Raw genomic sequence first — 72,089 nt, 5'->3', positions numbered from 1 at the left:
TTTTTTTCTTGTGCTTAGACCACTGTCACTGAACCAGTTTCCAAAATTGCGTCCTAAAGAACAAGAGTTTTAAGAATTTCTGAAGATAAATAAAGTTGTAAAATAAATTATATTACACCCTCCATCGTTCTCAATATATTATCATGTTAAATGTTCTCCAAATATTGCAGTAAAAACAAATATTTAAATTTCTCATATTCACCTGTGCACAAATTCTTCCTCACATTTATCACCAAGTAACCCATAGACCAAGCTTTTAGAAACGGTGGCCTAAACATTTCAATTGTTTTATATTTTCTAGTTGCTAATTTAAAATTCTGCATAGTTTTATAATGATAAATTTATTATGCATAATTATAAAATGGGCTGGTCTACAGGTATTAAATGTCTTGCATTCATCTACTTATTCTTAAAGTTTTTTTTGAGTAACTATTGTATACAAAGTGTTCTTTGCTATCCAGAGAAGATAGTTCTAAAAAATCTGACAATATAGAACAGAAAATTATGCAGAAAAAAATTGTCATGGAGTGCAATAATTGAAAAAATAACTATTGCTTCAATGGATTACTTTTTCTTAAATATATATATGTGTATGTGTGTGTGTGTATATGTTTGTATATATATATATTATATTATGGTAAAACCTTTTTATTTATACTTATTAGAATAAATTTGAATTGTTTTATTGCACATTATTGCAATTGTGAATTTAATATCATTCAGTATAATGGTATAATGTTCTTATAGGATTTTTAAAAAGGTTTACGCCTATATTTAATGGCACCAGATATGTTCTCCTAATTACTGTTTGTTAATTTGCTTCCTTCTGTCAACTTGCTCTGCTTTTTGGTTATACTGGATTATCTTTGTGTAAACCCTGACCAGTGCTTTCAATTTGTTGCCCAGAGCAAATTTAATGACTGGAAGAGGAAATCAATCGCCTAAGTTTTGCTACTGAGCTGACCTTTATTCCTATTATAAAGAAGAGGACCTGTTTTGATCAGCATTATCAGCATTTCCTTCCTCTCAGCTTTGACAATGTGTTGTTCGCTGCAGCTTTCTAACTCATTACTTTTGTCACCACTGTGTGCTTGTGCAGATTCATGCAATGTAAGTTATTTTTGAAAGAAATTTTCATAAGTGGCCTTATCCACTTTATTAAAATATAATTAATTAATAACCTATGTGATATTTTAGCACCTACTATATATATCTTTAGACTTAAAGTGGTAACAATGTAGATGGAAAAATCTATATGTTCACCAACAGAAAGACAATGTAAAATAGCCAATAAATTAGAACAGAATCAATAAGATGAAGAGTAGAATGTATGTATACAAGATACATTTTGTGGATTATTAGGAAAAAGAGAGAGAATAATGTCTGATAAAATGATTTTAAAAAAAGACCAAATCTCCAAATTGCCCTCAACACAAATGATAGGTCTTATACATAGTCAAATTTATTGATGATTCAAATTCAGAAGCAATGGCAAGGCTTAGGCCAAGCGTTCTCTAGAGATACTGACACCGTCAATATAATTCCCCAAGGGTAATTTCTCTCCCACATTTGGAAATGGTCTGGTACAGATTTCAGATGGGATAAAAAATGCATGTGGGTCACTGTGGGGAAAACCGTCTTATTCAGTTATGGAACATCTTTTTTTTCTATCCCATTAATCACATAAATTATGTGATATTTTCCTGTGGGTCTTGCCTCATAAGTCTATAAACTGTAGGCTTCTTTTTTTTTTTTTTTTTTTTAATATATCTTTATTGATTTCAGAGAGAGGAAAGGAGAGGAAGAGAGAGATAGAAACATCAATGATGAGAGAGTCATTGATCGAGCCCGCAACCCGGGCATGTGCCCTGACCGGGAATCGAACCCCGATCGCCTGGATCCTAGGTTCACACTCAGCCGCTGAGCCACGCCCGGCCGGGCTGTAGGCTTCTTTACATCATACAGAGACCAGGATACCTGAATACAATTATTTTAAAGGTAAGAACTCTCCATTATCTTTCTGCAGTAAATGCTATGAGTGTATTTACCAGAGATTTTTTGACTAAGAGTTTGACCAAGTAATCTCTTTCTTTCCCAAGTATCTCTGAAAACAGAAGAAAGGCTACAGCCCCATGGTTAATATGATATTTCCAACTGATGTTATTGGTAACTTATTCATGGAGGAAAATTGTGAAACCTGATATATTATTTATGTATGGCCAGTATGAGAAAGTTCAAGGTGTAGTTCTTACCTCAAAACAATCTCATCCCAATCACTTTTGCTGTCAATTAAAAACCTCACAGGGTGAAAGATTTATTCCCCCCCTTTCTAAATCATACAATATCATTTTATTTGCTAATAAATGAAATAATATAAAAACATACAAAATAAGCATCCTCAGGTTAAAACAGGCAACACTGGTTTTAAAGTTTAGAGAAATCACTTATCTTAAAGCATGTATTTACAAATGAAATCATATAAGAATATACTTAAGTGTTTTCTCTTGCATGTTTCCCAGATATTTCTCCAGAAATTTAAAAAGATTTTGAAATAAATCTGAGGCAATTTTTGATCAGTTATAAATACACTACACAAGCAGCCTATAGATGTAGAGCTACCAAGACTTAAAGGATATTAAATAATTTGTCAGCTATTTATAATTGACTTAATATTACTATTTTGGGAAGCATCTTTGTCAATCAAATTCTTTGAGCTGGCTGCCCTAATATTCATCCGTTTCTGATTGCTGACATCTAAAATATATATAAATCATGAGTTAAAGGCCAAGCCATTTTGAAAGTTTTAGTTCTACTACCACTAAGTCACAGATTATCTACTAGTAATAAAAACTCATCTAACTTTGTTCATTTTTATTTCATGTGTCTATATTTGAATCATAGAGTAATTATTGACCAGTTTGTACTTGTCTCTTGATTTTTGTATTTTTATTTGTTTTTCTTTTAATCAGAAGTTTAAATTCATTGACAATTGCATGCTGTTATGTCAACTTAGAAATTTCAACCATCATTAAATGATATGGGTAAGTATACTTTAAAAATCATTTACAAAAATATGTATAAAGACTGTGTTTTGGGATGAGTTTTTAAACATTAATTAGATTGCAGCACATTTAAACCCATCAAAACCTACATATATAAATATTTATATGGAACAAATATATATACATGTATACTTATAAAACTTGTCTTTAAAACAGCTTGTCTAATGATAATTGTATTATATTTTCTGAGTATAATTCTTGAACAATCACATATATATTTAAATAGAGTCATATAATTTTAAATTCTTTCTATTTTAACCAGATTAAGAATTTTGGGAATTGCCCAGCAGGGCGTGGCTCAGCAGTTGAGCATCAATCTAGGATCTAGGATATCGCAGTTCAATTCCTGGTCAGGGCACATGCTCCCCCCTGAGAACTTGATCCCCAGTACAGGAGCAGCCAATCAATGATGACTCATCATTGATGTTTAAACTCTCTCTTCTCCCTTCCTCTCTCTAAAATCAATAAATATATATTTTAAAAAAATAATTTTAAGAATTTAAGAAAATTATATAGACAGCAAACAAACAATATGTAGGATAATTCCCATATAAAACCTGCCTCATTGTTTGCCAGTGGGCCACCAATTACCAGTTCCCAATTCTTGTTTTTGTAACACTCTCTCTTCACTGTTTATTCAACTAATAGAGACTATATCAGATTGATTAACAGTTGGGTCAAATAATATAATATTTGTTGAAAAATTTTCCATATATATATGTTTAAATAATATTAGAATGCAAATTTTTAAGTTTCCTCTTGAATTTTCCTAATCTAAGCATAATACCATATTTGAAGAAATCATGAGCTCTTAAATAATAAAATGCATAATAAAGTGCATACCATTGTTATAGTTTAGGCTAAATGAGCAATATATGTATATATGAATAGAAATATATATACATATTTATATGAAGAGAAAGAATTAGAGCAAGAGTAACAAAGTTAGTATTTATAATATTTATGAGGCAGAGGACAACGAAAACTTAACTCTTAATAGTACCTGAATTCTATGTTATACCTGAGTGGAGTTAATTTAATGAAAGTGACATTGAATATATGAATTTATTAGTACAGTCTCAGATTAAGATTTATGATTATTCTAATTTTTAAATTTTAATTTATTATATGGAGATGAACAAATTACACAATTTAAAGTTTTGTGATTACAATTTTCCATTTCTTCTGAGAGCTGGGGAATGAGGTTGTCTTATCTACTTCTGAGCCACCTTGCAAGCCATCACAGTTAAGTATAGTGAGGTATGGGGTATTAAGGAAAAAATGGTGTGCCAGATATTCTTCCTTTTATTCCCCATAACTTATAATGTGGCTGCAATAAATTAATCATTTCCAAAGTGATACATTTTATTTCCTGCATATTTCATGTTTTCATAACAAAGTCATGAGGTGGCATTATCTCCATTATACAGATTAAGAAAGTAAGGCTTTGGAGGAATTAAATTACCTGCCCCAGTTCATACAGCTTTAAGTGGCTAGAGCAGAATTCCAAACTGTATCTAGACCTGTCTAGGTTTCCAACTACCACACTCTATAGAGGGAGAGGAAGGAAGAGGGAGTGAGAAACTTTGATCGGCTACCTCTTGCATGCTCCCTACTGGGGACTGAGCCCACAACCCAGCATGTCCTCTGACAGGGAACCGAACCTCGGACCTGTAGGTGCATGGAAGGGCAGTCAACCAACCGAGCCACACCGGCCAGGGCCCTATCTTGTTTCTTACGCTGGTGGGAAAGTCAAACGAGTTAGAAATCTGAGCACCAACCCTAGAGATGTAGTAGGTTTCCCTTTTCTTTGTCACCCATCTGAATCATTATTTGCTTACTTAATGGACATCTTCTAAAAATAGTCTTTTAAACCATTTTTAAAATGAAGGAAAACCAATAACTGGAAATAAAAAAACTCAAACATTTCACTTATGCCACTAAAAACTCTGCTTTCCACTGTTGGCAAATTGCATCACTCTTGTGTCCTCAATTTAAATTTGAAGTTCTCCAATGTGCCTTTTAGATAGAAAGGAAGTAAGAGAAATTCTCCTTTCACTATCTGCAGTAACTCAGTCTTAAATAAAGTCTCCTAGGGAGTAAAGTCTATGGAGATCAGTTTCAAGGTTTTTCTTGAAACTGTTCAGAACAATAAGTTTATGCCAATTTGTCCTATTCACTTAGGAATGTGTGTCTAGAAGAACAAGGTTCATGCTTTTGAATATTTTGTGTGAATTAATAACAATGGCACTTTATTGTATGCCAGAAAAAATTTCAAACTTAATATACATGTTTATGATAATGATAAAGTTGTGCTAAGTTCATTTTGACACTTTTAGTTCTGGTAGTTACATTGAGAAGCCACCAACAGATAAATTTATATTAAGAATATAATACCTATCAATAATTATAAATTATCAATCTTAAAATTTTGGACCCTTCCTTCTTGTAACTTAATAGAATCAAATGAAATGGCTGCATAGATTTGTGACTCAGTGTACTTAAGGCTAACTTGCATTTAATATCTTGTTTAGCTTCTGAATTGAATGCTCATGTCTCCTAGCTGTGGCTGCCAAAAGACTTGCTAATTACTGTCAATTTTCAAGGTACATCGGGAAGGTGGCATCAAACTAGGAAGAAAATTATCAACACCATTAACAGATGTTCTATGAAAATAAGAGCAACACAAAAGTTGTTATTAATACAATTATCCTGAAACATAATCTCAAAATATGTTCTAGTCTCCAAAAAGTGTTGGACTACATCAATTAATTTCATCAAAATTAAACTAATGTATAATCACATGATATCCTGTACCTCTATTATTTAATCTGTAATATAATAATAATATATTTGATGCCATTTCCTAAATTATCTCATGTTTCTTGATAACTACTACCTAAAGAAGATCAACAACCAGAAGACAGCCTTCTCACTGTACTTTTCCATAGTGTCTTTATAGGCTATGAAAATTACAGTGAGGAAATTCAAAATGGGCAAAAGGAAAGAAAACTCTTCGGTACTGAATCTACAAGAAGGTGATATTTTTCCAAGAGATGTGCAGGTAATTTATAGCTAAATATTTTTCTTAGATTTCTATATCACTTTTTATATTTGGAGTTAATTTGATTAAGTACACACCAAGAAGGAATCAAGGAATCAAAAAAAAAAAAGAGGGTTTGCTTTGGGAACACAGGATCAGAAATGCTTTCTTTCGTTCTTTCTTTTTTTTTTTTTTTTTTTTAATTAATTGAGCCACTAATGATACACATAATTGACTTAAAATTAGAGATAGGCTCTGAAGGCACTGAGAATTTCAAATAGAAAAAACATAGACCAGGGATGGACTTGTACATTTTTACCTTTAATATATGCAGAAAATCCTCATTTAAAAAATTTTGGTAAAAATTCTACTTTTCTGTGCACCAAGAAGGGCACACAAAGCATTGAATCATGGGATTTATTTCAATGCCAGCATAGTGTTAAATACATAATCATTGTCTTGTTAACTTAAAGCAGAGACATTTTGATAATAAAATAGTCATAAAATTGAAAGCAATTCTAATCCTGCTTTTTTCTGCTCGAGTGTCTCAGGTACACACACCTATTTATCATAGGTACATAGTTTTTACTTCAGATATATTCTATTTTATTGTATAAAAATATATTATTCTCTATGTGACTTCTTTCCAGTTTCTATACAACTTCATTGAACACCTGATATAAAATTATATAGAACACCTGATATAAAATTATATAGAGAAAATGTAGAATACAACAAGAAATTTCTAAATAATACCAAGTGTATAAAGTTTAGGGGGGGAAAGCTGATGCTTTTTTTCTTTTGTTCTTACCTTTGAATGTGATTTTTAAAAATGAGCATTAAAGTCAGTTAAATAAATGTGCTACCATGTGCTGATATGTATTGAAGCCTTAATGTCAGTTAAATATAATTTTGATATTTAATTTTTGTAGTCTAGGGAGATTGGGAATACAGCTAAAAATGCATGCTATTTACTTAAAATATAAGATAAGGTTTTGTAAAGCCATCTCAGTACTTCTAGGAAAGTCAAGATTGTATCTTAAAATAAACCACCGTCAGTATACTCCTGGGTCTGAGCATACCAGAGACTTATTTACAATGTGTGAAAACAATTAAAGAGACCTCAGAAGGTTAAGCACAGAGAAAACCTTTGGGAAGCTTGGACTAGGCCAGTTAAGGCTGCGTTATCCAAAGAAGGGATGCCTCTCCCACTACAAGCTTCCTGGGGAATAATAAATCTAATCAGCTATTTTACAAACAAAAGAGAGTGCTAATACTGTTAATTTTTACCTGCTGTGTTAATATGATGATGGATGGAGCTATTTGGCACTGCAACAGGCAAAGCTGCTTAACCTCCATTTGAAGGACCTGGCAAATTTGCTTGGTCTGGACGTTGCTGGTTTAAGATTCTTACTGTTATTCTTTACCTTGGGACCTCAGAAAACTAGAGGATGAAATTTTTACCCCGAACATAACTATTAATTTTTATCCCTAGCATAATTATTATTTAGTTTCTGATGCTGTGTTTCCTTATACCTTATAATATAGCTACTAGTTTCTTCATCTTAAAGATGAGCATCTGAGAACCAGAGAGTTTAACTATTTTGTTTAGAGACACCTAAAAAAATTGCAGAGCCAGAATTAGAAAACAGATAAGCAACATTAAAAAAACTTTATTTTACTATACTATAACATTATTGTTAGGCCATTTTTAAAATAATACTGTTAAGAATTAACTTTAGTGTGGCAGGCAGAATTCTAATCAATGAAGACAACTCAATGAAGTCAGTCTTATTTTCATGAAATTCACTTTTTTCCCCTCTTATATTGATTGATGTCCACAGTGTTGGTTACTTCACGAACACATTTCTGTCAGGTTCTCCAATAGGTTATGTCTCAGGCTGACCAGCTTGTCTACCAGGTTTCTATAGGTAAATGGCAATTGAAAAAAAAAAAAAAAAAGTTTCACAGACAGTGATAGTCATGCCCAGCTAATCACATTTCCTCACATATAAGGAAGAGTGTGTGAATTCTTGGTGGAGAATTTTCTAATTGCATGCTTTTCCACTTCCTTCCCCCAAGATTCTGATGCAACCCTTGGGTCATATGTTTTTGTCTTCCTGCACTTAAGAATAATTGCCATAATAAACCACTGTTACTAATGGGAGAGTGTCGTATCCCTGAGACACATTAGGGAAGAGAAAAGTAGGAGCATTGCCTGATGAAGTAGGTTACTTCAGAGCATTGAGTACTGAGTCTCTACAGGTCTAGTTAGATTTGCTTCCTCTGCAGGGTTCAAGTTATAAAGCCTCAGGGAAGCAGCACATTTCCAACAAGACACCAAGTATGGAAAATTAAATTCATAGAATGTTAAACCAAGAAAAAGATATCTACTCTATATAGCTATGATCTGATCTTATTTTTTTATCAAAAGCTCTCTGTGATTAGAAAGATCTAAAATTTTGGTAATACATTTAGTGAGAGACTTATAGGAAAACAAGAGCTCTCATACACCAAAATGTTAACTATATATACATTTTGAACCAGCAATTTCATTTCCAGATGCTTATCCTACAGATATACACAAGTGATATCATATATGTACAAGTTCACTCATGGTAACAGCATTTATTGAAGGCAATTGAAAAAAATCTAGAGGTTAACCAAAGAATTTACATACACATATGCATAACCCATGGATCACAGACAATAGTGTGGTGAAGGCCTGGGGCGGGAGTGGGTGCAGGGTGGAAGGGGTCAATGGGGAAAAAAGGAGACATTTGTAATATATTCAACAATACAGGTAAATTAAAAAAAATAAAAATACATAGAATGACAAAATAATTAAATAAAAAATGCCTTATTATTTTAAGTTAGCCAATCAGGAACAGTGAAATCAATAATTTAAATACTTTGTCTTCCTTGTGTGAGTGTCATAAACTCTAAGATGCATCTAGAATTGTTGTAGAAATCACTGTGATTGTAAACTGCCCAATTCATTATCACTTCTAAAGACTTATATTGCAACTGACACCGAGTGCTATTTTGGAATGAAACTGAGTGGTCATTATAATGATTGCACTGACATTATATCAAATTTATATCATAGATTCATCCCAAGATAAAATTTAAAAGCCTAGTGTTGAAAATTCAATGATGTTTTGGTTTCTTAAATAATTCTAGATTATATTCAGTTTCACTAAAATAGCTTATTTTAAAATTTACAGTTTTATTAGCCATGGAAGTAATTTATTTGTTTTTTAAAATCTAGCTCACTAGTGTATATAAACTATAGAGGCATAAACTCTATACAGTTAAGGGTATGGACTATTTTATTTAGAATTACAATAGAAATAAAGGCTATATATGCTTTATGGCTTCTTAAAGTGATAGCACAAGAACTTGGTTTCATGGAACAATAATACAATGAATTTCAGGTTCTAAATTTGTCGGTATAAAAAGTACCACTTCTGATAAGATCACCTGACTTGAGTGTCTCTGAAAACTAGTCCCACAGATTTTCAGTGCTCTTCAGAACATGGGAACTGATTGTGATTAATCAGGGAAAGGCCCTTCTCTAATAAGGCTTCGTCCAGTCCAATTGTTGAACATGACAGTCTTGAGAATTACATCGCCAAATGGTCTACTAGAGATAGAAGGTTAAAAGATTGGCTGAATTAAATAGCTCACCTCAGGTAACCTTAAAAATGGACACTTTGACTAAAGGTGAACAAAAATTCATGCATTACTGATTTTTAGTAGTATATATGTATTTTGAAAGAAAAACATTATAGGATGTTTCTTTTATTCTGAATACTTTCTGGTATTATTATCCTGTCTAAATGATGCAATCACTCAGGTTGCAGCCTGCTGTGTGCATCCATCCTTTCACTCCTGATTACAGATAACATTTGTAGCATGAGCATGAGGGAGGAAAATCAGAGCCTGAACACAGAGAATCACAAGAGAATAGGAATCATGAGAGAATAGAAGCTTATTTTTATGATTTTGCCACCTCTCAGTCAAGTGCCTGCTACAGACATTGATTACTATGGCAATGCAGTTTCTAAGACAAGTGAATCATTTCACAGAGTGGGTTAGACTCCAACATAATTAGTAGCCAGAAGATTTTGTACATACATTTTTTTTTTTTTTAACTCAACAGCCAAAGGTCTTTAAATTGGTGCATAGATTTATGTGCAACACAATCTTCACACAATCAAAAGACAGTTCTGATTGCATAGATATGTCAATGTCTCACCAAAAGAGATATTCCTCCATTAACAAAAATAATCTATATATATATATATTTTTTCTTAAAATATATCTTTATTGATTTCAGAGAGAAGAAGGGGGAGAGAGAGAGAGAGAGAGAGAAACATCAATGATGAGAGTAATCAATGATTAGCTGCCTCCTGCACACTCCCACTGGGGATCGAGCCACAACCCGGGCATGTGCAATAATATATTTTATTACATATTATACATATATATGTATATATGTATATAGTTTTAAGTTATGTTTAGTTTCACTAAATTTACTTGAAAAATCTTTTCATCAATCATATAAAGAAAAATTTTTATAGAAATGTCAGTTTAGTGGCATAGATAAACCTTATCTTTAGCATAATTTTGTTCCACAGAAAAAGCAATCAAAAATTAAGAAATATTTTGATCTATCATATAACTGAAACATACGTATAATTTAGAAAATAGTGATAAGCAACAAAAAAAAATTAATCACCGTAACTTCAGTACACACATACCACTATTAGGAATGCTGGTGTGTATTCTCCATTTGTATCTTTCTGTGTTGTTACATCATGATATACTTACTCTATGTCACCTGGTTGAATATTTTACTTTTGTCCAACTTTGCTAATAAACAATACTAAGGTAAAATATAATTTTTAGCTAAACTTTACATAATCCTATGATTATTTTTTGAGGAGATATTCCTACAAATATAATAGTATAATTTAAGGATTTCATATGTATTACCTTGCCTATCTTCAAAACCACTACCAATTTATAATTCCACCATGATTGTCAGCTAGTATTTGTTTCCATAAACCCAGAAAACACAGGTTATTGTCTTGCTGAAATTTTTTTCAAAATCAAATATTTAAAAATTACATTACATGGTTGTATAAATGTGCATTTCCTTTATTATGGAAAAATGACAGTTTAAAATATATCACCTATTCATTTTTGGATACTTGTTCATTTTGAATGCTTTACACATTTTATTATTTCCTATTATCATTTTATTTATAAGAACACACACATTAAAGTCATTATTTTTAAATTTTCCATTGAATAGCTTTTATCATGTATTTATTTGTCTTAAAACTTCTGTTTAAGATACTTTTAATATGTGTTAACTAGCTGTCTTAACACCATTTATTGCTTTATAAACACTATATCTGCTTATTTGAACTGCCATTTTCATCTTATGCTGATTACTAAATGTCATTGGGGTTGTGAGTTCAGTTTCACTTTTATTTTATTGATCTCACTGTTCTTGTGCCAGTTTTATAATTGTTTTTATTATGGAGTTATAAGCCCATATTGTTAAAATTGTTATTGCCTTAATTATTATGAATTTGTAATGTTATAATATATGGTAACTCAAATATCTCTTCATAGTTTAAAAGATTATTTTCAAAATTGATTTGTTATTTCTAAATTTTTTGTGCGTTACAGTAAACGATTTTAAAATTTGATTCTCAAAAAGAGTTATTAAGATTGTAAATAGAATTGCATTCTATTATTATATTATCTCATGTTTCTCATTCATCCTTTCTTCAAAAAATATTGAGTGAAGGATTCCATAAACTTGCACAAGGAACTGACTACAAAATTTATTCCCTCTGGTTGGGGGGAAATATTAAACTTCATTGATTATGCCTCATGAGAGTTTTGAGTGTATCATTTCTAAATATGAAACAAAATATTAAAAAAATAAATTTTCTGTGATTTTTCTGGGGTAGCTGGTAAAATCAAATGAAAAACTTCTGTAGGGACACATCCTCAAAATGTGTGAAATGAATTTATACAAACATACTCCTGTAAAGATGGTTTATAATCTGCAATTGCAGATCACACAAAGACAAAGTGACCAAGAGCACCTCCTTTCTCCTCTTTCATAAAGTCTGATAACATTAATCTTAGATTTTGGGGTATAGTCCCACAGATCCCCAAATTTCAGTTCATATTTATTCAGTCAATTTTCTCTATAGTGTTTAAATTGTGTAATATTTATTTTTCTATCTACCAGTTCAGAGGATCCTTTCCTCTCCCTACTTCACTATGTTGTTGAGCCCATTACTTGAGTTTTTTATTTCAGTTATTTTGTCAATTCTAAAATTTCCAGTTGGTTTTTCTTCATACCTCTTATTTCTTTTCTGAGACTTCCATTTCTTTACTGAGGCTTTTTATTTTTTCACTTAAGTTTGCTTAAAATTGCTCATTCAAGCTTTTTTTAAATGGCTGTTTAAAATTTTTGTCAAATAATCCTAACTTCTGTAGCATCTCAATGTTGATATCTATTGATTTTCCTTTTTTATTCAGTTTGAGATCTTTCTGGTTCTTGCTAAGACAAGAGGTCTTCAGATGAAATCTGGACATTTAGGGTATTGTATCATTAAACTCTGGGTCTTATTTAAACCTTTCATTCCAGCTGGCTTCCTTTGATACCACTCAGGCAGGAGAAAGAGGAGAGATGTTGTCTTATTACTCCCAGATGGGATTTGGAAGTTCAAATATCTCAGTTGGTCTTCGTTGTCACCCAAGGAGCTTCTCATAACTGCTGGGAGTTGAAAGGAGTAGGTCACCAGTGACACTTCCATGGCTAGCTGGGAAGAATAGAAGTTCCTCATTACTCTCCTCACATGGCCTCCACTAACACTATGTGGGGGGCACCACGGGCAAGTGGGAAAAGTCCTGACTCTCCACTAGGTCTTCTCTCACACCACTACAGCGGGCATGAGGGTGGCAATGCTTTTCTGCCCTAGGGGTAAAAATCCAGCCTCCACGCATAGTCTCCACTCATACCATGGGAGGGTGGGGAACTGAAGTGGATGTGGGACTTACCCCTTTGATGAGAATGAAAGTCCCAGCTCCCTACTTTGCTTTCTCCTACATGACCCCAATGGGGTACTTGGTGTGCCTTGTTATAACCTGAAAGGGTAGAAGTCTATGCTCCCCACCTGACCTTTGTTGGCATGACCAGGTTCTTTTTCTATGGTGTTTAGATAAAGAAGGAATTGTATAAAAATTCTCTCAGAGTGAAGGTGATGGTGGGTGGGTGGGAAGAGATGAACCAAAGAACTTATGTGCATGTATACATAACCCCTGGGCACAGACAATAGAGAGGTGAAAGCCTGGGGTGGGGAGGTAGAAGGGGTCAATGGGGAAAAAAGAGGACATCTGTAATACCTTCAATAATAAAGATAAATTTGAAAAATTATTATAGGCTGTTGTTTCCTGGTTCTTTGGCTAAGAGATAGCAGAATTTTGTTGCCTGCATCTGTTGGCATTTCTGGATTGCTGGCTTCTTTATTTCCAAGTCTAATATAGTTGAGGCAAAAATAAAAGACAGGGAAGTCACGTCCATGTTGTTACTTGGACTCAAGTTTTCTAGCCAGCCTTTCTTCTCTACACCTTTCAGGGAACACATTTTGTTTCAAAATGTCAGGGTTTTTTATTGTACTTAGCAAGAAAAGCATGGAAACATCCATCTATGACATCTTCTCAGATGTGAAAGCTTACAATTCACTTTTAAGTTAAAGGGAGGTTCTAACTTAAATTTGCAGAAGCTCCAGTTTACAAAAACTTTAAGTTCTGTGACATGTTAAAAATAACTGGATCTAGAGCATTTCGGCCTCTGGAACTTCAAGTTCTCCATTACCCAGTGAGAAGCAGGGAGAAATATAAATTAAATTTGTTTCAATGTGTTGCATTAATTATTCCATTTATTGCTTATTAGCTTGCTTTGTGGTTTTGCATGTCTCTGAACTGTAGAGGATTTTAGAAAGAAGAAATAAGCTAATTAAACTTGGACTTCTAAAAACTAAAAAAAATAAAAATGTTGAAAATCTAGTAAAAAAAGTGAGGTGAAATTTTGACTAAGCTATAAAAAATGCACCTAAAAATGTCAATATAAATATATATAATATTTACCTTTATGACTCAACTCATGAAAAAGAAAAGTTGCATGTGTTGGCAGTAAGTCTCAGATCCCTAAGAAATTAAGCAACTACAAATAGAACTTTAATTTTAGGAGTTTTTTCCTAACTATTTTTCCCAAATTACCAAATCAAATCTCCCTCTCTCTATCTCTCTCTCTGTGTCTCTCTCTCTCTGTCTCTCTCTCTCTCTCCCCTTCCCTCTCTTTCCCACCCCACCCCCCTTTCTTCTTTTATTGTTTTCCTTCTTTTGGTAGACTTTCTGTCCTTTATCACTACATGTCAGTTAATACTATATTCTAGATATTTGTATGCCATACCAAAAAACATCAATGGCTAGTAGTTTGTGTCCAGAAAGCAAATTTTCAGAGGAGAAAATTCAATAGAAAATGTATGAATTAAATATAACATTCAAGGAAAAAAGAGATCTTCTAAACAACATGGATTCTGAAATACCTGCTATCAACTCTCTTTGCTTTATAAACCTGTTAACTTTCTATAAAGAAAACAATATATTACAGCTATTTTTCACTAAATTTTGTCACCTAATCTCCACCCTGTTTTGGCCTTGGTAGAGTGAAAAACTGATGCAAAAATGCTTTCTCTAGCTAAATTTTCTACCTAAAGACTATGAGGAATCAACACATTGTATACTTTATTTTTTATCCAACAAATTTGACATGTAACATTGTGTAAATTTAAGGTTACAGCATGTTACTTTCACACAATTCTACATTCTAATATGATTAATGATGTAGCTGAATTTATCACATTACATAATTATAGTGTGAATTATTGTCTATATTATTTATACCATGTCTTATATCTTTATGGCTTATTTACTACTTGTTACAAGTTTGTGCCCTTAAATACCATCATTCTTATTCAATTCCCTGTCCTCTGTGATCACCATTTTAATCTCTGTTTTTTACAGGTTTAACTTTTTCAGATTCCACATATAAGTGATATCACAGTGTCCTCATCTTTCTCTGTCAGACTTATCTTGTTAAGGTCCATACAGGTTGTTGCAAATAGAAGGATATTCTCCTTTCTTATGGCTGAATAATATTGCTTTGTGTATATGTACCATCTCTTTTTTGTCCATTCATTTGTTGATGAGCATTTGGGTTGTTTCCATCTCTTGGCTATTGTGAATGATGCTGAGATAAACTTGGGAGTACAAATATCTCATCAAAATCCTGTTATTTCCTTCTGTGCACACCCAGAAATGGAATTACTGCATCATATAACAGATCTATTTTTAGTTATTTTGAGGACCCTCCATATTGCTTACCGTAGTGGTTGGATTAATTTGCATTTCCACCAAAAACATATAAGACATCCTTTTTACTGCATCCTCAATAGCACCTATGGTCTATTCTTCCTGATGATAGCCAGCTATTCTAAAAGGTGTGAGGTGATATCTGATTGTAGTTTAGATCTGCATTTCCCTGCGGTTAAGCGCCTTTTCATGTGTCTGTTGGCCAGTTTGATGTCTTCTTTGGAAAAAAATTTAAAAGTCTATTTAGTTGTTTTCTCTATTTTCTAAATCAGATTTTTTGCTGTTGTTATTAAGTATACTGAGTTCTTTATATATTTTGCATAGCACATTGTACACTTTAAATTTATGCAATGTTACATGTCAATTATATCTCTAAAAATAAGGGATAATAAAAATATTATGTAGTTTTCTACATTTTATTATTTCTTAAATGTTTGATATTTAAAAAATATTAACTAGCCATGGTTCCTCAAATTGTGGCATCGGTGCTTGTTTATTTCATACCCTAGTTGAACTGATTCTGTCTGTTGAATAGGGATAGTCTTCAAAAATATTGCAACATATTGAAGTTTTCATAACATATAAATTCATTTTTAAGTGTAGATTATAATACTTGCACATAAATATCTGAAATCTTGTCAGTGTGTAGTGTTCTACCAGTTTATTTCAAACAGCACTGGGGATATTAAGCAACAAAAGCCCCTCTGACAGCAAAGGTGCTATTAAGCGCTGTTGCATCAACAGTGGGTGGATGTAAACTCCCTAAATAATCTTAGATTGGATATTGTACAGCAGCTTCAAAAGTGCAATTATAGCGCATTATGTCAGTAATGTGTACATTTAGGACTCTTAATAGCACATATTGGCATAACGACTGTGAGATAGTGGAACTAGTTACCGAAGGGTAGACTCTCATTTCCTGGGTATATTTTAGAAGCGGAAATAACTATCCATTTGAAATTATTTAGGTTCATTCTTACTGGAGTCAGGGAATTGGAAAATGTTGCCTCTAGTGGGCTCTTCTGGCCCTGTGTCATTAGGATAAAAATTACTAAACTGTTATTCAAGTTTTTCTCAACCTTGCTTCAGAGATGCAGAACTCAATTTAGGATACATATGTGTCACATTTGTCTCAATAACTCCTACTCTGAAATGTGCAAATCTATGCAGAGGTCTCCTTGACTTGCAACTGTCATCCCTTAATTTGCAAGCCTACTGTTCCTAACAAGATAAAAATATATATTTATTGTAAGAAAATATGGATATTAAGCATCTCTTGCTTACTATTAGTAATCCATTCCTAATCTCATCCTGAAAAGTTAAACATTCTACATTAAAAGGCTTACCTAGAGACTATTTTCCAGGTTTCTTTAATGGCAGACATTATAATACATAAGTACACATCAAGCCAAACACCAAACCATTTCTTAAAGTGTAACTAAAATGCAGTAGAATTCTTATATGTAAGTAACAAACCATCATGCTATAATGTTAAGTGCTTAAAGCATTATTTTATGATCCTCAGACCACCTATATTTTAACAAGCAGTTTCTCTCTATGCAGTAGCATGTATAATTTGCATGCTATTACCTCAACATTGCATTTATGATAAAAGCATAGAAAAAACATCATATAGCAATAAATTAATTTAAAAATACAAATAGAACATTAAAGCAATTTTCAAAAATAAAATCTTTCTTACTTCCCAAATCAAGTGGAAAATAGTGATTGAAGAAAAATGAGAAGGGGGGAGGCAAGAGATTACAACAGTCTTTGTTTCTTGTTGCAAAACTGATCTGGCAGAGGATTTAGAGGGCCAATTTCAAGCAAACCATGAGATTCCAAAGAACTGGAAAACATTCCCTGTTATTTTACTGCCCTCTAGGTACTCTTGAGCAGAAAGTAAGTAATAAATATTTATGGTAGGTGATTCATGCTTTAGGGTAAAAAAATTGCAAAAAAGATATTTGCTTAATTTCACTTGTTTTTAATAATAATAAATTATGGTAGAGAAAACCAGCCAGTCTTCGGTTTCACTGGAAGGATGACATTCATAATTGCATCTCCTTGTTCCTGTTTTGGGCATTCATCCTACTTTTCTAAGCATCTAATCATAAACTGATGTTCTATGAATATTTTGGTAACAACTTTTTGCACACGTTTGCATTGTTTGGACTCAAATAAAATTCATCCCTACATTAACACTGCAAAACCTAACCAAACAAAAGTAATTATACATCCTGTGCTATCTAAGTTTTTAAAAGTAAGAGGAGAACTATTAATAAAATGTTAAAGTGGAGACAGTTTGGGGGGGTGGTATATCTATGCAGAGCAGAGCTTTAAGTTCACCTACTACAATTACTTCTGTAAGATTCTAAAGGTGTTCCCAGTGTCAATGTTCTTGGATAAAATATGTTTTCATTTTCCCCTGAGCCTTCCTCACTGACTAGTACTATGTTCCCCTGATAACTCACGGTGTGTTATTTCAGTTTATACGACCGATGGCTCTATCTTGCCCTGACTTCTCCACACTTCTCTTCCTAGATAGTGTATATTCTTCCCAATCCTGGACAGACTACTCTTTTCTTGAGCACCAACATTTTGGTGGCAAATTATTTGAATTCATAGTCAATGCAAAAATCATGACCCCAATTAATTTTTTTCCTATTTAACTTCTGGTTTGATTTATTTATTAGTTATGATATATGTGACTCTTTGAATAATATTTCTGAAATCTTTTTAAATTCTATTAGTATTTGCTATAGGAATAAAAACTGAGGTAAGGATAAAGGTAAAGATAAGGAGAATTTAGCTGGACTACTACAAGACAAATATTTTTTTTTAAGTGAATTTTTTCTTTATATAAACAAACAATCAACTAAAAACCCTGCCAACCAGCGTACTATTATGATATTTAAGAGTTTCAAACTGAGTCCTTAAGAATATGTTTCCATTTCCACCAGCATAAGTTTATTTCCATACTCATACTTACAAAATATTTATTGTATGGTGCATATTTATTTATAGACATATGAGCCTGAGTCATGTATATTTCAAAATATATCTACTATATACACTAATATATTTTTTAAATTGCATTACTTAATCAATTTTATTTCTAAAATGTTAAGCTATACCTAATTTTCCTGAGTAAGGTAATTTAGAAGAGACTCATGCCTTCTTATATAACAGAAGACAAGTTCCTGAATATTAAAGTTTTACTAATCAAGATAAATATTTTGTAAAATTAAAACTGATAACTTTAGGAATTGAAATTGTCAATATACCTCCTTTGTAATTTTTTATCTTCAATTAAGCTAACGTGCATAGAACAGATTAGTAGCAGGTCAACTAAGACTGTATGTGCAGACTTTTAATTATTTCTGTCTTGAAAGTGAGGCAGTTATAGCCCTAGTTGGAAATAATGCCAGGAAGATCAGTTACCAAAAAAGCCCCCCCCAAAAAATGAAAAAAAACCTTTCACTAAATAACTCATCCTTCACCCATAGTCAATGACCAAGTAGAGTCAATAGCATACCCAGTGTGGGTCTTCAAATGGATAAAAAAGTAGTCCTTCTTCATAAGGAACAGCACATGACGAAGCTGGTGTACACTTAGTCTGATGCTAAAACAAGGCTTGATGAACTAAAGTACCATTCATCCTTTTAGCCAATATCTATTAACTATCCTACTTAGTTCACTGTGATTGATTTTAGAAATATCAAAATAAAGTAGGCACTGTGGCTCAGAATCTGTTACAAAAACAAATAGTAAAATAATTATTTTGCAACATAATAGTTGTTATAGCAAAGATGATGTGCAAGGTACAGAGAGTGAGCTTATCAAAAGAAATCCTGAGGAAGTCTGGACAGGTTTCATATGGGAGGGGGCATCAGTATTAAGTATTACAAAATAAATACTATTACGTCCAGTGGTACGTGGTGGTAGGAAAGGCATTCCAAACAACAGGAGCAGTTTGTGTAAAGATGTAAAAGAATATGAAAGTACAGCATTTTCAGAGATCTAAAGTAGTTTGATTTGCTTGAACCATAAGGTAGAAAGGAAAATTGGCAGGATATGAGGCTAGACAGGTAGCAGGGCTGGATCACATCAGACATAGCATTGTTAAAGCCTGAGTGGGACAGGCAAACAAACAAACAAAGCCATAGCCATTGACTGTGTTTCCATACAGGAATTCAAGGGAGTCTGTGCTGGAAAACAAATACCGGCATTTTCAGTATATCGCAGAGCAGATGAGATCATGGGAAAGATTTCCAAACTAGAGATGGAAAGTACAGAGGGAAGATCCCTTTTCGACACCAATACGGAGTGTGCAGATTAGAAGGAAAGCTGTAATAAGTGGTCTGTGGAGATAGGGAGAGAATCAAGAATAAGCATTCACAGGCACCCTGGGAGGAATGCATTTTAAGCACAATCATTAGCAGTGCCAAAGGCCAGGGAGGTCAAATAAAATTAGGACTGAACATGTGGATAGGATTCGGAAATCAACAGATTATTGCTTGCTTTAATGGAAGAAGCTCCATGGAATGTCAATTTTGCAGAAGACATCTATAAATCTGTAGCAAAGAGCAATTTGATATAGTCCTAATTTTAAGAATCAGGGAATTGAGAAAGAAAAAACAAATTTGTGAATGCTAAAAGCTTAGTTATAAATATCAGAGTTTAAAGTCTAAAGGACTCATTAGTCATACTGTGAGAGAATGTGTAATAAAATTATTAGTTTTTCTTAGCCCAATCAGAATAAAGGGAGATAAAACAGGAACGGGAATGGGGACAGAGGGTGCTTTGGAAAAAGAGAGCCTGATTGCACAGAACCAATATTTAAAAACAAATGAGTCATTAAGAATCTGAATAGAAACCTTGACTAAATCTAGGGGATTCAAAAGACAAAAATAGGCTTTACCAGGTTTGTCAGTACAGTTTTAGGGAAACAGTTTTATTTTGTCTTGCAGAATTTGATGACTGTGACAATCATATTCATTAAATGTGGCTGCAGTAAAATGAGAAAATGTATACATAGGTATATACAACACATTTGAACTTTAAACTCTAGCACATATGTTAAAAGACAAAAGTTTAGCCCTGCCAGGCATGGCTCAGTGGTTGAGAGTCAACCTAGGATCCAGGTGATCAGGGTTCGATTCCCGGTCAGGGCCATGCTCTGTTGTGGGCTTGATCAGTGACTCTCTGTTTAAAAAAAAAGACAAAAGTTTTAAAAATAGGTATACTTACAATATTTTGTTAATGTATAAACAATATAAAAAACTATAAATTCTGACATTCATAATATAAAATTTGGGGTGGTAGAGAAGTAAACAGTTAAGACATATTTATGCAGTTGAAGTTAAGCTATTGTCAGCAAAGATATGGTATGAAAGTCTCATGGTAATCACAATACAAAATATAGATACACAAATGATAGAGAAAAGAATCAAAGCACACCATTACAAAAAATCACCAGTTTAGAAAGAGAGAAAAAAATAATCAAAAAGCAGTTGACAAAATGGTGATAGTAAATCCTTCCCTATCAATATTTACTCTAAATATTAATGATACAAATACTCAAATTAAAGGACATAGAGTGGCTGTACTTATGAACAACTACAACAAAAACAAGACCCAGCTGTATGCTGCCTATATACTAGGGGTAACTATACTTCTATCAGACAAAACAGACTTTAAGCAAAAGCTGTAACAAACCAAAACAAAACAGAATGTCTCAAGTACCCATTGGCTCCATACATAGTTATTCCGATATTATTGACTGTATTCCTTATGCTGTGATCTACTTTGCTGTGACTATTCTGTAAGGACCAATTTTGACTTCTTAAACCCTTTATCGAGGGGACCACTCTGTAAAGTACTTGATTTTCTAACCACTATGCTGTACACCTGAAACTAATACAGAATAATATTGAATGTAAGCTGTAATTGAAAAATAAAAACAAATAAAAATAAATTTGAGAAAAAGAAAAAGAATGTCTTTATGTAATGACAAAAGGATCATTTCATCAAGGAGATATAACAATTATAAATGTATACGTACCTGATATTGGAACACCTAAATATACTAAACACCAGTCAACAGATCTGAAGGCAGAAATAGGCAGCAATGCAAGAATAGTAGAGGACTTCAATAGCCCACGTTCAACAATGGATAGAATCATAAGATGGGAAATCAATAAGGATATAAGGGGCTTGAACTAATATAGACAAAATGACAAGAGATACATGCAGAACATTCCATCCAAGAGCAGCAGAATACACATTTTTGTGTACATGGAACATTCTCCAGGAAAGATCATGTGTTAAGTCACAAAATAAGTCTGAACAAATTTCAGAAATTTGAAATCACATCAAGTACCTCCTCCAGCCACAATGGCATAAACCTGAAAAATGAGTAAAGGAAGGAAAGCTGGAAAAGTCACAGATATGTAGAAATTAAATAGCACACTTCTGAACAACCAACAGGTTTAAGAAGAAATCAAATAGGAAACTAAAAAAAATAAACTTGGCACAAATGAAAATAGAAACACAACATCCCAACCTTATGGGATACAGAGAAAGCAAAAAGAATTCAAATAAATTCAAATAAACAACAACTTTATTTCTCAAGAAATTAAAAAAAGAAAAGAAAAAAAAAAGGGGGCCAATACAGTTTGGAGCAGAAATAAATAATATTAAAACTAAAAAGAAATCAAGACCAACAAAACTACAAGTTGTTTTTTGACAAGATATGAAATCAACAAACTTTTAGTTAGACTAAGAAAAAAGATAAATGACTCAAATTAATACAATTCTAAATGAAAGAGGAGACATTACAACAGTTACCACACAAATAAACAGGACTATAAGAGATTTCTGTGAACAATTACATGCAAATTAATATATATAATGAAATATTCAATCATAAAAAATAAGGACATTCTGCTATTTGTAAAAATGGGGATCAACTTGAAGGGCATTATGCTAATTGAAATAAGCCAGACAGAGAAAGACAAATACTGTATGGTATCACCTATGAATTCTTAAGGGAAAAAAAAGCCAATTTAACAGAAACAGAGAGGAGAATGGTGGTCTCTGGGAGGCTGGGGATTGGAGGAAAGGAGAAGATTCAGATCTAAGAGTAAAAACTTGCAGTTATAAGAAGAATAAATTCTGAGGATCTAATGTATAGTATGGTGACTATAATTAATAACACAACCCTGTAAACTTGAAAGTTGCTGAGAATTGATCTTAAACTTTTTCATTATACACACAAAAAAAGACTTACCTAGGTGAGGTGACAGATGTGTTATCTCAATCACAGTAATCATTCCACAGTGTATATGTGTAACAAATCATCATGTTGTACGCTTTAGTTATATACAAATACACTTGTCAATCATTCACATAAAGTTAGAAAAAATAGGGCAATGGCAGTGATTTTTTAATGGATGATGGTTATATATCCATGTTGCCTGGCTATAAATATAAGTGGATCAGTATTTCAAGAGTCTGAATAAGAAATAACAATACCTAAAAGTAGTCCAGAAATTCAATCAAGTGATATTTTATGAGCCTCTGTATTGATTAAATGGTGGGTGTCAGAGGGTAGAATGTCGAGTTTCTTCCACATTTTTTTTTATCCTTACACAAGGATATGTTTATTGATTTCAGAGAGAAAGGAAGGAAGAGAGAAAGACAGAGATGTGAGAGAAAACATTGGTTGCCTCCCATATGCACCTCGACCTGGGATCGAACCTGCAGTCTAGGTATGTGCCCTGAGCAGGAATTGAACCCACAACCTTTTGGTGTATAGGATGATGCTCCAGCTAACTGAGCCACACAGCCAGGGCTCTTTCACATTGTTTTACAAGTAAGATTATGTGAATAGTATGCTGTTAAAATAGATACAGTCTGATAAAAGAGCAAATTATAAAAAAATTAGTTTGGGGCACATAGAAAACTGCACACAAATTTATGTTTAAAATATTACTTAAAGATAAGTTTAAAATGTTGCAAAGCCTATGAATATATATTTTAAATATGCAAGCACTGTGAAGCTTTTGCTTGCTGTTTTGAAACATTAACAAAAAACATAAGACAATTTCACTTCATAGGGCACAAATAGAATAAAGTAACATCAAATTTACTTCTGCCCAGCTGGTGTGGCTCAGCGGTTGAGCATCGACCTATGATCCAGGAGGTCGAGGTTTGATTCCCGATCAGGGCACATGCTCAGGTTGCAGGTTCCTTGATCCCCAGGAGGGGGCAAGCAAGAGGCAGCCGATCAATGACCCTCACCACTGATGTTTCTCTCTCTCCCTCTCTTTTCCTCTCTCTGAAATCAATAAAAACATATTTAAACAACAAAAAAAAATTACTTCTTTTGTAGATCACTTGGCCTCTTTTCATATTTTGTTCTATGTGACCTTTAATTTATTCTATCAAACAACATGTCAGTAATATTTCCACAGAACCACTTTATTTTGAAAGAGGCAAAGAGTCTAACGGGCACATCCAATCTATTGCTAATATATATTTTTTAATTCCTGTCTTCAAGTAAATTCCATAGGGGTTAATTCAATAGAATTTGAGACAAAAAGAAAGACTTCCCAGAAAAGATACCATCCTTCTCCCTCCCTGCTTGAGTGCTACTTAGAGAATTGCTAAATTGCTTGGCTAGAATGGAGAGTATGGTATCATTATTTCTCAGTAATTAAAAAATAAATTCAGCAAAGTCTTTGTGCCATTTTGTTGACCTTTATAATATAAACATTGGGAAATAGGATGTGTGACTATGTTTTAATTAGTCTATTGACAATTGACATTATAGAGGAGGCCAAAAATGCTTTTAAGATGTAATAAAGCAAAGTAGAGGGCTTAATATTTTTATTTTAAAATCTTGTACTATTGCGATAACCTAAAGACATTTATATTTTACCAGCTTACCAGGTAACCAGGTTTGCTAGGTTACCAGCAAAAGCACAATTACAGAATTTTATTTTAATGTGCCCATGATTAGTTCAGAACAACCAGTCTAATGAAGAATTAAAAATAATATTATCAATCATAACTTCATCTCTTGTTACGTTCGCAAGATTTATTTTAACTATTAAGAGAATTCAATTTGGCCTCAGATTTCTTGAACATCTATAAGATCAGGTGAGGGAAAACATGCTTTTTAAAACTTCTATATAGCTAACAAAGGACCCAAATGTATTTTACCTATAAAATTACCAAATGATATTGAAGAGGTTTTTTGTTTGGCTTGGTTGTTAATGTTTTGAAGATTTTTTCTCAATAACTGTATTTTTCCTTTATGGGCATTATAATAAGCCAGAAATGTAAACCCATATTACAGGCTGGGCCCTTTATAGGAGTTATGTATAAGCTGCTACTAACACATACTCTCAGGAATGTTCTTTGAAGTCCCCAGTGACCAATAAAAGCAGCAGATAAAGGTATATCATATATACACAAGGGAAAATTTCAAAGGAATAGGAAGCATAAATGTAAAAATAATAACAGCCATAGTAATAGTAACAATATAAAGACCTATGAAGAAAACAAGGATGAATCTCTTTTTAACTTAGATCAAGGGAAATATTCCTTTTACATATCATTCAGAACATAAAGGCAATGAAAGAAAAAAATAAAATAAATTGCGTGGCAAAATATGCCATAATCAAAGTAAAAACTAAATAAGAATAATAAGCTAAGAAACATACTGTAATATGTATTGCAGAGAAAGAGATAAACATGCCTTTTTCTGCATTATGAATGGAAATGAAATATCTAAAAAATTTACGTTTACACTACCAGTTCAGTCATCAATCCCACATGTGAGAATCTATTCCAAACATACTCTGACAAAATATAAAATGATCATGCAAAATGTTATTCATAATGACATTGTCAGTAATAGCAAAAATTGGAAACATCCATAAATTTATCAATTAGGAATTGACTTGTGAGTACAACCACATAATGGACAACATGAAGTTAGAAAAAAGAGCAAGACTTGTTTCAGTGATTGGGATATATGGTTAAGTGAAAAAGCAAGGTACAGAACAGTATGCAAAGAATTATATTTACACATGTACAAATTTGCTTTATTTGCAACTAGAAACACAACATTCATATTAGCGAAACTATTTGACAATATGTAATATCCGTTTGTAATAAAACCTCTCAGCAACCTAAAAATATAAAAGACCCTCCTAAACCTGATAAAATGTATCCGCAAAAAAACTTAGTGCTAACATTATGCTTAATGGTGAAAGGCTGAATAATACACTCTTCAAAAGATCAGGAAGAAAGAAGTTCAGTCTTACCACTCTTTTCAATACCATATTAAAAGGTCTAGTCAATGCAATAGGGGAAAAAGGCATCCAGAATGGAAATAAAAAAGTAAAACTATATAAAAACCTGGTGGAATCTATAAAAACTACCAAAACAAATAAATGTAACAATTTTATAGAATACAAATCAATATACTGAAATAATGTTTTTATGTATACTAAGACAGATGATTAGAAATTGAAATAAAAATATTCTTTACAACTACATCAAAAATAAGAGATACTTAAAGGTAAATCTTCTAGAATAAAATATGGGAGAAAAAAATTCATTTTAGATTAGGAAATATTTCTTAGATATAATACCAATAGCTTGGCCCATAAGAGAAAAAATAATAATAATCAGAATTCATCAAAATGGTCCTGGCTGGAATGGCTCAGTCTGTTGGAGCATCATCCTATACACCCATAAGTGGCAGTTTTGATTCCCCGTCAGGGCACATACCCAGGTTTTGGGTTCGATCTATGGTCGGGGGGGGGGGGGGGTGGGAGCCATTGGATCAATGTTTCTCACATTGATGTCTCTCTCTCCCTCTCTCTCTCTCTCCCTTCCTGTCTCTAAAATATATATTTTTTTAATGTAAAAACAATCTGTTCTTAGAAGGACATTTTAAAAAATATATATGTTTTTATTTATTTTAGAGAGAGAGAGGAAGGGAGAGGAGAGAGAGAAACATTGCTGAGAGAGAAATATTGATCCACTGCTTCCTGCACGCCCCCTACTGGGGGTCAAACCTGCATGTGTCCTGACCTGGAATAGATCTGGAGGCCTCTTGTTGCATTGGATGACACTCAACCAACTGAGCAACACCAGCCAGGGTAGAGAAAAACATTCTTAAGAGAATAGAAAGACTAGTAACATATGGGGAGAAAATCTTTGCAATGTATATATCTGGCAAAGTTCTCATATTAAAAATTTAAAGAATACTCCGAACAAAATGATGAGAAAATCAGAGAGACAAAAACTGTTAAAGGTTTGAATAGACATTTCATCAAAGAAGACATACAGGTGGCAAATAAGCACATGAAAAATGCTCAAAAGCATATTTTAAAATGCAAATTAAAATGACAATGGCATACTATGTATCTATAGAATGTCTCAGGTTAAAATGAATGACTATACCAAGTGTTTGCAAGGATGAACTGTAACTCTCCTACAATGATGGTGGAAAATTAAAACTGCAATTACTTTGGAAAACAGTTTGGCAGTTTCTGAAAAAGTTAAACATACACCTACCATTTAATCTAGCAATTCTACTTCTGGATATTGACTCCAAGGGAATGAAAACATGTGTCCAAACAAAATGTACACCACTGGCCTTGGCAGCATTACTTGTAATAGCCATAAGCGAAAGTACAACCTAAATGGCTGGTATAAAATTAAAGTTCCATTACCAGTTATCAGTCTCACTTGTGAGAATCTATTCCAAAGATCCCTTGGTGACTAGATAAAGAAATGCAATATATTCTTCCTATAGAATACTACTCAGCAATATGAAATATCAACAGACATAATATGGATCAATTTTAAAACTATCATACTAAGCGGAAATCAAACACAAAAAACAATGTACAACATCCACTTACATGAAATTCTTTAAAGGGCAAAACTATAGAGACAGAAAATGGATTATAATTGTGTGGCAAATGGGATAAGGTGTCTAAGTGGTGAACTGGTGGAGAGAGATTATATGAAGAAAACTTTTGGAAGTCATGATTGCTTCTCTTGATGTTTTCAAGGATGTATACATGTGCTGAAACTTACCAATTGTACATTTCAAACATGTTCCGTTTGTTAAATGCCAACTGTCCCTCAATAAAGCTGGGAAAATAATAAGTAAAATAAAACTGAATATGACACAAAAGCCCACAAAAACAAGCTTCCAGTGGCCAGATAGGAGAAAATATGAGCAATAGGTAGAAAAATAACTACAATGAATTGACATATATTGAAATATAAAAACCCTAACTTCAAAATAATACTCATAAAAGAGATAGTGGGGTAGCCACAAAATAAGCATTTATCTTACTTTTTCTGTGCAAACTGTATTTTGGAATAACCAACTAGATGAACCTGAGTATGAAAAGTTATTCTTTTTGTAATTTATCTTTATTGTTGAAAGTATTACAGATGTCCCCTCGTCTCGCACCATTGACACCCTCCATCCAGCTTCCGTCCCGCTTCCCTCACCAGGCCTTCCCTGCACTATTGTCTGTCCATGGACTATGCATAAATTCATTGGTTAATCTCTTCCCCACCCCCCCTCCCTCTGAAACAGCTCAGTCTGTTCCATACTTCATTGTCTCTGGATCTTTTTTGTTTATCACTTTAGTTTATTCATTATATTCCACATGTGAGTGAGATCATGTGATACTTGTCCTTCTCTGACTGGCTTATTTCACTTAGCATAACACTCTCAGGTCCCTCCATGCTGTTGAAAAGTCATTCTTTATAGGAAGAAAAGTTTCAGCTAATAAATGTGAAATAACTTTCAGGCAAAATTCATTAGTGAATAAAACTACCTGATAAAAGATTGATGGGGAATTTTCAATGAGGGTTCAGAATGTAAGAGTCTGAACTACTGTTCAATCTTAGCATCACTAAAAGTGAGACAAAGAAATAGTATGTGCTGTCAGGCATAATATAACATGCAATGTTCAGCATTACCAACAAATAATGTTAAGTAAAAAAAGAAAGAAAGAAACTGAATCTACTTAAAAGTCTTTATATCTACTCTCTCTACAGGAAATGTAGGAAGAAAAACTAAATGACACCATAAAAAATCAGAGTTAAAACCAGAAACTATGACTTCCTACTAATAACTGAAGCAAATTATTCAGTTATGTTTAAGGCAAGGATGGAGTGGAAAAATCTGGAGAGTTCTTTCATCTGTGGGATGGATTTAAGGAGGTCATTACACTTGAGAGTGTTTGATATTTTGCACAGTAAACATTTTAAAATTAGAAAATCAAAATATTCTAAAAAGATATTATTTCTGTCTCCTCTCAATTAAACTGGCTTTAATATTATTCTACATTTAATTGTTATTTGGTCTCTGTCACTTTCCTTGCTCCTCAGATTTCAGAAACAGAAAAATCTGGCATTTTATCTGAAAGCCACTTGAGCCATCTGTATTTTAAGGAGGCAAAGTGAGTATTGATGTGGCTCCATAGGAATTTGATTAGCCCATTTTATGGAGATTATTCCATTCTTTTCACCCAAAAGAAATACAGAAACCTATTCAGACTGTATCAAATCCCTGTTCATTTATTCAGAGTGGTTTGTGAAATAAAACATAGATGTGAATTAGGTATTCTTGATTTTTTTTCCATATAAGTCATAAGCAATTTTCAAAAGTGGTGAACAACAAAAATACCCTGAAGCATGCCACTTACATTGCCTCAGAGTTTCCATACTGTTACATCAATTCTCCTTGTACATTACTGTGGATGTAGATGATATTGGGACTAAATACACATTAATTTTAATATAAAAGTTACACCCATTCAAATACAATTTCTGATAATCACTTTGTATAGTTACCACTCCATCCTCCAAATAACGTGAAGAGCAGAAAGGTTCCAAAAGAGAATATGTAAAAGAAATTCTACTGCTCAAAATATATTTTTTTATCTTCATCAGGAGACACTTATAACATTCTTACCATCATCTTTTGCTGCATGTCTCAACATTTATTAAATTGTTATTCACATTTCTATCTTATATACTTTGCAAACATATTTCATACATCTTTCTAATATGTAGAAATATTAAGTAGAATTTATAATATTATTTGAAATAAATTATTGAAATATATATCATTCTCCAAAAGATGATTTTTTTTCCAGTGAAGACAAAACCATAAGATTTAGGTGCACAAAAGACTAAAACTTTTATTTCTTTTTAAGGAATTAATGAAGCACAGAACAAATTTAATTAATTATTAAATTCAGTAGATAATTAGACTAAAATATGATTCTTAGTCTAAAATAAAAGTCTACTAATTAACTCTTGAATCCTGAAACACACCAGAAATGATTCCTTATAAATACCTCTTACTTGTATATACTTTACTTGTATATGAAGACATTCCCTTATATCTGGTAAATTATTTACACATACCCAAACACACCAATTTAAATATTTCTATTAAAAGAATTCAGAAAATTTATTGTTCTTCATATACAGTAATAAGGGGGAAAATGTGTTCATCTGCTATTTTGTTTTGTTTTGTTTTTCTTTTTATCCTAGTTATGTTATCGGTGGGGAGTTCGTGTCCCTACCGGTTTCTGGTAGAAATGGGCCTTGTGATATCACAAGAAAGGGATTTTTCTGACACTTTCTTGGAAGAATGAGTGGCATTTATTTGTGTGGGATTAAACCCCTGGGTTTCCAAGGTCCTTTCTCCCCCCATCCCGCCATGGAGTAAGTCCAGCTGTGACTTTAGCAGAGCTGGAATTAAAGCTCTTCCCCAGAGTTTCCCTTCCATGTCTATATGGCCCAATCCAGCATCAGGGTAGCTTAACTTGCATTCCCAGCTGTAGTCCATTGCATGTGAGGTCCACATGTTCATGGGCCATGCTGTTTCTAGGGCTGCATGGCTATGGGGAAAGCAGGGACAAATACAAGAAAGCAAGAACAAAGCCAAAGAAACAAAGAGAGCAGGAGAATTCCTTTGTATGTTGATTTTAACCTTCTAAGATTTTGTGTTCGCCATGGCTCCACCATCTCTGGTCAATTATCTTTGTTCCAAGCTACACTGACAGGTAAATGCCTTCCTTATATCACCCTGACTCACTGGATATGCACGCATCTTCCCTTCCCCCAGAGACCTGCAGGGAATGGACACGTGGTTCCCTGGAGAGTGTGAAATTTCAGCTTCCTGGTGAAGCTGTCCAAATGGCCATGCTTATAATGACTGGCCTCCCTTTTCTTCTTTTCTATTATTAATAACTAGCTAGTTACAACAGTAACAGTTGAACCTGTACTCAAAAACGGAAATGAATATCCTCAAGCTGAGAAAAATAGGCCACTTTGTAAGCTTTCCCTCCAGGTTTATAAAAATCTGCAGTAGTCAACTCCAGTACAAAGCTTTACTAACCTAGAAATTAGAAAACTATACTTTCAAGAATCATTCAAAAATTTACTTTTATTCATTCCTCTTTGTGGACATCAAAAGTGTTTTATCCTTTCCAGTAGAAGTCAACAAATAACCATGAAGTCCCATAAGAATGATAAATGCTATTTGTGGCATGTTTAATTTGTGACAGACATATGCACAGCATGCTCACCTTACAACAAAGCCTGATGATGGACTCACTATGCCCATTTTATGGTGGCTGAGAGTGATTGTCTGACTAGACAAAAAACACATGGTCAGGAAGCACTCTTCAGCCACAAGCCTATATGAGCCTGAGTTTGCAGTTTCCACCAGGATACTCATTTCTGGGTAGCAGAACTAGTGTCTGTTCCTGGCAAGGCAAAAATAAATAATATACAAGCTCTGCTCCCTACACACCCAGAGTAAGGGAACAAGCAGGTCATGCAGTGTTTCCAAGTTCCTTTACCTCAATTTTCTAAACTCAATTTCCTCATTATTAAATAAGATAACAAGATAGCATCAATGTTATAACGATTACATGAGATAATGTAAGTGAAACATGTCACATAGTAGGCACTCAACAAATTTTAGTTCATTTCTGTTCCATGAGTCTGTAAAAAGGCAGACATTCAAAACCAAGGAAAGAATTCTGAAGGCAAGTTAATTAAAAAAATATTCAGTTACTTTGACTGATCACCTAGTTAGTTTCAGTTTGAAGAATAAAATAGCTTCAGTTCTTACTAAAAAGTATAAGAAATCACTAGTACATAAAATCACTCTTAACAAAATTACTTTAATGACTTGTGGTAAATGCACTCTTGAATGTTGGACAATTTAGAGAGTAGTAAAGTGCCCTATTCTTACAAGGATCATTTGTTCTGTATTTGACAAAAAAGGAAGTACATTTCATTCTGTTTTAATTTAAACAGATATTGTTGTCTTTATTTGACAATGTCGAGTAAAATGTCACATCAAACCAAAAAGCCCATTTATACTTAATAGGTAGACTGAAAAATTGAATGTACCTTTGACTAATTTATGGCTTGAAAATCCTACATAAACAATGTTGATATTTCCACTTTTACTAAGTATCAGCACAAGACATTTCACAACTGTTGTTTAAGCAAAACACAACTGTTCCTTGCTATAAAAAACAGTAGCAAGTAACAGAATGTTGGTTAAAAAAAACAAAAAACTGCCTGTTTACTGAAAATTGGTAGTTATAACAGTAGTATGTTTTAACCTTTAACTTGTTAAACTTTATATTCATTAACAATCAAAACATACTGTTTGAAATTGAAGTTCTTGAAATGGAAGTTTAAGATTTAGACCATTCTTTTTTTGAGAAATGTTTACTAACTGTATTTTTTATGAGCAAAACTGATAATTAACATGTGAACTTTATAAGTATAGATTCTAAATGTTCTTTCTTTGTCAGAGCCTTGCTAGAATATTCTCTTAAATTCCTTATTCTAAATATCTTGATGTTTCTTATTCTCATTTAAATGTTAATATGGTCAGCATGTTTAATTGCTTAGCACCTCTCTTATCAAATTCACTTCTAATTAAGTACTTCAAAAGAGAGGGCAAACTTTCTAAACATTTGCAGCTATAATGTTGTTACAATCATGTGAACAGAATTCAAGTACCCAGAGAAAATTTTATGAGGAAAAAAAAAATCACTCTAATTCTCTCCTACTTCCTTGGATTGATGTATTAGGAATTATACCTCTTTCTCTGTGTTGGAGCTGCATTTTAAGAAGTGTGTGTATGTTTTGCTGATCAGTACAGGAATTCAGGAGGAAATGCATTACCCTTGAGTTCCGGGGAACTTGGACAGATTTATGAGATGTATTTGTGTGCTCAAGCATATCAAGACCTGCATAAAACCAGTGCATTTCCTAAACTCAAAATCATTTAGTAATCTCTCTTACATCCCATCTCCTTATCAAGGAGAAACACCTCACAACCATCACTAAAGCTTCAAAAGCCCATCTTTAAAACAAATCTCCAGGCAACCCCTTGCCTTTAATATCAGGCTTATGACCTGTGCTTTGCATATAGACACAAATATGGAAATTTTGTATTTTAGAAACTTTACGCTTATATGCATGTATGCAACTGAATCAAAGGCTCTACTTCTACAACAGTTTGTGACTTAATATTCAATAAAATAAATTATCTTTAAAAAAAACATTGTTAACTTTAATTATAATCTCTCTGTTTTATGGTTTTTCAAAAAAATATCTGGTAAAAACCAACAGGAGTGTCAGATTAAAGGTTGAACTAATACCTGAAAAGGTATAACAATGGATTTGGTTGGAGGGAGCAAACTGATTAAACTAAGTCAGCTTAATTCAAAGCAGCAGGAGCAACAGATGCTAATGCCTTTGTTTATTTCCCCTTGTTGCCAGATGGAAAGGGTGAAATTAATACTGGGGCAGAGAAGAAAGCTGCTGAATTGTGTTTCTACTCCACCTTAGCTTGCAGCAACATTTCAGCACACAAAGTGGCCTAAGCAAAGTGGCTTGTTTTGGAGTGGACTTTCCATTCTCAGTGACCAGCTCTCTCTTAGAAATGGAAGCATCAGTACGACGGAAATCACCAAATAAACGACACAGTTTTGGGGTGTTTCTTTTGTTTGTTTGTTGGTTTTTCTCATGAAAAATGAAGTAATTATAATGTATTCCTTTTTTCCTGGGAAATCTTAAGGCAACCGTGAAGCTGCGCATTCCCACACTGTACTACATGTTTTTGAAGGCAAAGAATTTTTCTTGCTATCACTATAGTTTCAGCAACTTGCATTACTGAAATACTGTAAGCAGATGCTGAGTAAATGGCCAAGAGTCAACATAAGATCAATCTTATTATCCCACTATTACTGAAAAATTGTTCAGCACCTACCTCCTGCCTGTCATTATTATACTGCTCCTCAAGAAGAGTCTTTTTTTGCACTTTTTTTGTAGTTATAGCCTCTTGAGGTCACATAACCTAAATGAAGTCTATTAATTTTGAATTTAATAATTATTTCTTGAGGAGCTGACACGTGTCAGGAAGTTTTAGCCTTGGAGATGTAATAGTGAAGAAAACATTAAAGCCTAAATGGTTTGTTCAGCAGTTAGAGCGTCAAACGACATTGCGCTTACATACATGATCTCGCTATTCACGCTGGCTCCTCCCATCACCTCTGTGATCCCTACTCTCCAAAGGTAGAAACTGGCCCTCGAAATGGCTAGGAAATTTCCTGTCAGGTTGCTAGTATTTGGAGAATACGGGACTAGATTCTAGGTATGTTTGACCCTGGAAACTTTAGCCAATACAAAATGAAAGAAAACAATAACATTATGTTTATGATACTGTGAGTTTTGAATAAATAGTAATTTTAGGAAATTCAGAATACTTTTGGCAGTAAACTAAATAAATGGTTATAAATAAAGTATAATTATGTTATAAAACAAATAGTTCTCTTGTAGACACTAACTGAAATGAAAACTTGGGATATATTGTTTAATAACTTATTCTAGAGCTTTGAACAAAAGCTCTCTACAAACCAAATATTTCAAATTCTGTTTTAAAATACTTCCCTCAAATGTATGTAAACCACACATAATATATCAGTGTTAAAAGAAGAAAAAAAAACCTGAGATATTAATCATATATCTGTGCAAAGCTGATGAATTAACAGGCACCAGGTCTCCTTTTTGTTCTAAAGCATCTAATTATTCTAAATACATTACTGCATCTATTAGTATGATTGTTTCACATATTGTAGGATGATCTTAAATACCCACAGAAAAGATGTGCATATTATGCTATATCATTCAATCCATTAAGTATTTCAATTCATTAAACATGAAATTTAAAGTATGCGTTAAGAGTGTGTGCGTGTTCCCATGTCTATGCACATGCACATATATATTGAAGTGTCAGAAAGACATTGCCTCAGATAATTCAAATATTCAGTTTAGTCTTGCTAAACACTGAGAGGGCTTTGTATCCTTGGTTTCCTTACTCAGACAGTTTAACTCATGCATCTCCTTAGAAGTTTCATAGAACATTTTATTCAAAATTTCTTTAAATGTATTCCAAAGCTTATGTTGTGGCTTACAGACAGAATAAGACAAAAAGGAAGGCAATTGCATCTAACAATTATGTCACAACAAAAACAAAAGTTTAAACATGACACAGGCTAACCTCTATTAATGAGACATCAACATCTAATCAAAACCTATTCTCTCATATTAGTTCAATCAGCAAATTGGTACAGAAAAAAATGCCACACACTTAGAAATACTTAATATTTATAAACAAATTCAGTTAATATTTTTTCAAAAATAAGGTTTGTTTAATATTTTATCAGAGGAAATATGAGAGATTTGTAGAAGTTATACATAGGAACAAAAATAAATTTAAAAGCATTAAAAAAATTATAGAACAAAGTATATCAAATTATCTTTATGCCCCAAAATGTAAAAAAAAAAAAAAAAAGAGCTTAAGGTGCATGTTTAAGATACACATAAATACAAAAATATATATGTATTTATATGTATATATTTACCTTCTGAAACTTGAGATCTTTCAAAATGGTTTTGTCTATATTTTAATAACAGTTTTCATATTGTTAAAACAATCTGTTGAATTCATTAGTATTGTTTGCCAAATATGTCCAGCTCTCAATTTTCCAGACACCCGATAGGATTCCACTTCCTATATCTCTGGAGGTTGGATTGTGGGGGAGCAGTAAGAGTTAGAAGAGGTGCAGGAGATTATTTCAGCAAATGAATTGTGAGGAGACTAAAGCATATAATAGCTGGAGGAAAACTCTCCAGAGCTTTACTTCCTTCTGCCTAGGAAACTAGCAATTTTTAAGATGAAGCCACATTTTAGGATGTGTCATGCTAGGTCAAGCCTAGGTCATGGATTGAAGAGATGTGGAGCAGAACCCTGAGTTGAACTGTAATGAACATGACAATTGAACAAGAATCATTTTCATTATAATATGTCATTATGATTTGAGAATTTCTTGTTAATGCAGCATAAATTATCCTTTCCTGGTTGATACAGAAACATAATTTTTATTCTTTTTAAATAGAATAATAATTTATTTTGTGACATTCTGGTGATAGACCCAGGGAAATGTAGAATAGTTATCAATCCATTACCATGTAGGAGTTTAAATATCTTCAGATTGTCTTTCAATTTCCATCTCAGAATTGTATAAGTAAAAAGAAATAAATGGCAACATTAAGATCTCTAAAGAAACTGAGCCAAGGATTTACCCTGTACTTAGACAAAACAGCTGTACTCCCAGTGACCCTGGTCTGCTTCAAACATTAAAGGACCTCACAGATAGGACACTAAAATGTGGCAACATTTAAGTAGTCAATACATATTTAGTTTCTATAAAACCATCATTTAAAAGTGCTTTTCTTAATAAAAACTCTCATCAGTTTAGCTGTTTTATAGCTCATGGCAAACATAACACAGGGAAATATTAAGGGGACTTTCATAAAAAAAGTGATGCCAGAGTGGTGACTGGAATTTGAGATGTTAGGCAAAGCTTTGCCAAATGGTAATAGACTTAAAAACAGGAAACTTGGATTTTTATCTCCAACTCTGAATTGGAAAATGGGTATATTTTTGACCCCCCTGATAGTGGTCTGAATCTCATTTTCTCTGACCATTTCAGAACTTTATTTTCTCTATGACATATCCACTCTCCTTTGCATCTTTTACTTTTCTCCCTTACTGGCTTTTTAAGAGTTCGGTCAGATTTGCTCTACTTTCTTCCAATTAAAAAAATTATTCTTCCAAAAATTTCTAACTATTGCTCTCTCTACATCTCTCCTTTACAAAATTGTTGGGTTGTTCCTTTCCAATCTCTGACCATTTACTTTTTTTGATCCCTAATTTTTCAAACCTGAGCTCTCTCTCTTCTTCCCAGAACACTCAATACAAACTACTCTCAACTCCATGATGCTAAATGGAAGAGATGATTTCAAGAATATTCTCTTTTTGATCTTTAAACAATATCTGACTGGGGGCGTGTGGGGGGGGTGTAGTGGGGGCCAGAAATTTGATTGTAAAAATACTGCTAGAAGATATGCATTGTAGCTGGATTTGCATAACAATTTCCCATGTATTGAAAAGTGAATTTCTGTATCTCAAATAAGGTGGGAACACTGGAGTGATTGAGATGGAGACAGTGCACTGCTGGAGCTCCTAAGACTCCTGCCCCCACCTGGGTCTCCTTCTGCCTCTTCGATCACTTATGACAGGTCCTCTGCAGACTCCTCTTTGTTACTTGCACCTTAAAGCTGGTGTTCATCAGATGTATCCTTTGACTATTATCTCGTTTGCCCTCTGACCCAGTTCCATGAAAACCTTAACTGTAATGAAAGTAAATGAAAGCCATCTGAGTTAATTTAGGATTCCCTAGAAAGGGGGTGGTGATTTATTGAAATTATGCAAAAATATTAATGAACTCGAGAGCAAGGATTGCTCCTGTTCTTAGAAGGTCTGCCAGCAATGAAAATGCAGGCAGTAGCCTAGGTTCCTCCTGTCCCTCCCTGTGTATTTCCTTCATCCCCCTCACTCTTTTGGTAAGTTTGTTCTGATTCCTATGCCCATTGTACAGATATACATACCATAAAATCACTGCGTGATTCCCTGAATTTAAACACAGCAATTCCAGTTACTGGCTGGCCTCTGTGAGTCCCAACTCCATCGCTCAGGCTGGAATCTCATTACAGACATACCTTCCTCCACCTATTTAAATCAGGCTGCTCCAATATTTAAAAATTTATTTCTTTAATGAATCTTAATATACTTGAGTTGCTTCCCAATAAATGTTTTCGTAATTTAGCAATTATAGTCTATTTCAACTTTTAATCACCTCAGCTACTTCTTCTTGGATAATACCTTCTCATCACCCTTGTGCTTGTACAATAGGAAAGAAAAACATAGTATCTCTGCTGAAAGGTAAGCTCAACTAGCCTGGTTCCAGGTTTTAAAAAGAATTTAAATCAAGGAAAAAAAACAATGTGTTTTTTTTTTCTTCCTTTCATGCAGTTGGTCGAAGTCAAAGGCAAAGAAACACTATGACCCAGTTTCCCCAAGTTCAGTCCATTGCTTCAGTTGCTCACTACACTAGAAACAGTCTCTCTGCTCCTGCAATTTAATAAAGGTAGAAAAGATTGAATTTCCTAACTTCACCCAAACCAATTAATCAGCCGCAAATTAAAGTCAGCTGTGGATTGAAACCTGCAGTCACCATGTGGACTTACTACCATCAGTTATATATATTATTGACAGAGAGAATCAGATTTATAGATAGCAGCAGGGCATTCAGACACATTTTGAAATGAATATTATTCTTCATATTATTTTCCTTGGGTTGCCTGCTATGAAGTTACTCTTACACTTCCTTATTGAAAAAAATATTATAAGTGTTGCCATTATAAGTCCAATTGCCCCACAGAGTTCCAATTATTTAATTTTATATTTATAATATTCAAACTTTGCTTTGTCAAAAGAAGGTTTCTTGCCTAAAATGTCACATTAATACTTAGCAGGTAGTTCTCTTATAAATATATCAGTCTTAAATTAATTTCTTAAAAAACAAACACACAAAATCTTAATATTACAATTTTTGTCTTTAAAATACCCAGGTTTAAGCTCTTGCTACCACTATGGTTTTGAATGCCTTAAATTATGTGCTTGAAGGCTATTAGTATTTTTTTCTGAATTGGTGTCTACTAGCTCCCCAGTAGCTGTCATACAGGATTTGGTAACACTTCACATTTAATGACACTAATTACACCTAAAATGTTTTTGCAACAAGTATGCTAGTATTTTGTATATTCTGTTCATAACTAAAAGAATTTGAAGAGGAATTCAGCACTCTTAGGCTTGTAAATTGCATGATTACACCTTTGGTAATCTTAAATCTCAATAATCTGAATATATATCTATGGTACACCAAAAACCTTGGGAATTTGTTAGCAAATGGTGCTTTTAAACATTTAACATTCATAGCTGTAGGTTTTTATGAACATGTTGATCACCTTTTCACACTCTCTTATAGATGTTGTACCAGACATGCATATTTTAACTAATGAGATCATGGGAAAATGAGAAATTAGAACATCTCTTCCACTCATTTACCACTTTCTTATTTATGGCCCCACTCAGATGCTTATTATACAATAGCATACCTATCTATTTTTTCAAAAAAAATAATTTAGTCTCTTTTTAAAAATAAAAAAAGAAGCTCAGATATTTCAACATTTAGACATTTAAAAGTACTACTTTAAATATGCCAGTGAGCAGGAACTATTTGTTGATCACTTGTTTATGAAATTTCATGAAGGCATGAATATTTCTAGGTATGAACAATGACAAAATAAAACACAGAAGATTCATTGAGAAATGGTCTTATGAGCTACAACTCTAAGGAAGTGAGGATTGCTGGATGGGGCAGCAGGAGAGTTGACTTTCAATGTAATTGCACTGAAAACTTAGATGTTATTATTGAGAGCCTTGGATTGGAAATAGTTTTTATACTTTTACCAATTTAAATCATGGAGGCTGGATCTTTATTTCTCCGCATCAACCTGTCACTGGCTGTGAGACTCTCATAGAGTTCCCTATGGCCAAGAGCAATTCTCAGTGAAGGGCAGAGCTGTTGAGCTATCAGCAGTTAATATTTCCAGAAGTTGGAGTATGAGTGTACATATTGGCTTTGAAAGGGGGTCCTGAAAGGAATGCTACCATATCCATTATAATTGGTTAAACATATTGAAAAGAACCAGGGTGTTGGGGAACATACAAGATAGGAGGAAATTTATTCAGATAAATCCAAAGATAGAAAATCTATGCAACTAAATCACTATGGTTGTCATTGTGGAAGATAAAACAGACTAGATTAAAGTTATGTTAAAAGAACAAATAATGTAAGACATAGTAGACTTCAAAAGCTAGAGATTGATGTGACTAGAAAAGTCAGGCATTCAGAGTGGAATTGTGGAGAGCCATGTGCTGGGACATTAAAGATTGGTCCCCATAGACCTCAATGTAAATAATACAATTTTTAAAACTAATTCCTTATGCTCTTTTTAGCTTCTACTCAGATCTCAGTATAGATCATTGAGATTTCACAGACTACTAAAATCAAAAAAGTTGTTGTAATAAGATACGTATCCATGCTTGTCCTTTTGGTATAGGGAAGAATATTCTCATATACAGTTCTGGATAGTGACAAACAACAGAAATATTTATTATATAGTAAATTTTAAATATAGCTGTTGCATCTTTATGCCACTGAGTTCCTAAAGTCTAAAACTTGGATAGTTTGTTTGCTTATTAAGATTTTATTTTTTCAGAGCAGTTTTAAGTTTACAGCTAAATTGAGAGGAAGGTACAGAGTTTTCCCATATATCCCTTGCCCCTACAATACAGAGTCTACCCCATTATCAACATTCCCCACAACAGTGACACATTTGTTACAATTGAGAAACCTACATTGACACATCAAAATCTCCAAGATTTTACACTTTGCATTAAGGTTTATGCATCGATGTTGTACATTCTATAGGTATGCATAAATGTTGAATTACATGTATCTATCATAGAGAATTTTCACTGCCCTAAAAATTATCTGAGTTCTATTTATTTATCCCTTCAACCCCAAATCCTGGCAACAACTGATGTTTTTACTGTCTCTATAGTTTTGCCTTTTCCAGAATGTCATATAGTTAGAATTATACAGTATGTTCCCCTTTCAGATTGTCTTCTTTCTCTTAGTATTATGCATTTAAGTTTCTTCCATGTCTTTTCCTTGCTTCATAGCTCCTTTCTTTTTAGCATTGAATACTATTCTATTGTTCTAGATGTTCAATGGTTTAATTATCCATTCACCTATTGAAAGATATCTTGATTGCCAAGTTTTGACAATTATAAATAAAACTGCTAAAAATATACAAGTACATCCCTGGTCATTGTGGCCCAGTTGGTTGGAGCATAGTCCCACACACCAAAGGGTGGTGGGTTCAATTCTCAGTTAGGGCAAGAAAATAAATGAATGAATGAATGAATGAATGAATGAATGAATGAATAAATAAAAAATAGTATCCAAGTACTGAGTTTTGTGTGGATATAAGAAGTGTTCAACTCCTTTGGGCAAATATCAAGGAGCACAATTGCTGGGTGATATGGTAAGAGTGTATTTTGTTTCATAAGAAAATGCCAAAGTGTCTTCCAAAGTTTCTGTATCATTTTGTGCTTTCACCTGCAGTAGATGAGAGTTTCTTTTGCTCCAGAGCTTCCTCAGCATTTGGTCTTTTGGATTTTGACCATTCTAACAGGTGTACAGTGGTATCATGTTTTAATTTGCCTTCCCCTAATGACATTTGGTGTGGAGTAGCTTTTCATGTGCTCGTTTGTCATCAGTGTATTTTCTTTGGTGAGCTATTAATGTCTTTAGCACATTCTTTAATTGGGTTATTCTATATTGTGAATAATGAGCAGTCCTTTATCACCTATGGTTCTTTTTCAATCCTCACCTGAGGATATTTTTTCCATTGCTTTTCAGAGAGAATGGAAGGGAAAGAGAGGGAGAGACATAAATGTGAGGGAGAAACATCAATTGGTTGCCTCTGGCATGCACCCTGACCCACGCCTGGGATTGAGCCCACAACCAAGGTTCATGCCCTTGACCAGAATCGAACCCAGGACTCTTCAGTCCATGGGCCAATGCTCTAACCACTGAGCCAAACCAGCTGGGGACAGGTGTGATTTTTGCAAATATTTTATCTCAGTCTGTGGCTTGTCTCCTCATTCTCTTGACATTGTCTTTAGTAAGGCAGAATTTTTAAATTTTATTAAAGTTCATCTTATTAATTATTTATTATTTCTTTCATATATCATGCCTTTGGTGTTTTATCTCAAAAGTCATCACTATACCCAAGATCTTCTTGGTTTTCTCCTATGTTTTATTCTAGTAGTTGAATAGTTTTGTTTTTTACATTTGAATCAATGATCAATGATCCATTTGAGTTAATTTTTGCTAAGGATGTAAATTCTCTTTATTTATTTGTTTGTTTGTTTGTATGTGAATGTCTAGTTGTGGAAAAACTACCTTTGCTCTTTTTTTCTTTTTTACTTTTTCTAGTAAGGGTGAATTATGACATACTCAGGATCTGTTGTGCTTTGTATGTCTTCAAGATCACATTAGCTGGTTGAATTATTTTAAGTGCAAAAATTACATTTTGTTTTACAAATAGGTTTTATCAAAAACTAAAATGCAAATTGAAATGAAGTGCTGATTCTTGCAATATTATATTAATATTCCAGATATGGACCCTTTCTATAATTTTATTTTATTTATTTATTTTTTAAAAATTTTAAATATATCTTTATTGATTTCAGAGAGAGGAAAGGAGAGGGACAGAGAGAGACAGAAACATCAATGATGAGAGAGTCATTGATCGGCTGCCTCCTGCACGGCCCTGACTGGGGATCAAGCCCACAACCCGGGCATGTGCCCTGACCGGGAATTGAACCCCGATCGCCTGGATACTACATTGATGCTCAACTGCTGAGCCACACCGTCCAGGCTATAATTCTATTTTAATTAATTTACTTCTATAAGTCAACCTTATAGTTAAGCAACTGTATTTATTTTTTTAAGGTCCTTAGCAGCGGTTGCCTATACTCCATATAGATTAATGTAGACAAGTACAAGAATATGTTAAACAGAAAACCACAGGCCCCAAAGGACTTTATTCATGCTGAAAGCCCATGATACCAAACCTAGATTTAATACCTGATCTAATTGCAGTTTCAGCCTCTCACAGAAACATAATCAACTGGTGGAATTTTCTGGCCCAGCACCAGCAAGGTAATCTATCATTTTGGCTCTCTTCATGCCCCAAAGAAAGAAGACAACATGCATGATAAAAATCCTTCCTGTTTTCTTCCCCCAAAAGAAAAGGTGTCCTGGCCCAAAAATAATCCTTTTTTTTCTTTTTTTTTTTCTCTAATAGCTTCCTTGTCCCACCCTGCTTACTATAAAACAAACAAAAACTTGCTGATAAGACCTTCCCCTAAGGAAGATGACTCTGCCTAAAATAATACATGCAAAAATTTTAACTTCTTAGTTCCCCCTTTTTTTCCTGTAAAAATTTTTCACTTTGTACAACTCTTCAGAGTGCCCATCTAGTTCTACATGGGATGCTGCCAATTCCTTAATCACTTAATTAAAGTCAATTTGATCTTTAAATTTACTTGGTCAAATTTTGTTTTAACAGATACTACTTCTGATTTTATATCTTTGTTTGACCCCGACCCTGTTATGGGTTGAATTGTGTTCCTCAAAAAAATATGTGAAGTTCCAATCCCCAATACCTCAGAATGTGACTTTATTTTAAAATAGGTTATTTACAGAGGTAAGTTAAAATGAAATCGTTAGTGTGGGTCCTAATCTGATATTACTAATGTCCTCATAAGAAGAGGGAATTTAGACACAGATCCACACACATAAGGAGAACACCTTTGAAGATGAAGGCAGAGATGAGGTTATGTATCAATAAGCCAAATGTTAGTGGCAGAGTTGGACCTTGGTTTTTGAGTTTGGCTAAGAAAGAATTCAGAACCAAGAACTCTAACACAAGTTTATTTAGAAAGCCACTGAGGTAGAGAAGTGAGCCAGTTGGGCTGTGTGGACTCAGAAAGCAATTTACAAAGGCAAAGTAAGGACCCTTGGAGCTTAGGAATAAGAAAGCAAAAGTACATGCCTGAGGGTGGGGAGGTGCAGGAGTGCTCCAGAGAGAGAGTGCACTGTATCTCTTGCCTTAAGGATTTTTTATCTGTTTTCTAAAGGCATGAATTGTAGGGGAGGTCTGCCTAGGATTGGTTGGTAGTGTGTGGGTTCTTGACTTCATGCAGGAAAGATTTCACAACACAAGTTCAGGTGAATTTTAGAGGACATTTATTAAAGTTGGAGAAAGTAAAACAAGGATGGATTTAAGATAAGAGAAGAGGTACTAGGTAGTGAAATGAGCCTAGGCTGGGCTGCTTAGGCTCACTAAGGAGTTAGAGAAAAGGGGGCCTTGGGGACAGATTCAGGGATTTGGCCTGGGACAAGCTGCCACTGCCCATTGCTCCCTTGGTCACAAGCCTCCTGGGGACCCTTAGAGTTTAAGAGATGTATGCCTGTGGGAGAAGACAAAAGGTGAGGGGGGTAAAAAAGACATGGACAATTGCCCAGGATGGAGAGCATGTGTCGGGGCCTTTGTTTTGAGGGGTTTTAAAGACTGAAAGTTTAGGGGAGGTCTTAGGGGAGGATCTCAATAGAATATTCAGCAGTTGTAGGCTGATGTGTCAAAATGAGATTTATTCCCTTAACTACATCTGTCCTTGGGTGTGATTGGCAAATGGCACTAATTGGATTTCTGCTAGGTGTCTCCCTGAGTGGGGTGATTTAAGTTATTTACCCTCTGGTTGGGGAGGAGAAGTGCAAACTATTTATTCTTGAGTATCCTTGGCTTAGGGAAGATAGGATTTACTAGATGGCTGCAAACTGCTTGGCATCTAGATTTACTTGATGGTTACAAACTGCTGTTTAAACTATCTGTCTGTTTCCCTATTCCCCTTGCCAAGGAATTTTCCTAGTTTCTTACTATCCAGCCCAATTCTCAGGGGAGAATCTCAATAGCATATTCATCAGCTTTCTAAGTGTGTTCTTTTAGGGTCCTGGTCTCTACTAATTGGTCAGCTCTAGGGTGAGGGTATTTGTCAATGCATCTGGTGCTGATCTCATCACTTCATCTGGTTTTGCTGCTTTTCTGTGCCTGATGCTGAAAAACACAACTGAGGTCTAAATGTCATCTCTACTTTTGTTGAAGGCAGTGGGAATGGCACCAGGTGTTAGACCCATGAGGTCAGACTGGACCTGGGTTCAGCAGCCTTAGTACTTGAATTCTGTCTAGGAAAGAATTCAGCTCCAAGACTCCAACTGTAAGAATATTTATTTGTAAAATCATAGAGGAAGGGAAAGTAATTCATGGGAGAAATTGGCTTAGGAAACAAGTTATAGAAGTAAAGGAAGGGCCCTTGGAGCTTGGGAGTGAAAAAGCTAATGGTAACTTGTCTGGGATCACAAGGATAGGGAAGGGAAAGGGAAACACACTAGCCTGCTCCCAGGAGAGAGAGCACTCTGGGTCCTCTGTCCTAAGAATTTTAAGGATGGAGATTTTAGGGGAGGTCCCAGGGGAAGATCTCAATAGAATATTCAGCAGTTTTCCAGGTGTGTCCATTCAGGGCTATGGTGTCCACTGATTGATAGGTTGGCACCTGGGTGGAGACGGGATGTGTCATTATTCAATGCAGCTGGTCCTGAAGTCAGCTGTGACTGGTTTTGTTGCTTTTCTGAAGTACAACTGAGGCCTAGATGTTATCTCTAGGGAGGACAGGTCAGGGGATCTAAACCACTTGGCCAGCAATATGCTAGAGGGCAAGGTCCCACCCTATAATTCTCCATTGCTAGGCACCTGGGGCTTTCTGCTCTGGTGACCTCCTGTACTTGGGCGCATCATCCTTGCTCTGCTCATATCTGTCTAACTGCAGAGTATGACAAAATTCTCTCTCTGTGGTCAAAAAACAGAGGCTTTGTTCCTAAGATTACCTGATAAAGGTCAAAAGTTCATTATCCTGAGGGCTTAATGCTTAAGGAAGTGTTCATGCAAGGGTTTATATTCGAGTCCTATGAAGCTTTCTCCATCCCCCTTGTTCCTCCTCTGAGGGGATCTAAACCACATAACTTGTTTTTCCCAGTTTTGCCCTTTGCTAGGCGCCCAGAACTTTCCACCATGGTGACATTTCGTACCTGACCTATCATTCTTGCTCTGCTCATGCCTGTTTAACTACTGTATCACAAGGAAAGTCTAAGATTGCCAGTAAGCCACAAGAAGCTAGGAGAAAGCCATGGAAGACATTCTCCCTCACAGTTCTCAGAAACAACAACAACACATCCCTGATAACACCTTGCTCTCAGATATCTACACTCCAAAACTGTGAGATAAAACATTTCTGTTGTTTAAGCCACCCAGTTTTGTTACAGCAGCCCTAAGAAAGTAGAAGTTACCTTTTCAGTACCACTTTCCTATTCCCTCCACTCTCCACTGGGAACATTCTTTAAAAATCATTTTTATATGTGAGTACCCATTACAGTGTTTGCTTCAAACAACTTAGGGAAATCTAATCTAAGACAACAACTAATTTTTACTTTAAATTATTGATGTGTGAAAAAGATTATTAGAAGAGAATTAGTAAAGAATTACCAATTCTTTTAGAAAACAAAGCAGAAGTATTCAGTAATTAAGTAGTTAGCCTTCATTCTGCCACCAAAGAATATCATACCTTTCTCTAAGAGTCAACAGTTATCTTGTTAACCTCTACTCTAATTCTAACACTTTTCTCATTACTTATTTCTGGATTTTAAATACTTTAATTCTATTCTTAGAATTCCTTGGTTTCCTCTTGCTTTTTCTCAGGTTTTGTGACCTTTCTTTCATCTTTAGAAAATGCTTGTAGATTTGGGCTTATTGCAGATTGCTCAAACTGTCATAGAGGATCCATGTGCTTTCTCTTACTTTTCTTCTGTATTACTGTTAAGCACAAATGTACATCAGGATTTATTTCTTCTGTATTACTGTTAAGCACAAACGTACCATCAGGATTTATTTCAGAGCCTTTTAACACTCTCAACACATGTACGCTTTAGAGTTACAGATGAGATCATGGGTTCCCATTTACCTCTTTAAGTTTTCCTAATATCAAGGGTATGCCTTTGAATCTCCTGAGCAATACTCTTCTTCACCATTCTAAATTCTAAGTAGGAACAACCACTTTAATTGAAAGGTTTCCATCACACTCACATCCCCAGCCAATTTTCTTCCCTCAACTAAATGAAATCCAACAATTGCCCATTTGCTTTCTCACGTAAGATGAAATTGTCAACAAGGTAAATAACAAATTTATTAGGTGCCATCCTTTTAGCAGAATTAGATTTCCACCAGATGTTCACAGAGTTTAAGTCCTGCATTATTTTCCTACAGATGGTTTGTGTTAATTTGGAAATCTCTCATGAATTTTTATCCATAATCTTCATTTGATTTGAATATATATATCAGAATTATTCTTTCAAAACATATTTATTTTGTATTTATGTTGTACTTCCTAGTGGCTTGATGTTGGCAGAATATTAACCCACAATGATAGTAATGCTTTTTATTTCCTTATTTTTACCTTTACTCATAGACTCTCTACTTTGCTTCATAGACCATTTTGTTGATGCAAGAAATGTCCAAACATGTAGAGAATTTTATGAGTTTATTTGAGCTAAACATATGCCAGGGAGGAAGATTGCAAATGCTCTGGAGAATAACAGTTTTGTAGTTACTTTATGCATTTGGAATTAAGGAGGGAATCTAAAGAAGATTACATGAGCGTGGAACAAAGCAAGGCAGGTATTGGATTACAGGATAGTCAACAAACATATTTGCTCTCTTGAAAATTTATGCCCCCTTTGAGGGGCATTACTTCTGGTGTGTAAAAGGTGTGTTAACCTAGATGCGCAAGAACAATGGACAAGCTGGCTTAAAGGAAAAGATAAAACCTTTTACTCAAAAGTTATATGCCTAGGGCATGGTTACTCACCACGGCCTGCCCAGTTAGGAATTTATGTGAGGATACTCTGCATAGAAACCCCATTTTCATCCACAGTGTATATAAAAACTAGGCATAAAATTATAACTGTTCTTATATGTTTATCTTCTGTTATTCCTTTCTTTTGAATAAAATAGTAGTCATCTCCAGCTGCCAGAAGAAAATAACTGACTGGTGGCTTAAACAACAGAAATACATATTCTCGTACTTCTGGAGGCTGAAAGTCTGAGATCAGGGTGCCAGAATGATCAGGTTCTAGTGAAAGCTTCCTTCCTGCCTGGGAGGCAGGCATCTTCTCATTGTATCCTTACATGGTGGAGAGAAAACAGGCTCTCTATGGCTCTTCTTACAAGGGGACTGACTCCATTGTTAGACCCTCACCCTCATGGCCTTACCTAAGCCAGATTTTCTCCCAAAGGCCTCATCTGCAAACACTGGGGGTTAGGGCTGCAACATATGAATTTTAGGGGTACATAAACATTTGGCCCCCCAAAAATGCCCGTTGCTTCTTTCACATTGCTTTGCTCTGCCAAGTCTTGTTAGTGCCTATGAAAGCATATTGTGTTAAAATCTCAGGCTCACTTGATATGTTACATAAACTTCAGAATGCTATATAGATATATTAAGTCAAAATATTATTTAAAGTTCTCTTATCTTTTACTTACTCCTTAGAATTACTGGCTACTCCTTCAATATGATATTTCTTTATGTATGAATGTAAATTACTATGTGTATATTTGACACATTAGGAGAGCATAGGAATATTTTTCTTTTTCCCACATGTATACTAATGTAAATCATGTTGATTACATTGGCAAGCTGGGCAATGAATCTGTTTCCCTAGTCTTCATGAGTTTCAACTATCTCTTGCCAGAAGACCACTGCTTTGTCATCATAAACCAGAGTGCTGAGAATTTGGTATTCTTGAATATGAGTAAAATGATCCGCTGAAGATATGATGAATCTATAAATGTTTCCAAGTATTTCAGTTTTGGTTTTTTTCCCCAGGTCTTCTAAGTCCATATAGATACATTAAATTCTCCTAAACAAACTTCTTGTTTCAGGCATGAACCAGCATAAATGGATCCTGGTGCATATTGTCAGCCAAGCAGTCATATCTCAGGTTTATGTCTCTTAAGTTCTCAGGCATAAAAATAACCACAATTTTTTTCCATTGAATAAAGAACATCGTCAACTGCATTTTAACTTTGGTATTATACTGTTTTTAAAAATTATTTCATTATTTCATTAGCTTGTCTTTTCCTACCAATTAGTAAACTCATTTATCTTAGATTCAGTCAATCTTTTAAACTATAAGAGGCACCTGATATATACTATAATTAGTTAGCTATGCACGTGTTTTTAAAAACTATATTAATTTAGTATGCAGCAAAAGAAAATTCCAAGTGAGTTATAATGGTATAAATTTGACATAGAATCCCTTATATAATGAGTGAAAGATTGTAAACTACTCAACCACATGCTTTGCACAAAGTCATTTCTCAATATAAATTATCTATTGATATTTATAATAACTGTGCCTCCAAAATTAATAATTATTTAGGGGTAAATTTATTTTTCAAGAGTAATTATTTATACTTATTGTTACTATTTTGTGATTAGATATTGAAAATTGATTAAGACAATTGTATGAAGAGTATCTGCGACCTTGTCTCTGTATTGGGACCCTCACAGTGGCTGAGGCAGGTACAGAGGCATTTTGGGCAGACTGGAAGACAAAGATCCAAGACAAGCAGTTTGTAAAGGACTTCACTTTTTTAAATGTGAATTTCTCTCTAATACAAATGTCAACAATGCCCTGTAAAAGTGGAAGTGTTTGAGGAAGTCTGAATTCATAATGAAACATCATCTTTCAATTAATCCACTATTACCAGACACACAAAACACCTGCCCTCTTTGTAGATTCTGTGCACTGCCTGGACTTGTTGAATGTCTTGATTCTACAGTGCTTAAAGCAGAAAATGTCACCATAATTTCAAAGGGAGTTCTTCATGGTTAGAAACTACTATAAATAATTGATTCTCATGTCAACTTAAAATTACCCAGTTTTGTCAATTCAAGCCATGTTGTTAATGTAGTTTTAATGTTTTGGGTTTTTTATTATTATTATTTGATATACATAATTAACAAAACCTACTTGCAAGTGAAGCATTTTGCAATCAATATTTTAGATTTACCTGATTAAGGAAAACATGTGCTTCTCAACTATAAGAATTTTCTCAGTGTTTTAGATGACTTTGATGTGATAACATTTAATTTCTTGTAAACACAGACTGTTCTTTTGCCAGAAATAATTGTTGTAAATCAATGGAGGAACTGACATCAGCCTTCAAGGTAAGATATTGAGTCATGATAAAACCCTCAAAACAACTAAGCAGGTTCATTGGAAGTAGAATATAGAAAGGTTTATAGATAGCAATTTATCATGATTGCTATGAATTAGCATCAGATTTCAGCTTATTTTTATAAGAAAGTTCATGCTGTATTTTTTTCTTTCAAATTCTCAGTTATATTAACAGATACAAAAAGGTGATATTGAATATCTTATAAGATATATATAAACAGAATCAAGGGATGCCATAAGGTTTTTATCTCCCAGGCAAAATTTTCAACACTTGCCTGATAAATATACATAAACATGTATCTAGCTAATAATATAGGTAGCTTCATATACTGATGAGCCATGTCCTACCACCGAGAAGAAAATCCCTTCTTTTTAGAATTATTGTAATTCATTAAAATCAATGCTATTTCTCATGTTTGTCAAAACCAGGAAAAAAATGCAAAATTAGGAACATAAAATCCCAGGTTTGAAAGCAACTCTTAAAATTACATAACTAAATCACCTGTTGACTGAACAATTCACTACCAAAAGAGTAAAAACGCCCAACAGGTTTGGCTTAGTTGTTGAGCATCGACCTATGATTCAGATCACAGTTCAATTCCCGATCAGGGCACATGCCTGGGTTGTGGGCTCAATCCCTGGTTGGGGGCATGCAGGAGGCAGTTGATCAACGATTCTGTCATCATTAATGTTTCTATCTCTCTCTCTCCCTCTCCCTTCCTCTGTCTGAAATCAACAAAGGTCTATTTACCAGAATAAAAGACACTAAAAACTTGAAGCTCCAAGTATTTTAGCAAACAGCTCAAGGTTACAGACTAGTTCATGATGAAGCCAGAGTAGCACCTAGTTTTCTGTTTCTTTACTTATACTTCAAAGACTGTATCATTCCTGCTATGCAACACTGCCTCCCCAGAATTCTAGTGTGTTGGTTAAATACGTGTCATCTGCACATTTAAACTTGCATCCTCTAATTTCATTTAAGTATTTGTTCAAAATTTTGAAGAGAACTCCTTAATTTAACAAATATTTCAATTGCTATATATCATGTACTAGACACTAAGTAATACTGAAAAAACATGTGTTCTTTGTACTTCCTGTAGTGCTTTAACATATATGGCCTTGTTTTATCATTAAAGTGAAAAAAGTACTGCTATTCCCTTTTTTACATATAGGGATGTGCAATGGAAAATAGTGTCAATTGCTTAGTCACACAGTTTAATAAGTGGTGGAGCTGGAATCTATTCTTTCTACACTTGCCTGAGCCTTCCAAGTTTCACTAAAATTGGAAGTACTGATGCTTTTCACCTTGGTTTTAGATCCTCCCCAGTACTAGAAACAAAATAATAGAAACAATATACATAATTATGTTCTCTCCCCAGTTCTTTCCCATCTGACCCTAAAATTAAATGAACCTACAAGCCAAGAGAGCACAACACAATTCTCAGCTGCTTGGTCCATAATACAATTTCCATATATCTCATTCCTGTCTTTAGAGCTAGCACATAAGGATGAGAGGTGGATTCCTGGATGGCCTCAAAATGACGATGAACTAATAAATACTATCGCACTCCTTCTTCATGTTGAACCAGTTCAAAAGACTAGGTTTCTGGTCTCAGTCATCTCTTTAGAGTTACATTGATTAGTATTCTAAATATTCTTCCCTGAGTACAAAGTCCTGACTAGAAGCCCAGGTTCCTGTTAGTAGTGATATTATTAACTTGATGCCACACCTTCTTTTACTTCCACTTTTTTTTTACTACTACTATTCATTTAATAATAGTAAAGTCCTCTTGGTTCTTGCCAGCATCCATTTCCATAACAGATACCCATGTTTGCAAATGAATCACTACATTCTTATGCAAATTAAATGACATTTTGCTGCTTCCTGAATCCCCAAAACCTCACATTATTTGTAATCCCCCGATACTGGTTCTAGAAGCCCCATTGACTGAGAGAGAGTTGACAGTTTCTTATACTATGACAGGTTGCCACAGTTTATAGACATCATGACATATTGCTGACTACCTGACTTTGAAGTCATGGGTCCTTAGAAACCCAGACCTTTAAGACACTTCTCTACTGCATCAAAAACATGAAAATGCAGCAAAAGAAACACACAAAAAGACACTACACATGGGATCTGTAGTTTTTAAAACAAGACTTAGATCCACCTACTCTTGCCCTGTGCTAAGCTAATCCTTTCTCCACCAGCTCTGTGTCTGAGTGTTCACTCTGTGACCACAAGATTGGCTGTGCTGTGGACACCGTGGTCTCTGCTTCTCCAGACTCAGTTCTGCTACTTTACATTCATGGTTGGGTCTTGTCTCCCTCCCAGCTTTAGCTGCTCAGAATGGCTTGAACTAACCATAGTCAGGCTTGGTTAATTGTACTATTATCTGAATCTCTTTTTATTATCTATTGACTAGATTGATTCACTTCTCACATCATAACACATTTTATGTTTCAGTTTTTATTCCCAGACATCATAAAAATTTATGAAAAAACAACAACAAAAAACTTCTATGAAATTTAGGTATACTGTATTCATAAATTTGTCCTGATTTTTAGCTTTGCAAGATGGCCCAAGGGTGAAATGAAAGAAGAAAAACGCCTTATTTTTGCCAGGTACACCCAATCAGGACTCATTCATTTCCCTGAAAGGAGATCACAAAAGTCATTTCATTTCGCAATATTTTATTCTTAGTGACTCTGCTGATTTTGAACAGTTGTTACTTGTCATTATCTATTTTTAAAAAATTGGTTCTGGATTTGGTCAGATCAACATTAAGCTCACTGATTATAAAGCAGTCCTTTTCTTTCCCTCTCCTCCTCTTATTTTATAGATTATTTATTATTAGTTGGAGAAATACTGACTAATATTTTAGCTCTTTTTTGCCTCTTTAAAATTTCAAATATCATTTACAGAGTTCTGAATGTCTCAGGGACAAACTCCTTCATCATTTTGGAATGTATTATATCTGAGCCAGAAGACCTGGACTTATTCAGAAAGACTATTAGAATCTTTTCACCCACTTTGAACTTAAATCCCTCTCAACAACATTCAATCTATCCTTTTAGTCCCTCAAACTCTCAGGATGGCAGAGAAGACGAGTAAAATAGAGTTGAGTGGTTTTGCCTTCTCTTTGTCACTTACCAACATTCAATTGTTAGCTCTAGGAAGCATACATATTGCTTCTTTCTTTTTTTGGATACATTTTAAAAGCCCCTTAAATTTATTAACCTTAGTGCACTGTTAGTGGGAAGGCAGACTGTGGAAAACAGTATGAAATTTCCTCAAAAAATTAAAAATGGAACAAGTGCCTTTTGACCCAGCAATCCCACTTCTGGGAATATATTTTAAGAATCCAAGAGACCAATCAGAGAGACTATATGCACCCATGTGTTCATAGCAGCATGTTCATAATAGGCAAGATCTGGAAGCACCCCAAGTGCGCATCAGTAGATGAGTGGATAAAAACTTGGTACGTTTATGCAATGGAATACTATACAGCTGTAAAAAGGAAAGAACCCTTACCTTTTGCAACAGCATGGAGGGACCTGGAGATTATAATGTTAAGTAAAATAAGCCAGTCAGACAAAGACAAAGACTATATGACCTCATTTATATGTGGAATCTAATGAAAAATATAGAACCAGAGACATGGAGACATGGTACAGATGGACAGATGTCAGAGGAGAGGTGGATGGGGTGGACTGGATGAAAAAAGGTGACGAGATTAGCAAAAGAAAGCATATACATAGCCCATGGACACAGACAACAATGCGGTGAGGGCCCGAGGGAGGAAAGGGTGAGGTCTGTGTGGAGGGGCAGAAAAGGGGGTGGTCTCTGTAATAATGTCAACAATAATAAAAAATAAATAATGCACAGGGAGGAAAATAAAAATAAAAAGCCCTTAAATTTATGTTTTCTCTCAGAATGCCTTGAAAAACTAAACAGCCTTGAAGCTTCACCATCTTCGGACAGGTTCTCCAGTCTGGTCCTGTCTCGTATTCCATGCTGGCTATATGCTCTTCTTCACACCTTTCTTACAGAGCCTTTTATTATCGATAATTTTTAAATTGTATCTTCTACTACTTCATTTCCACAAGCATAAAGAGGTGTCATATTTTAAAGCTAAATTATGAATACGGAGTTATATCTGGAGAGGACGGTCTGGTTCTGTAAGATAGCCTACAGGAGCACTGACCCCTCCAGATGCAGCTTTTAGCAGGGAGTGTGAGGCAGGGGCAGACTTAAAGCAGAAGAAGAGAGAGTGACGCTTAAAGGGAAATGGAACAGAGGCTTTAAGGAGTACAGATGTTACACGAGTCTGGTTGAAGGAAGGAATATCATGGAACTTGTGAAAAAGCTTGTGAGATATACATTGTGTGTGTTTGTATGTCCATCTATATCTGTAGATATAAACACATATTTATATATTTTAATATATAAATATATTAAAATATATAAATAAAACATATTATAGATATATCTATAAAGGTAGATATAAACAGATACACATTTATATATTTTTTTCCATGTTTCTACTTAGTGAATATCTTGATTCATTGATCTTTATTAACCAAGAAGAAAATATTATCTTCCCTTTCAAATTGTCCCAGTTTTCACATTTATTTTTAAACAAAATGTTATTTTCTTGAAATATGAACTGCTAATAAGTAAAATAATGTTTCTATCTCTTTTCTAGTGGTCCTTTTTTATGCGAGTAAACATGGAAGTAAAAGGTTTTAGGCTTCATGTTATAAGTTTTGCACTAGATTTTCCATCGCAAGGTTCTAAAATTATTAGAAAAGATATTTTGGTAGACATTGGAAGCCTATTTTCATTTCATCCCATAAATATATAACTATGTCTATAAGTAAATATTTATGTTATATTATAACTATAACTACAAATCAATGGACTATAAATAAAATAAGCATATGATGATACCATATGTTTAGTTTTGCTTGTATATTTAGATCTTCTTATTTTTCTATCTGTCATAACTAATGAATACATATCAAGCTCAAGATTTTGTGGTTTGTACACAGGTTATTTATTTTATTTGTAAAAAGAAAGTTTAATATTTAATAGTCATTCCAGTATTGATATTGTCTAAAATTGAGCCAAATTTTGGTAAAAAGAAATTCTCAGCATAATTTGAAAGTAATATTTTTGTGAATTCTTAAAATTGTGTAATCCAATTTTTTGGCTAGTTTTTAGAATCACTTAAGCATAATTAAAAGAAGCACTGTGTTGTCATGGCTATTGGTTTCTATCACAGGGAAGAGCTCTGTTGCCCTCGCCTGGGGTGCATATTTGCATTGGCTTAGCTGTCATTAAATTCTAGTTTACAGATACAAACTAAAGTATTGCCTGATTTGGTACAATTAAAACTGCAGTTTTGGATCACTTTAATGATTAGAATATTAGAGATCTACCAACCCTGAAATGAAAATTTACTTGGACAATAAATTTACTGGAAGTTTAGAACTTTAAGCTGCTTTAGCAATCATAACTCTCAGGTGGAAGTTTGGTCCTTAGAAGTATTGTGTTCCATTTTTGTTTGTTTTAAAATAATTTTTGAAGAGTTAAATCCTTCCTTGCTTTTGAGCAATTTCTTAGTATAAGTTCTTTGCCACAGTATTTTGAGGGTATGCAAGGAAGGGAAGAACCTTGGTTGGCATTGTTCAGTCTGAATCGCCGTCATTGCAGAAATATTACAGATATAATTCTTGGTTGGGGCGAGAATTTGAATTATAGGAGCTCCAACATCTAAGAGTCCATATCACTGTGATGCTCTTTAATATATGTGAAGAGAAAGTGGAGGTCAGCATATGTGGGGAAGGTAGAAAAAAATATAGAAAGCTAGAAACAGAAATTATACAATTTAATCATGATCATGATTCTGTGCCCATGCCAGTTTACTGTTTTAGTTTTAGAAAGCAGTTTTTGAAACTGGCTTCTTAAGGAGTGCAATTTTTTTCTCAATCAGATTCTATCAAAAGTGGCCAGAGAGAAAGTACCATTCCCAGAGCTCCTCTCTGCCCAGGAAGCCATCCTGCCTCCATTTCTTGATGTCAAGTTAAGAAACAGGCTGAAGCTGCTGTTTTAAAAAACTCAAACTCTTTTCAGTTACCCCAAACTTTGGAAGAAATTGGCTAGCCAAGATGATTATAAAGATATCTAACCTATTATGATTCTAAAAATTATTTTTTCTCCCCCAGTTTAAGTCCATGCACCCTGGGGTGGAGAAAATCAAGCTCATTATGTTGTTTATCCCAGGTAACTATAAAAAGTGGGAACTTCTAAGTTTCACACCCAACAATTAGCTAGTTTTCTCTCTACTACTGTGAGTATAATTGGATTTGAATGAACTGGATAAATATAAGAGCAGGTTATATAGGGTGGCTGAAAAATTCAATAATGTGAATCCAGTGTAAGCATTGTAATATACTTTGTTAACAAAATTATTAAGGAAAAGGTAATAATCAAACCCACATTAATAACAACATTCCTATAACAATCTTTATATCACTGTTTAATATATATCTAGCACAACTGTAACTCTATATAATATTAATTGAACTATTTTCTGTAGTTTCTTTTAAACCTTTTTGAGAAAACTTAGCTCGTTACTAACATTGAAGCATTTAATACCTGACTATTGACTGAGGTTATTGGCAAAAAGAATAAATAAAATAGAAAATTGGTATAACTGTAAAATCTAATCCTAATTTTAAAATACAGTCCCAACTATTTTAAGTCAATTCAAGTTAAAAAACCCAAGTTACATCTCAGAATATTAACTTTCTTATTATTTAAAGAAAGAGAGACCCATTTTCCTGTATAAGAAAAAATTTCTACTCATCCTTGAAATTCCATACCCTGTGTCTAAATTATTTTCGCCCTTAATAATACCTTTTTTCAATGTGTAAAATTGCTCAAGATGCTTTACTTTTAACTAAAACTTCAAAAACAAAAGTGCTTCCCTTTCTCTCATCCTTCTTGCTGCAATCTAACTCCTTTGTTTAATTAAGCTTTTAATCTGACTTTTCCTTCATAACACCATTGGAACTGATTTGTTGAAGTGTATAAATATCTCATCATTGCCAAAGCAAGAAATGCATTTTGATCCCACTCTAACCTAATCTCTCTTCTTGAGATTGAAGCTCACTCTCCTTTTTCACCCTATTACCTCTCATCTGTGTTTCCTTGTTGCCAGGATGTCATTTTCCTGGATTTTCCCTTCTCCTCCCCTCCCCTCCCCTCCCCTCCCCTCCCCTCCCCTCCCCTCCCCTCCCCTCCCCTCCCCTCCCCTCCCCTCCCCTCCCCTCCCCTCCCCTCCCCTCCCCTCCCCTCCCCTCCCCTCCCCTCCCCTCCCCTCCCCTCCCCTCCTCTCTCCTCTCTCCTCTCCTCTCCTCTTTCCTTGGCTCTTTTCTGACTATGCAGGTTATTATTATCTTTTTCTACTCTATGTCTTAACTGGCTTTTCTCTCTTTCTTAGGTTTTTCTCTTTTGTTTCTCATCCTGTCTAATTTCAGTTTACATTCTATTTGAAGAGCTCCTTTTATTCAAAACTTCAAATCACTGATAAACCGGGGATTTCTAGATCTGCCACTCCAAGCAAACCTCTCACTTGAACTCAGGTACTGCATTTCTGCCTCCTGAATGGATATCTCTATATATGATTTTTAATATCTCAAGTTTTTGCTTCAAAATGAATTCATAGCCCTACAGTACCTTCTTGGGTGAATTCTCCTTCCATTTTTATGGTCATGTTAATGACAGGTACTCACCTAAATTAATATTCCTTTCCTAATTAGAACACAATTAAAAATATATGTTTCAGCCCCCCTTGCTCTTAAATGTGGTTATAAGGCTGAGTCCCAACAGATGTAATAAGAGAGGGAATAATATGTTCTATTTACACAGATGGCTCAATTCCTCCCCCATTTAATGCTCCTTCATCCATTTTTTTCTTTCCACTGGAAGAAACCTTGAGACAAACTTGATTGCTATAAACTGGAAATTGGAAAAATATGTGTCAGCTTAGGGACCTGAATGACTTTGTTGAAGAGAGCTGCTGCACATACAGTGGCACCTCTGTTTCCCAACGTCTCCACTGACGAACATCTCTGTTTATGAACGCTGTAAACCCGAAGGAAATGCTTCGGTTTTCGAACACGCCTCGGGAGCCGAGCACGCCCCGCGGCTTCCGCTGAGGGCGAGACCCTGAGGCCCGGCTGTCGGCTGCGGATCCCTCGGCTTTCAAAGGTTTCAGAGCTCCAACGGTCTTTCGGAACGGATCACATTCAAAAACCGAAGTTCCACTGTAATTCCTTTTTATGAGAAAGGAATAATCTTCTATTTACATACACCATTAATCATTTAAGGGACTCTATAAATTTTAATGCCTTAAAAAAATAGAGATGCTAAGCCCAAACTTGGATGTCTTTATGGACTGCTGCAGCTCTGATATAATTAGGGCTATAGATACACAGCTGAGCCACACTGGCCAGGCCTCCATTTTTTTCTCACCTAAACATTCTTTTTTTTTTTTTAAAAAAAAAGAGATATATCCTTATTGATTTCAGGGAGAGGAAACGAGAGGGAGAGAGAGAGAGACAGAAACATCAATGATGAGAGAGTCATTGATAGAGCCCGCAACCCGGGCATGTGCCCTGACCGGGAATCGAACCCTGATCGCCTGGATCCTAGGTCGATGCTCAGCCGCCTAGCCATGCCCGGCCGGGCTCACCTAAGCAATCTTATTGGACTCTTAATAGGTCTCCTTTAATATAGCTTCATTCCTTTTTATTCTGCATCTTCCATGTATTAAAAATAATGTTTTGTAAATAAATGCTCAATTATTTATCTCACCTACTCAAAATGTTTCAGTTACTTTTATTAGTTTTTAAATTTATTTAATACTTATTGAGTACTATGATTTATGCATTTTACTTAGAGCGACACATAAATAAGCATAACTTCTAAGTTTTAGAAACTTATTTTAATGAATGAGACATACAACAATATAAAAATACAGACACTCTCCCCTTGTACATAGGATGAAATCCAAACCCCTTGGCATGACATGAAAGGACTTAATGAAATTCTAGAAGTTATTAAACAGATGTTTTAAGAGCATTTGGGAGAAAAAGCAATGATCATTAGGAGCCAGCATGGGCTCACAAAGAATAACTTTTTGTTTTTTATAGAGTTGCTAGACTGGCAAATTAGATGAATTTTATAGGCAAACTTTGTTGATCTCAGCAAAGCTATGTTTATCTTCAGTAATGTTCTTTCACTGACATCCTTCAAAGAATATAGGGTAATATTAGTTGGAAGCAAAATATTGATAGATACATAACAACGAAAGGCCTTCAAATGTTTTGTGTTTTTGTGGGGGTTTTTTTGCCAAGTTCTTCCCACCGGATTCCTTTCAAAATTTTAACTTTTTAAAATTATAAAAGAGCCCTGGCAGGTCTTTCCCAGTAGTTAGAATATGAGCCCTCAGACTGAAGGGTCCTGGGTTCAATTCCGGCCAAGGGCTTTTACCTCCTTTGCAGGCTCAATCCCCAGGCCCTGTCAGGTGCGTTTGGGAGGCAATGAGCTGATGTGTCTCTCACATTGACACTAGCGATCTAGCACCTTTCCATCACCCCAGGAAGTTCTACTGGATATGGTGGTTTGGTAGACATAAGAAAAACATGGACAGCAGTGAGGGGTTGTGATGGAAAGTGAACAAATTTGAATACAGACCTTATTTAAAAGAATAGGTTGATTGATGGGCCTTTAAAATTGATTGAAAATTGGGATTTGAGTAAATTAATCAGTCCCCTAAGGAGGGGGCTGGACTGATGTTTGAAAAGCAAATCTTTAAAATGCACACTCTTTTATTTTTATTTTTTCCAATGCTCATTTTAAATTTAGTTATGACAAGGTTAAGATAAAAATAAAAAGTATTTTCATATATGCAATAGAAACAGGTAAATTTAGACATGAAATAGAAAATAATTTAATAGTCAGTGTTTATTGCATTTGGTCTGCTGTAGAAGCATTTAATACAGGGTGTCCCCAAAAAATGTATACAAACTTTAACAGCTGATCCTATTACATTTTGAAAATGAAATGTATTTTAATAAATACTGCCTTTATATTATGCAAAGTGTGTATATATTTTGGAGGGACACCCTGTATATTGTTTTATTTAATCGTCACTTGCTATCTTATGATGCAGGATTAATTCAATGTGCAATATTACTATTATTCTCATTTTATGCAGAAACAAAGGCTTAGAATGGTTAATATCAAACGGAAGACTACACAGCTAGCTAATGATAAAGCAGAGATTTTAACCTCCATCTAACACCAGCATCCAAATTTCTAATCACTCGGCTGCTGGCAGAGTCTTATCTAACTGGTTCTTCCTTTACTAAATGCCACGGATATGAAGTGCTGTGATGAGTTAAAAGAGACATTTAGACATTTATAATAAACCTTACGTTCTTATTTTTTCTGAACACATGGTCAAAGCATCCACTTGCATTTCACGTAGTAAACATTCAGCATGAATATATTAATGTAAAACTAGTTGTGTAATTAATATGAACTATAGATGTAAATATATAGTATTAACATTATAGCAATAGCTCTATTATAAAATAAGACAGTATTTTAAGTCACACTGTAACAACTTTATTTCTTGTGATTAAAATCTGAAAACGATAAAGCTTGTGCATCAATACATGTATTATTGTACCTATGCAGTTTGGATTTTTATTTCCAATCTCCTTAGGTTTTTGCCCCTAGAAAGAAATTATTCAAACTTACCTCTATCTCTATTCCAACCCCAGAGTGTCCTGCACATGTTAATATATAACTTCAATTAATAATTTATTATACACTTGCCTTATGAAAAAGAATAAAACATTTTTCAATTACAACAAAATGAAATGATTAGGGATAAAATGCATTTCTATTTCCCCTGGCTCTCAATAATAGAAAGAGGAGACACCTTGAAGGAAATTAACCAACTTCTTTTTTTCTTTCTGTGCTAGTAAACAGCCAGCTTAGAACAAAATCTACATGAGTTGCACCTCTCAGAATGTCTGTTTCAAATGAATCTGATTATTAAATGGTGGATCTGGTTGACAGAAACTTCTATTATTTGGAGATAAAGCCGGAGTATGAAAAGCAATTTATGTTCAAAGAAAAGAGGTGAATTAAATGTTTGTTGATGTTATTAGAGATATTATTGATACTTTTCTCCCCAGCATTTCTCTCTGATACTATCCTCAGATATGGAGCTCACCTTTCCACATCATAACTACAACTACAAAAACTATGCAGAGGAAAATAATTGTAAAATTTATAAAATTTTCTAGCTAAAAGAGTGGATAAGGGTTTGGGACTCTTTAGAGAAATGATGCTTGGAACTGATAGCAAGAACTCTAGGTAGGAGGGTCCTTACAGGGAAGGAATTGCTTCTAGAGAAGGAATAATGGTAATTAAAAGTGAGGAGTCGTGCATGCTGGTCTCATTCTGAAGACCTAGCCCCCTATGTCTTTAGAGGGACAATCAAACAAGGTAGCACCAGGCCTGGTTTGTCTACTCATCTTTGCCCAGTATCATGCAACTTGGTCAATTCCAGGATGCTAGAGAAATAAACATTTCAACTTGTACTAGTGTTAACTAGTGAAAATAAAAACTATTTTTCCAAACCTGAGAAATAAGCAAGGGTATGTGAATTGATAGTTTTTATGTTTGAGAATGTCCTGATAGTTGCCTGTTGGGGGCCGGGGGAGGGGAAGGGGGGGGCTTGCAACTGGCATCTCTACTAATTAGTTCCTATCTGACACTATTAGGAACGAAAATTTCTTGCTCAGTATGTCTGATCAACTGCCACAGTTGCATTGCTTATTATTTGTTGCTTACTGCATCTGATTAAAAGCCCCAGGCTCATTGCTTATTATTTCTGATTAATTGTCCACACCTGGCATCCTCAGGCGATGGCTCCAACTTGCCACGACCTGGGTTAATCCATATAACAATACAGTAGGATACTTTTCTCTTCTGCAATGTAAACAAGCAGCCTGGACCTATCCTTGTGATCTTAGGCAAACAATTTACTTCACGGGTTCTTAAGTTCTTTCCACACAAATTTTTGTTAAATCATTTCACAATTTAATCTTCTTGCTGGTTCTGTTAATGAAATTTTCACCCATGCTTAAGGTCAATTTGTCTAGGACATTTGGTTTAATAAGGGGTATTCTGCATGGGGCCTTGCAAGACAATTCCAGGATACTCTCCAGGAGTCACCGAAGGGGCATTGGCTACAACTTCAGTAAGGATTTTATAATAAGCAGAAACCTCCTACCTGCATCTGACAACCTAACCAATAGGCTTGCCCACCTCTATAGTTACTTTCCACAGAACTAGGATTTTCAGGTAAAATACAGTATGCCCACTGAAACTGAAATTTCAGATACAACATTTTCTTCTACTTTACTTATATTAAAAATGTAATTTGTTGTTTATTTGAAATACAAATTTAACTGGTGTTCCCTAGTTTACAGCTTAGAGAAGAAAATATCGTGGAAACAGCTTCTACAATTTGCCTAAGAATCTTTTAAAGATTGAAATGGCATCATTCAAGACATTCCTTAGGAGAAAAAGTAGGAATAGTGGAACTAAAGCCACTGGAACAAAAAAAGAGGTACTATAAGGGTAGAAAGCAGACTCTAAGAATTAGAATTGGCTACTTCCTTTTTGGGGAGACTCAGATCTTTACAGAAGTTTAAAATACTCAAGCATGGACCCTGCTCACCTATTCATATCTTACCAGAAAACAACAAATAGAAATTACCTTTATTAATCTATATACTAATAATTGCAAATAGAAGCACTCATATAATTTCATATGGAATTAACTTAGGATTTATATTACAAGTGTTTTCTCTGGTTAACCTGGTAAAATAGACCATATTATCTAATCTCGCTAAGCCTCACTTTCTCATTTAAATCAGTAAGGCAACCCTGCCCACCTAAGGGTTGTGAGGAGTTTTCATACAAATAATGTACTTAATTCAGTGCTTGAATTCTATCAAGTACTTAATATAGTTTACCTAGAATAACTAAGAAGATATAGCTATAAAGTATAAATAAAATATGTTGGCTATTTTTTTTCTAAACAGCTATTTTTAACCAAACTAAGCTTTGCATTACCAGAGTATTCTTTACCCTTAGGTAAGTGCTCTAAAAAAGAGTAAATATTCAAAAAGTTATTGTTGGAGGAATGAATATAGTCAGATCACTCAATTTAGCACAGAGCTCATTGTCCCATGACAACTTAGAACCAGGTTCCATCACCATGCATCAGATACTCAGAACTTGCCTTTGGGCCTAGAAAAGTTGTTTCTATGAAGATATATCTTAATTTAAGTACCTTTATCAGAGATTTTTACTTTTTTCTGGTCTTATTGAATTTCAATTATTTATCTGTGATAAAAGATGCAAAAGTCATCTCTTAGTTAAATATCAATATGTTATTCTAAAACAATAAATTTTATTTTTTAACTTTTCTTATGAGAATTTATAGCTACCTAATTTATGAGCTGTTGGAAACATAAAATTATTACTTTTCAATTCCAGATTAAGAAGAAAATTATTCTGAAAACGGAAGAGTTTTGTTGTGATTATATAGTAAATAATAACTGAATTATTGCTAAAACTATTGTATTTATAGTATAATTTTAGTTTTCATTAGTCATAAGTATCAGGGAAAATACTAGTGAAGTTAAAAAAAAATTCCTTGCCTCCAGATTTTTACATTTAATGTTTTGCCAGCATTTGTATATATATCAACCATAACTCAGTAGCTAAAAGAGATAAAGAAACTTTCTCTTTCACGCCAACAGAAATCAACAGAAATCTAAATTAAAGTTACTTCATACACCCAGGCTCTTCACAATAGGAATTGATGATCTATTATTTCACCGGGTTTAAGACCTTTGACAAGAAGATCTGGTAATTCAGAAAATTAAACTGTGTGAATGAGCAAGAATAAATTTTATACAAAAACAAAAGGAGAGAGAAATCCATAGTGATATGGGACAAATGTTTTGATGAAGCCTTAGAAAAAAGAACAGACACTAATCAAACAAAGTATCATTTGTGCACTGTATACAGTGCAACAAAGAACAGATGTGAAGAGCTGGGTAATAATGAATAATGAAGTTATTCAATGCCAGCTCCCATTTTAGCGGATTGTTATTGGTTCCTTGATTGAATTACATATGGGAAAAGTGCATTGCTCAAGCACTAAGTGTATTTCGATTATTGAATTCACCATCAATCTACCACCAAAAATAATCCAGCACCAGCATTTTGATTTACCTACAAGGGGGCTGAATCAGAATGACACATTATAAAGAGAAATAAATCTATAGTTAACAAAAGCCCTTTCATTAAAAAATAGTAATAGTCATAGTACCTGAACACTTTTCGTGTGACGGGTCATGCACCAAATGCTTTGTTTTCATTTTCTTGTTTATTCTCTCTAAAAATTTTGAGGTAACTATTATTGTTAGCTCCATTTGATAGATAAGAAAACCAGTTTAAACATATTAACAAAATTACTAAATCGAGCAAGACCGCTAAGTAGAAGAGGCAGGATTGATATCTATCCATCTATCTATCTCTCCACCACAAAACTACTATACTGTGGGCTCTGCCTGATTCAATTATTTATCAGTAGAATAGTGATACTCAGCCCTGAAGGTTATTAAGGTACCAAATGTGGAAATGTTTAAAATCTTTCAAAACTATTACATTTAATACCATTACTTTTTTTTTTATTATAAACAAATAGAAAGTTAAGCACTGGGTTTACTAAAAAAAAATAAGATATGGTTCAAACTTCGTAACATTTATAGTATACAGTGACAATATGTATATTTGAAAATAGACTATGGTGTGCAAGTTTCATAGAGTTCAAAGGAAGGAGAGATTTTATATAAAGATGAGTGGACAGGAAAGACAATAAAAGACTCAAATAGGTAAGAAAACGAATATGGGGAATTTTAGAACAGAGTGCCAGGATTAAGCAGAAATATTCTGGAGAATTTATGTAACTTAATTGACTAAATTTTGTGAAATATACAACAGTTTTTAATTCTCCATATCCTGAACAATATTTTTTTTACCAATAAAATAGGTGAATTATGATAGTAGTTGTAATGTGCATGCCTTTTAAAAAATGATTTTGCACATCTTTTATAGGATTAAACATTTGTAATTAACTTTCTGTGAACACATATGTTCATACTGGTTCATTATGTGCTATTAGTTTGCCAAGTATTTATTTTTTATTAGTTAGAGAAGTTTTTCACGTGTTAGGATATTAGTCCTAGGATATGAGCTGCAAATATTTTTCAAATTTGTATTTGTATCTTAACTATTATATTGATTTACTGTGAAAATTAAAATGTCTTTGTTTTATTTTTATTTTTTATAGATTCTGAGGTTTGTGCCATGAGGCAAAATTTCTTCTCCAATTTGAAATATTTAAATATAAATATATATTTTTTCATCGTTTCTTCCAGAATGTTTCTGATTTTTATTTGTATATTTAAATAGTTGATCTATATGGAATTCTCTCTGTAGCAAAAGTGAAATAAGATTTAAATTTATTTGTTTTCCATGGGTCTACAGAATTGTTAAAATAGTATTTATTACAAAAATGAAACTCCAAGTTTATATTTTATTGAATTTCTAAATGTATTTAGACATATTTATAGATTTTTATCTCTACAACTATCTTAATTTATGCATCAACATTACGGGATTTTAAAAAGCATTATAATTGCATAAAATGTGTTATAATACTGTAGAGCTAGTCTTTCGGGATTATTCATTTTCAGAAATTTATGGATACTCTTCCTTGCTTATTTCTCCATATGAACTTTACACTCAGATTTTGTAAATAGAAAGCCTCTTATTTTTATTTGAGGTCCCCTTAAAATTACTGATTATGTTAGAAAATTTTTCAGCTGTATTATATTGAGCCCCCTGGTTTTCAAATAGCAATAGGATAACTAAGATCTCTTTATGTTTTCTCTCTAAATGTCTACATCCAACCAAGCAAAATAACCTTGACAGTCTAGCCTGATGAAGGAGGCCCTTAGGTTTAGCACATTTATGAAAAAACCACCTAGGCGAGACTGGCAGTCTGTTAATCTCTACATGGAAGAATGAGATTGGTTCACGCAGAGGCTGGGGTAAGCCCCCCAGGTGCCTGAGTGTGACAGAGAAGGAGGTGGGCTTGGTGTCCACATCCAAAGGGGACTGAGGGGAGACTAAGGCAGGCAGCTGAGAGGAAATGTAATTATCCAGAAGCCTTACCTAAAACCAAGGAACAAACCAAACACCCAGCAGCAGCATTGAGCCTAACAGGGGAAGCTTAGCAAGTGGCTTTGCAGGGGCAACCTTGTATTTTCCCTACACATCTTTCTCACGGTGAGTTAAATGCGCAACGACACACCCCAGCCCAACTGTGTTAGTTATTGCCCATCTCCCCTCTTTTAGAATATCAGTCTTAGGAGTGTGGAAACTTTTCTAGCTTAATTAACTATAATATCTCCATCAATTAGAATACTACCTAGCAGTTATTAGGCACTCCAAAAAACATTTTGGAAAAAATGCCATGAATATCTATTAATAAACAAATGACTAACAAACCCATGAATAAATGGAGTGATATTCTGCTAAAGATATTACCTCTGATTATTGCATTCCATTAATTTATTAGTGAGATGGGCCATGAAAAACAGAAAATAGGAAAGCCACAAAGGTCAGATGTGTGAAAAGAGGTGTGTGAGAGTTAAAGACAAATATGCAATTATTCTTTTGCTTGAATTACATTATGTTTATCTATATGTTCTAGGTGAAGCCAAAATTATTACCTAAGTAAAATTTTTACTTTCAATTTGTTTATATGGCCTTGACCACAGTATTTGCCTGACAGAAAAAAACTTTTTTGAGTTTTATGGTCATTTAAGGCCTTAACCTTTCAATTTTTCTCCACAAAGCAAATTGGAGTAAGCATTAACTTTGCTTGTTATCATTGAAAAAAATATGGTCAAGATAAAACTTTGCTTTCAGTGGCTAATGCACAGTTTTTTATTCATGTGTTCATTATGAGTGAACTTGACCATTGCAATAGTTTCCATAATGGCTTCCCTACCGTTAGAACAATTTTGGATGATATCACCCTCATGCTTCACTTGCTTAATTAGACTCTAGTGCATCAATGAGTCATTTTAACTTTCTCCTTTGAAGGTTCCTCATGCCCAGGGCTAACCCCCGTCTCCAAGTTTTATGGTGTTCTTCTTAGCCAAGGCTGTAAGATATTCAAGTACAATTGCTTTCTAGGCAATTTAAACACCTTTTGATGGATAGGAAAATATATCTTCACCCATTTCTTTGATACTCTCTGACTAGGGAAGGGATATGATGTTTTTTGAATACCTGGATTGTGTAGTATGCATGTCACATTCATGATTTTTTCTAAAATTAAGATGTTATTTTCTTTATAGTATATTAATAATGACTTACTGTAAAAATTTGGGGATGAAGAAGTTTACAAAGTAAAAAACAAAAGTAACCAGTATTCTCTCCCAGCTCGATGTAACCATTTTTAATATTTTGATGTAAAATTGTATATTGATATATTTAATGTGTATATGATTGTGCTGTTTATGTAGTTGTCTACTTGTGAAACGTGGACATTTTCTAATTTTATTAAAACATTTTCGAAACATCCTGTTTAAGGACTGTGTAAGCTCTATTGTAAAGCTTCTATCCTCTCTAATGGGCAATTGGAATTGCAATTGATGAAATTAAAAGCTTCAGTTGAAACAAAGAACAGAAGAGAATTTTGGAGATACAATCTAACAGGTAATCTCGTGATTTTCAACTCATATGTTATGTTTGGTTTAATTTAAAAACTAATTTTAAAAGCATGGTTTCCTAAACTGTAAAAGAATTTTGTAATAATTCTCTGTGATAAAGAGAATTATGAATTAAGTTTTATACTTTAAGTAACTGATTCAACATTAACCAGCTTATATTTCCTCTTCTAACATTTTAGGCTACACATTAGGATGTTAAATGATCATGCTTGCAACATAAACATAATTTGTGTTTTCAGTCACATATAATACCTGGGGCCTATTGGAGGCAATATATTTTTTCCTTTCCCCCTAAGTGCTATAAAGTTGTAGTGAATTGAAAATTTTTTTTTTAAATCTGATTCACACTGACTGCAAGCCAGATTTATAAATTATCAGTTAATTCTGCTAGCTTCAGTGGGAGGCAATGGGATTAGAGGGGACATGGGAAGTGGGTTTGGATGAGAAAATACATACTAACAAGGAAAGTTATTTACCAATATGTTGATACAAATATGGTCTTGTCCAACTCAAGAAAATTATATGCATGTAGCTCAGTTTTATAGGGTTATTGGAGGTGGGGAAATGTGCAGCCAAAAATCTATATTTTATATCCAGAATTATGTAAACTCTTGTTTAAACTCCCTCTTTGTTTGTTTGCTAAATGGCACTCAGCTACCCTTGGGAAATAGTGTTAGTCAAAAATTAATATAACAGCCCGGCCAGGCGTGGCTCAGCGGTTGAGCGTCGACCTGGGATCCAGGCAATGGGGGTTCAATTCCCCGTCAGGGCAAATGCCCGGGTTGCGGGCTGATCAATGACTCTCTCATCATTGATGTTTCTATCTCTCTCTCTCTCTCTCCCTCTCCTTTCCTCTCTCTGAAATCAATAAAGATATAGTTTAAAAAAAAAATTAATATAACAGTCATCAAACACAGAAAGGCTTAAGTCAATGGTAGCCCAGAGTTAGGAAGCAGGTGAAAGGGAGTGAGTCCCTTCTTGTCCTGTCCGTTGCTGTCCTCAGGATGCTGCAGAATCCATCCAGTGGAAAGAAAGGAAGAATTAGAGTTGAATTCCTTGAAAAAGAAGAAAGCTGGCAAGGCTTATGTGGGAAAGCCATTCCATTGGAGAAGACCACCACAAATTTCCCGATAAAGGCTTAGGGACCTCAAAACACATAGCTTTTTAGTTTATTTTCTAGGAAACTGTTTTGATAGTGTTTTGATAGTAAAACTTGCTTTGAAACAATTTAGTAAAGCAGAGAGTTAACACCAACATAGTCTTGAATAAGAATTTGTAGACATGTTCTTAGAAACATCAGAATGTGACTATCATTTGTACAGTTGTATGTGTGACTCTCAGACAGGCTGGTATTTCCAAGAATTTATTTTAAGGTAATTATTTGGAAATTCTAAATTGCTCAAGAGTAAGTTATGAGCACAAAACCTTAAATTGGGTAACTATTCTGAAGAACCAATTTCATTTCAGATTTTAAAAGAAAAGTCCCTCTTCATCACTGTTTTCTTCAATGTTTACAAGTATATGGGGTGCTTAAAAAACCAGATGATTTTTAGGAATAATCCAGTTGATAAAACAAATCCAGAACAAAGACATTACCTTTGAATTATTACCCTTGGTGGCTTATTTATAAGTGTACAATCACTTCAAATATAAAATAGTTCAATAAATGCTTCATTTTAAATTAACATATGCAATAAAATACACAAAGGATTATATGTCAGCATTTTGGTAAATTTGACCATGACAGTTAAGGGTTTTTTACTATTATTACGTTCTTTGTTTTTCTTTATATTTACTAAATAGAAACAGAGGGAATAAAGAGAGTCAGTCAAAACAGACTATGTTTGATATGACAGATTTAATTAGCTGACACAAATATATCAGCGTTTTTAAAAAATAGTTTTATTGATTTTAAAAAGAGAAGAAGGGAGAGGGAGAGAAAAAAAGCATCAATGTGAGAGAGAAACATTGATCGATTGCCTCTGGTCTGCACCCTGATTGGGGATCGAACCTGTAAACGGGGCATGTGCCCTGATGGGAAATCAAACCAGTGACCTTTCTGGTGCATGGGACAGTGCTCAACCAGCTGAGCCACACTGGCCAGGGCATAATGTATCACCGCTATTAATAATATGATCTTCAACTGCTCCTCGGAGGACACAACACAACAAACAGAAACATCTTCCTTCTAAAAGGACAGCCTTTGGTAATTCTCTGTATTCACACACTTTAGCCCTTGTAAAAAGTACCACACATCCTTAATTTTGTGATGTTTCTCTGAGGTGAACAGGCCTGAACTCACATTCCTGATAATTCAGCGTTTGCACAGTAAGCCAAGTGCATTTCGAAGTCAAGGGAATAAGGATTATCCCAAAGCTAGGACTACAAAAGGCCACGGGAGAGTAGAGTGAAAAGTATTGAGTTAAAAGATTAGCATTGGTCCGAGATTATCACAAAAGTCACCTCGATATTCTCCCGGTGTCTATGCTACCTCCAGATGCTCAGATGCTCAATCCATCTTAACCTGCCTATAGATTTATTCTTTCTTAAACACATTTCCTGATCATGCTGTAGCCACAGGTAAAATGTTCAGCAGTTCCTTATAACCGAAGTATAAATGCTATTCCCTTAACACTCAGGCCACTGCTTATCTTGTCAGCTTCTTGAGCCCTCCTCAATTATGTAAAGTTTCCACTTCAGACAGACTACGCTATTTTGTCTTAGTTTGACTAAAAGCATTACTACCTCTTACCCTTTTCATAAAACCATTATCAAACATGTCTGCGGTGCCTAGCTGGGTCTTCATTCACCTCCTCAACATTGATGGCTTCCCCAGTGACAGCTACTTTGAACCCGCAACTTCTATAACGCTCTGCTCATAGTTAATGTGTTTCACATGTGCTTGGCCCGTTTCCTTGAGGTTACAGTGAGGTCCTGCAACCAACAACCCTTCCCACTGCTTGGTCCTACAAGAATCCCTTCTTATTCAATAAACACCCAGTGGTTAAATGAACAATTACTGATATATTTACCAAGTCTGAATAGTTATATGAGTTTTGAAATATGGTAATATAAGAAAAGCAGAGAATATATTCTAATTGTCTTCAAATTTGTACTTAACAAAGGTCACGAGAAAGTCGATATGGAAGAATCATGAGACGGGTGCCTCTTCACTTGCCTTGCCGGTATCCTTGCCAAGGAGTTGGGCATTCCCTGGGTCTTTTTTTTAATTATATTTTATTTTATACGAGTTTATTTGTGCCAAATTGATGACATATGCTGGGGACAAAGATCTCAAGTGCTCCCCTACCCTGTGCCTTGTTTTTGTATGACAATAGCTGGACAGCATTCCGCACAATAAACAACTTACCTGATCCTATAAAACCTTTACCACTTCTCATGGTTAAATTCACTGGGCTTAAATTTTTCAGCTCAATAATTCTTTTAGAGGTTTAAACTTTAGACAAGTGTATAAAATAATTTAGAGAGGATGAATCCACAATACAAGCTGAATGTTTTAGAACCAAATAAACAACATATGGAGGAAAGTAACTATCACTTATTGAGTATCAGTATATTCTAGGTGCTATGCAAAACTCTTTATAAGTATATTATTTATTTTCAATTTTTTAACAGTGAGAAAATTAAAGCTCAGATTGTTTAACCAACCTGCCCAAAGTCACAGTCAGAATAACAAAGCTCAGATTTCTGCTCAATATACTGCTTTTAAAATAAGATTCTGTTTCTCTTGAGTAAATACCTAGGTGAGATTCAACTGAGTTACATGATAGATGTATTTTCAATTATTTTAGAAACTCTCACACAATTTTCCAAGTGATCGCACAATTTTACATTCTCACAAGCAGTTTATGAGTGCTCCAGGATCACTGCATTTTGCAAGAACTTGAATATCTTTAGTCATTTAAAATTTTAGCCCCTCTAATTAGTATATATTGATATCTGACTGAGGTTTTTGAA

The sequence above is a fragment of the Miniopterus natalensis genome, chromosome 2 (genome assembly GCF_054644295.1).
Source record: "Miniopterus natalensis isolate mMinNat1 chromosome 2, mMinNat1.hap1, whole genome shotgun sequence".
Lineage (NCBI taxonomy): Eukaryota > Metazoa > Chordata > Mammalia > Chiroptera > Miniopteridae > Miniopterus > Miniopterus natalensis.
The sequence above is the reverse complement of the archived record's forward strand: the minus strand, read 5'-3'. Positions refer to the sequence as shown.